Source organism: Plectropomus leopardus, chromosome 8 (genome assembly GCF_026936395.1).
Source record: "Plectropomus leopardus strain MGB_pleo_1.0 chromosome 8, ASM2693639v1, whole genome shotgun sequence".
In the NCBI taxonomy this organism is placed as follows: Eukaryota; Metazoa; Chordata; class Actinopteri; order Perciformes; family Serranidae; genus Plectropomus; species Plectropomus leopardus.
In genome coordinates this window covers 32,977,625-33,038,572 of record NC_142183.1, presented here as the reverse complement: position 1 = coordinate 33,038,572, position 60,948 = coordinate 32,977,625, and the positions used below count along the sequence as shown (strand labels likewise).

Genomic DNA, 60,948 nt, shown 5'->3' with positions numbered 1-60,948 from the left:
ATAAATTAAGAACAGTCCCTCAAAGCTTAATTGTGGTGAAAATATATTACTGATGTCAGGAAGAAAACCAAGGAAGAATAAGTTAGATATGGCCAGGTAACTTTTAGTTAGCCTAAAATATGTCTCTACTCTCTCAGTCAGTGACTGCGCTGGAATAATATTATGTTTTGATTCGTGTTGGTACGTGAGGTAAGGTTCATTACAGAGTAAACACAATGGTCATTTTTATTAAGATGAATTGATCTGCTATGTGAAAAGGACATTCCTATCTATTACCTGTGGAGAGCAGCAGTAGTCTCGGTGAGAGTAGCCAGCCTCAGATTTGAGCAGAGGAAGAACGCGGAGACGTCACATGGAGGGATGCAACCAGCAGTAGCTGCTTCACCACTAATCACACAACATTAACATAACTAGCTAGTGCAAGCTAACACAGCCTGCTACTTAACCCGCCTTTGATTTATCATACATCCGCAATTGAAAATCGGCGAGAAACAAACGCGAGATTCATAGACAAAACGGGGAGCAACATTACGGTCACACACATTTGTCGTGGCCTCTTCTCGCATTCAACTGGCAGGCTATTTCGGTTAGCTAGCGAAGCCAACGATAGCAAGCTCTGCCTTGGCTAGCGTCAGGCTAGCTAGCCAGCCAGCTAGCTAGCTAGCTACTAACGTCGCTAACGGTAGTTAGCTAGCTAGCGAGCTGTAGTAACTTGCGTCATGGATGAACTAGTCGTGGAAGTGAGGGGAACAAGTGGGGCTTTTTATAAGGTAAGTTGGTGGCCTTTGTTACGCTTTGTCATATCAGTTACCACACCATGCACAAACGCGAGGCTCACTTACAAGAAATTGTCTTGCCGGACGAACGTTGGCGAGTAGATAGCAGCTTGTATGTCCGGGCCTCAGTGCTGCTGTCCAGCCTCCGCCGGGACGTGCAGCCTGAAAATCTGTAAACAAAGCTAACGCCAAGATGCTGCTGTAACCTCAATGCTGCTAGCTATTATGTTTTTATTCACTTGCAGTAACGTGGCTAAGCCAATGTAATTGTCACATGTCAAGTGATGGGTAGGGGTTGGTCGCAGAGGCACAAGTGTGAAATTCATAATTTGTTTGACAAAGTAACGTGAACAGCTAACTTAATTCAGCATAACAGCAGCAAATTTGGGTGTTGCTTTGCTTTGCCTGTATGTTTTCTCCACTGGGAAGGTAGCTTTTGTTTTACAACGACTTCTGAGATTTAGGGGTTATTCTGAAGAGTCAACAAGTAGGTCGGACAGGAATTTGGGGGGGGTGCATTTGCTCCTTGATCATATTATAGCACAAAGAGTGTGCTAGGAGGCTGCCTTTTTCAAGGCAGAGGTTGAGAGTCGTGCTGGTGGATCAATGGGTAGATTTTAATATACAGGTGTTGATTTTATGATCAGTGTTGGAAGAAGTATAAAACACATCAGTTACAAGTGAAAGATGCTAATTCTAATATTAAAAAATAATAGTGAAAAACGGTTTGGAATAGAATATACTTAAGTATCTAACGTGATTGTAACAAAACTAATTGTAAAACAAAATTTTGCTTTTGAAATGGTTAAAGAGGGCAAAAGGGGAGAAAATAGAAGAGCAGGAAAAAAGGAGAGAAAGAAAATTGTCATATTTTGTGCAATCATGTGAATGTGATGTTAGTAACAGTAAGTGAAATGGCACCAGCTCTCATCCAATGTCCACTCCAAGTTCCAAAGTTGATTGCAGACCAAAATATAAATATATTAAAGATAAACAGTTGCTTCACTACTTTGGTTGGTTTTGGTGAGATAGTGAGTTTGAGAGATTGGTTAATTATTAGTTAGTGAGATTGAATTGTGAATGCTTGTAAGCATTGTCACGTTCCTAGAAGTACGAGCTCTGTTGCTGCCAAACTGATGTAAAGAATAACGGAGTGAATGTGCAGTAAAACCATCAGAAGGCACTTTGAGTGTTGAGTTGGCCTGCAAACCATCCTGCCAACCTGCTCTGCACTGCACTGTAGCAGTGGCCACTGTAGACTCTCATGCTGCATTCAGTACCACCTGAATCATTTGGAAAGATGAAAGAAATCAAGAAAAGTTTATACTTTTGGATTTTTTTATTTTATTTTATTTTATTTTTTTTTTGGCCACAAGACAAGTTGGAGGTGGCAACATCAGCAGTGGATGTACTTGTTTTAGTTGGGTGTGGCACTGGCCAGGCATAATTTTATAGATGCCAAGATGTGTTTTTGGCAAAGTTTGAATGCCATTTATAATCTGGCAGGTGTTACTTTAATTAGAAATGAATTATAGCTCTTGAAGGCATTTTTTTTTTATTATAAGAGATTCAATAAAATGCACTGTTTTCATCATCACTTTGCCAACCGCTCAACCTTTGCTGCTTGCTGCTGTAGAGCTAGCTAGAGATTTAGTCTGAACTGCCATTTTGTTTTCAATTCATTCTACAGTGTTTAAATTAAGTTTAAAAGGAGGGCTGTGATGTAGAGAGATGTAGAGAAGCATTCACTAGCTTTAAGTCAGTCCCTGAGTTTATTAATTTCAATGTTAAATAATAAATTCTCTCTTGACTTAAGTTATAGTACGTATAATACAGTACATGTTGTCAACTTGATAGCTATCTTGGACTGTGATTAACCTTTAGGGATTGTTTGGCACATTTCATGCGCTTTTCATTCTTCATTTTTTGATAATTTTGGCTGTGTTTATTCATATGCCATACATTTTGGCCACACAGTGTATTTTTGTTTGATCTTAGATCTGTGTTAAAAAAAATGTTACATTCATACTGTTAAGTGCAAAAAAATGCGCCATTGAAACCCATTCAGACTGTTATTTTTGATATCCACAGTCATCAAAACATAAAAACATGCATTCTATTATCTCTGGGTGTCATTCTGGGCTTTTGCCTTGGAGTTTGTAATTTTTAATATTTTCTGCCTGATTAGGTCATTTTTTTACTATATTTGTCATATGGAGAAAATACATGCTATTTCCACGAGGTGCACTGTTACAGTCAGTGTTGCTGCAAATCATTGACATATCCCAGGCTGTGATAATCAAAAAAAATCTAGTTTGCATGTAGTGTATTGAAAATGTTTTTTGTTTTGTTTTTTCAAAAATACAGTGGCGTCATGACAAAAACCTGGCATTGAAAGGCTTAAAGTTCTGAAAATTAATGCATATATGATATATATGATTAGGACTGATGTTTGTTAAAAATTACACAATAAAAATAGAAAATATCATTAATATATAATTTTTTTTAAAGCTTGATTTTGAAAAGGGCATTTTGTGCAGAGTGACAGAAGTGTGTGTGATATTAAAGCGGGCCCACAGGGTTAATGTCCCAATGAATAACATATAACTTGATGGAAACTGCTCTGTACTGAAATTTCATCAGTGTTTTTAGCTGTGACCTGCAGTGTAAGTAGGTCTGTGGGATACAGAGGTGTGTGTTTCTCTGTCAGCCTCTCTCGTTCTGTGCAGTAGTTCATTTGGCCAGAAAGTGGATGTGTGGGTCCAGGATGCTAATCCCAGAAGTGGTAAATTTGGCACATTTACAGGGTTTATTAGAGCCAAATAGGTTGAAGGTTGAAGAGTTTGTCGATGAACAGAAAAGTTTTGAACCTGAAAGCAGATTTTCTGAGTATTACTGTTTATTTGTGAGTGATTATAATAGTTCTGGTTGACCTAGACATTTTCCATTAAGTCGTACTGTCTTAGTGATGAAAAGGCTTTTAGTCATTTGTTGTTACCTGGAAAGTAACACAGTTTCCTCTTTGGCATCACAAGTAATACTCAAATTTTGCTTTTGTCTTCAATAAACAGAGGACTCATTGCTTCCTGATAGAATTTGAATATTTGTAGAGCTTTCAATACTAACTTTCTGGAGTATTGATATACCGATACCAGCTGGGCGGTCTTGCTTTCTCTTATTGTTAATGTTTACTGTAGTTATTTCTGTTTTATTTACTGCTACAAACCAAAAGGAGAAAAGTCTTCGCTGTCATGTTATAGCTTTCATATTTATATCTTGATTTAAATAAAAAATATGTATGCCCTCGCTGTAAATTTTTCCCTGTGGTAAAGAAATGATATTAAAAATCTATATTTTATGAAGGTATCATTGAAGTAAGGCCTGGAACACTGCATTTGTGAACAGCATGTGACAGCAATCTCGCCAAACTGCAGCGTGTTGCACGCTCGTGGTGTTCACTAGGGCTGGGTAAAAAAATCGATTCATCAAGGCTTTGCAATATTTTTTTGCCAATTTAATAAAGATTTATAAAATCCTGAAATCGTGGCGGCAGTGTGAGTGCCACCAGAGTGTGATTGACGTCTGTAGTTTATTCATTAAAATAGCGACAGTGGCGCAAGGTAGCAGTTATTAAAATCAGCCCCGGCAACATTAAAAGCCAACGTTTGGATACACAAAGTCGATAGTAGTTACGTTGTGTGTGAGCCTCGTGAGTCAGTGTTCAAACACTGCAACAATACCTGTGAACTTTTCTGTACTTTAAGTGTATTTTTGTTTTAATTTTTATCCAATGAAGAATAATGTAATGGTAAAATAAGTTTTGATGTCAGTTTGTTTTAAATCAATACAGATAATACACGCTTTATTGAACGCATGTCTAAAGGTATTCTAATGAATTATCTGGGTATTTCTGACAGCAACACACATAACTGAATCGATATCGAAGCCACTGGATCAATATCGAATTGAATCGAATCGTGACCCAAAGAATCAAAATTGAATTGAATTCTGAGATTCGTGACAATATCCAGCCGTAGTGTTCACAGTGGCAGCGATGTTGCTGCAACACTTGTGCCGGACTGCCTGCTGCTATGAGAGCTGTAGTTCCACTATTACAAGCAAATATTCCACTCTTTTATGAAGTCGTGTAAGCTCCTGCAATGTCAACGACACAGCCCTGCCGATGTTTCACTACAAAATGCCTTGTGTCAACAACTGATGGGATTCTGTCAACAAATACTTTGAGAGAGGTTTTTTTTGTTAACAGAAACAAAAAAGTTTGAGTAAAACATATATTTTTATTTCCTCATCTCTGTCACAGATAAAGACATTGAAACTGTAGTAAAAGGTGGCATAAAGTCAATATAATCTTCAAAACACCATTTTCACTGTCTAGTTTTGCTGACAACTGCGTGACACATCGGAAAAAACTGGCCAGCCACATTTTGTCTAGATGGCAGATGAGACGCACCTGACCAGCGCTGCTCAGGTGGGCGGTGTGGCTGCTCTAACATGTTAACATGGGCTCAAGAAGAAAAAAAAGGTTCCACAATGCTCATGCAGGCAGTGTGTTCCAGGCGTAAGAAAATCCATTATTGTGACAATATTAGTGCCCAAATTTGTTTTGAAAAGAGCAGATTTTCACTTGAATTTGATATTTTCATCCAAGAAGAGTCCCCTGCTCTGAAAAGACATCCTCTCCACTATTTTACAGAAATCCTAGTTTATTTATAGTTTGTTTCTGAAACAAGAAAAAAACTGATTATTTGTGAGAATCCCTGAAAACAATGCCAATAAAACCGATAAATTGTAAAAGTTTGTAGTGCTTCACAACTGCTGTTTTAAAATAAAATCCAACAAGCCACCCCTCTTAAGTCAATCTGGCAGTAACACCACACAGGGCGCCTAACGACCACACTGTACTATAGCACAGATCTCAAAGTCAAAAGTCAAGGAAGTTATAGTTTAAGTACAATAGAAAAGTTCTCTCTGAATCATCTGAGATTTTGGGAAGCTCTCCTTTTGGGAGTTTTTGCCTCATTTCATTCATTGCTAAAAGTTAGCTTGTCAGGCGAAAGCAACCCAGAGAGTAGACTCCCCGTCTCACTCTATTCCTTCTAGGCATTGCATGTCCTACTTGCAGTACTTGACACACATGGCAGTATATACAACCAGAGAGAGTCAGAGCCAGACCTGACTCAAGCCCAAAGAGAAGAGTTTGGGCTGTTGCTATGAGTTTTAGGCCAGGAATGGAAAACCCTGATTATTGTCACTTTCGTTATTTATCCTTTGTTATCCTTGTAGGCCTTTGTGAAGGATGTTCACGAAGGATCAGTCACTGTGGCATTTGAAAACAAGTGAGTGATATGCATACGCCACAAATTATACTGTAAGATTTTTTTTACCCTTTTTGCCAGTGATGAAGTTCACACTTATTTTTGTAAATGTGTATGTATCTGTGTGTTCCAGCTGGCAGCCGGAGCGTCAAATCCCATTCCAGGATGTGCGTTTTCCTCCTCCAACAGGGTTCTGTAAGGAGATCAATGAGAGCGATGAGGTGGAGGTGAGACTGATGCAGTACTCTCACAGAAGTTTCAGAACATCAACATCAGATGTGGAAAGCAGAGACAGTCCCATTAGGAGAAATGCAGTAGAGTAAAATTCTCCACATTATTTAGGCACTCATTGTTTTTCATTTCAGTGATTTTCACAGAAAAACATTTGGAATTGGGAATAAAGAGTTAATGAACTTAGGGTTTTTTTTGTTGATTATATGGTTCCAGCCAAAAAAAGGCTGTCACTGTCTCCTCCTTTTTTTGTTTTTGTTAAATTACAATGAAAACATGTGGTTCTAAGGAATAATGGTGGAATCATAAGAAAACAGACCACGCGTGTTGAGTATTTTGATGTTTTTCTACCTCAAAAATGGTCATAGAAAAAGCATGTATTCATTTCAAAATAATTATGTATGTCCTGATTCAATCTGAAAGATCAGTATAGGGGCCGATCAAGGGCTTTTTTTACTGATCTGATTTACGTGGCCTCTGAAGTCCTGGCCTCAGAGGTGCTAAAAGTCTCCTTTCAAAAAGGATTGAATTAGAAATAAGCTTGTTTCATTTAAACTATGCACTGAATTTTCGGATTTGCTTTTTATTTTTGTGTGTGTGTGTGTGTGTGTGTGTGTGTGTGTGTGTGTGTGTGTGTGTGTGTGTGTGTGTGTGTGTGTGTTGCCAGGTATATTCCAGGGCTAATGACAAGGAGCCATGTGGATGGTGGCTGGCCAAAGTTCGCATGGTCAAAGGAGAGGTAGGGCTCTTTCTAAGTCTGCGTCATAGTATCAGCCTATAACTTAGGGCTGGGTATCAAGATCAGCTAAATCAAAACAGCAGCAAGTAGCACTGTGACAACGTGAAAATACATATAGATTTTAGGGATGACAACAATTAAGCAACAGTTGGTTAAGAAATTAATGGAGCATGTGAAATTGAATAGATCACTAGGCCATGCTATTCTGTCAAAGTATATGCAATATAATAAATTTAATTTCTGATTTTAATTGCTTAATTTCTGATTTGATTTAATATTTTCATTTAATTTCTTCTTAAACCACATTTAAGAAAAATGACAAATAAATCTGCCTTGAACCTTATGTTTCTGTGAGCTTTGATTGAGGGAAAGAACCCATACCCATTTGGTGTTGTCTGATTCTGTTTACATGTTTTTGTTTTTTTTTTTAAATAGCAATTAATAGACTAATTGATTGTTAATTTTTTACCAATATTCCAAAAGTGTGCATTCATAAAGAGCAGATCACCTTTTATAAATGTCTTTGAAAGTTCTTGAAGTGACTCAGTGTAGATGCTGTCATCAGGATCCAAATAACTTCTGAGCAAGCGATTGGAAGTTTAAATTTAGGCTAACCTGTCAGACATGTCTCAATGCTGTGAGCATTTTTTTCTCTCTTCTATTCCCCATTTTTTTTCTCTGCCCTGGTTTCACACATTATCTCATCTGCTGTCTTTTTTGCCTCCAGCTCTCTTCCTCTGTCTCCTTTTCTCTTTGTTTTTTTTACCCTCATTCTTTCCAGAAAGTTTTAATTATGTTGTGGAAACTGATGTTCATATTGTATGTGCTGATACACAGTTGTTAGGCATATTTTTTTCCAACCCTGACATTATCCACGTCTCTCTGTGTCTCTAGTTTTACGTAATAGAGTACGCTGCGTGTGACGCTACATTAAATGAGATAGTGACGCTGGAGCGGTTACGGCCGGTCAACCCGAACAAGCCAGCCACCAAAACCACCTTCATCAAGATCAGACTAGATGTACCCGAGGATCTACGGCAGATGTAAGTTTGATGTGGTGCTTTTATACCCAGCAAATACACCTTAGGACATGTGACATAGCTTGTGGTGAGATTAATTCCAACAGGTTTTGTGCTCATTGACTTTTATTGACTCTACAAGCTGAAAGTGAAGCAAAGATGAAGGGTGGGGGTGAGGGAGCAAAAACACCACGACATTTCAAAGTTTGCCATTTCAAGAGCATAATCAGTAATGATTACTGAATTATTTAGGGACATGAATTAAGATGACATGAATTATTTGTGTTCCTCTGTGTTGACAGGTGCTCCAAGGAATCGGCACACAAGGACTTTAAAAAGGCTGTCGGAGCATTCAGTGTCACCTACGACTCTGAGAAAAAGCAGCTGGTCATTTTGGTTAGTTGAAATATTTTTTATCTTGAAACTGTAATTAATAACTTAAAAAAAATACATTTTGTTGTAGTTGCTGAAACTCTCACTATATCCTGACAGTAGTACATGAGACAAATAATTTGTGAAAAAAAAGTGTTCCTCTGTCTCATTGTAGTGATTCTAATGGCATTTGTTAAAGTCTACCACGGCTTTTGAAAAACAACCAAGTAGAGGTTAGGCCTCTAATTCAGCTTTCAGTAATGTCAGTCAACTAGGGAGTAACTTTTAATTTAAAAAAATCGACTTTTGTAATATTTTCTCAGTCTGTCACTATCCTGACAATAGTACATGAGACCAGAGCGGCCTCTAGCTCACAGGGTAGAGTGTGTGCCCCATATGCCCCAGGCTCCTGCAGCTTCCCAGGTTCAACTGCGTGTCGTTCCGCCTTCTCTGTTCCACCTTTCCTGTTTCTCTCAAACTATCCTATATAATAAATAGAAAATACCCCATAAAAATAATCTTTAAAAAAAAAAAAAGTACATGAGACAGCCGCTTTTACACTGCTTATTCAAGGCGGTAATATCACACTGTTGTGCTGCCTCGCCATTCTGTATGTAACATCTGATCGTGGAAACGGGGGGCAGAGTGGGCTCTCCTATGAGCCGGGACAAGAGGTAGTAACAACCCCAAAATTAGGTCACTGTAAAACGTAAAGCAGGAAAGACGTGACCTTGGGCCGCATGAGGGAAAGGTCGTGTCTGCTGTCATATAACTGAGACCGTAAATGACTGAGATTTACGTGTTATGCCTTTGTTATTGTTTATATTTTTAAATGAGAACGTTTACTCCAACAGCTGAACAGTACACTAAAATATGTTTCTGAAAACACTTGAGGTGAGAAAAAAGGCAATGCAGTAACAGAATCTTGATTCGTATTTGGTCAGCACTGCCTACTTTTAGTTTGACTGCAGTTCATGAGCTAGGATTGATAACTGCTTTAGTGAGTTTTCAATCCCATTCAGGTGTGGTGGAATATTGTCAATGCCATTTGCAGTACTATGAGGAGAAACATGACTTTTTTCAAGGACTGTTTCATGTACTACTGTCAGGATACAGTGACCGATTGAGAAAATATGACCACATTTTTGTTTGTTTTTTTAAGTTACCAGTTGTAGCTTTAAGAACTTAAAGACAAAATTTGTCTGACCATTGTTTCAAGTACTTTTTATACACATAGTCTAAATCTTTACTGTCATTGATACAGTCTGATTGGGACACCCTGCAGTTTGACTTTAAACTATATCAATTAAAATTTCAAAGTCAGCAACTTTGTGTAAATAAACCTGTTAATGTTCTGGCAGTCTGTGAATGAGGTCACTACAAAGCGGGCCAATATGATGAGTGACATGCACTTCAGGAGCCTCCGCACCAAACTGTCACTCATTCTGAGGAACGAAGAGGCCAACAGACAACTGGAGGTAGATATTTACACACACTCACTCACACACACACATGCACTATAAAAATGAGGCTTAGGGACAACTGGAACTTCAAATATTTGTGTATAATTTGATCTTATTGCTTTTAAAAGTGAGAATAGCTTTATTACAGGATTCAGGATCAGTAATCACTTAACTCCTACTTATTCAGTTATAATGTTTTTGTTCATGTTTATTCTGTTTGTTTCTACAGAGTTCCAGACAGCTGGCGTCACGGTTTCATGAGCAGTTTGCGGTTCGGGATGATCTGATGGGTCTGGCCATCGGGACTCACGGGGCCAACATACAGCAAGCGCGTAAAGTTCCCGGAGTCACTAACATAGACCTGGACGAGGAGACCTGCACCTTTCACATATATGGAGAGGTAGGATGTCTGGATGTTACATAGATGAACTGACATCCATCTGGTGCCTGGATTTAATATACAGACCTGAGTGTGGAGATGTTTGCCTTTGGTCTGTAAAAACATGTTCCAAAGCTTCCTTTTAGTAATATTGTTATAATAAAGCTGATCTTGAGTGAGGTGAGGTAGAGATTTTTTTTTTGTTTTATGCTTGTTGTTTGTCTAAGGACCAGGATGCTGTCCGTATAGCAAGGAGTTTCCTGGAGTTCTCTGAAGACGTTATCAAAGTTCCCCGGAACTTAGTAGGTGAGAAAATCCATCGGCTGACAAATGAGGTTTTTCAATGCAATGGTTTGACTTTATTTAGGAAATAACTGTTTAACTTCAAAGCTCGAGCAGAGTGTGACTGATGATGTCTTTGCCTTTATAGGGAAGGTAATTGGCAAAAACGGCAAACTGATCCAGGAAGTGGTTGACAAGTCTGGCGTGGTTCGGGTTCGCATTGAGCCTGAGAATGACAAAAAGCCCACAGCAGCAGCAGCGGCAGCAGCAGACGAGGTCAGTGGGAAAGAAAAGATCAACAACTCTACCTACTTAACACAACAAACAGCTAACAGCGTCTTTTTGTTTTTTCAGCCATCATCCCCCTGAGTCATTGACCTCTGATTTGAGAATAGATCAGGTGCAAGACAAAAGAATTGAATTTGAACTTTCTCTCTGAACCTCTCTCACAGGGAATGGTGCCGTTTGTATTTGTGGGGACCAAGGAAAGCATCTCCAATGCTACAGTACTGCTGGACTATCACCTCAACTATCTTAAAGTATGTATAATCACCAGAAATAATAACATCTTTTATCAACAGTTTTCATTTTAGACCAATCTCTTTGTGTGTGATTTAACACGTCAATATTTTAAAGGTCCAGTGTGTAGGATTCAGGGGGATCTATTGGCAGAAATGGAATATTCATAGTTGTGTTTTCATTAATGAATAATTTACTGGAACAAAGAATAGTGCTTTCATGAGGTTACAATGAGCCGTGTAGAGCATTTATGTATAAAGAAGATCTCAGCACGGAGGCAGATTACAGCATTACCCATCCCACGAGGCTCTTGGTTACTCTAAACCTAGTTTAGATATAGTCTGTTGAACCAAAACTCTAAACTCTTTAAACTGTAATCCAGGGTTAACTTAAAACCTACAGCTGAGGAGGTTAACTTTGACAATGGCTGCCTTTTTGAGATGGATTGAGCAAAATAATGAAGTTCCTCAAAGTCATTTGAGAGACAGACTCAACCCACTTGACTTTTATGAAGATGAATATTTGATATCGGTTCACCAAGTAAACTGTTTTGTAGAATATACATTGTGTACATAAAAATACATTGTGTTGCTGAATCCCCTCCACAGCAGTACATTGCTTAGCTTCCGTGTCAGACTCCAGCCTGCTTCTCCAAAGTGGGTGCATGCGGACTGACATCTACTGTATATAATGAAGTGTCCATGGATAAGTATCCTAGAAAACCCCACTTCAAAAAATCCAAACTTTAACATGTAATTTCAATCCAGCATTGTCTATTTAATCTAAATCTTTTTTTAAACCTTTGAACCACTTATGTTCAGTGTTCAACTTCTGCAAGTTACTTAAACTAAACTACTGCTGCAGTTCAACCATTTTAATTTTATTTATATGAGATGAACAAAATTGTAATTGGGAAATTTTGACTACTGAATTTAAGATGATCAGCTGATGGTTTTACAAGAGATGAGTCCTCAGTCCTTCCTCCCAGGATGCAACAGTCAGATTAAAACCAGGCTAATAGTCTGTGTGTAGACGTACTCAGTTTCACGTTTTCTTCATTCTTCGTGTCCGCAGGAGGTGGATCAGCTGCGTCTGGAGCGTCTTCAGATCGACGAGCAGCTGAGGCAGATAGGAGGGGGAGGTGGAGGAGGAGGGACAGGCCCCCGAACCCTTAAAGACAAAACCTACGTGTTCGATAACGGCATGGGGCTGGGGATGGGGAGAGGAGCAGGCGGAGGAGGAGGGAAGCCCTACGGAGGAGGGGGAGGAAGAGGCAGAGGGCGAAGAGGAGGAGGTGCAGCTTTTGCCTCAGGTATGAGAAAATCACTACACCTTGATAAAGAACAAGCAAATTCATTCAAATGTGTTTAACCCTTCAAAATCTGGACGGACATCAGTTTTCTTGTACATCGTTAAGTAGCCTTTTGCAAGTATTTAAACCTTTGAATCAGGTAGTCAAGTATCAAGTAGTCAGCAACTTAGGGTGAAATGTCCCGCAAATGGCAAAAAAATAAAAATTGAAGGGGAAAAGGAAATTACCTAAAACAAAAAAAAAGTTGTATTTATTTTTAAAGATTAAAAAAAAACTATATATAATTATTCTTATTATGTATTTAAAATTAGATAACAGAAAATATATTTATTATATAATATTTTTTATTCTATTTTAGCACCTTTTCAAGTCATTTCCTGTTTTTGTTCTGTTTTTGCTTTTTGTGTTTATTTATTTATTTATTTATTTCTATTTTCAGATAATTTTCTTGCAACATTTCACAAATTTCCTGCTGATTTTTGGAAAGAAATCAAGCCAATTTGCTCACATTTCAAAGGGTTAAATGAGTTATATTTATGTCTGGTTTTCAAGCACTGCACTTGCACACATGAAAGGTAAACTAAATGAGCTGAAGCTTTAATATAAAACACTCATCTCAAGTGTTTGGCAGTTGCAGTTTGCTCACAGTGTAAGTGTGTCTCATAGGTTTGGATGTTAAAGGCACAATGACTTAGCAAAGAGCTGATTCTCTGTTTTAGATTAAGGTTATTTTCAGCCATATTTGATGAAAGGTAATTACCTCAGTTTCTGTGCCCTGTGGCCCCATTTAAGGCTGAAGTAAGTGTTTCTGCTATTTCAATGGAAAGCACATGAAACATCCAGCTAGAATAAAGCTACAGCACTGAATGGAGAGTTTCTCCTCTTAGGCGGAGACTTTGTTCTAAAACAAAAAACACTTATTCAAACATTAATTCAACATTGTCCTTCTGCTGCAGTTTAAATGAGGTTTGGCTCGTGCACTTTGTCCCTCACAGGCACCAACTCGGAGGCATCCAACGCTTCAGAGACAGAGTCAGACCACAGAGACGAGCTCAGCGATTGGTCGCTGGCCCCCACCGAGGAGCTGATGACGGGAGGCGGGACCCTGCCCAGACGGACAGATGGGAGGAAGAGAGCTGGCGGAGGGGGGCCGCGGGGACGAGGAGGAAGAGGAAGAGGAGGGTATAAAGGTAGGCAGTAATTATCATTGGCTGTCATTGATGTTTCTGAAGTGATTCTTTAGGATTGTCCTCAACAGAGAAGACGAGGGTCAGATATCGACAAAATGCTCGTCAGTGCTTGATAAACTTAAACGTCGTTTTTCTACCATTTAACTCTTTGAAACCTAAGCAAATTGGCTTGATTTCTTTCAAAAACATGGGAAGAAGGCAATGAGCAGCAAAAGAAGTGACCCAAAAATTAGCAAGAAATTAATAATTCTGTAACATAAACTTAGATGTGTAATTAAGATCATTATTTAGTTTTTCCCTTTTTTTTTCTTTTTCGGCATAGCTATACTTAGGCATAGCTATTTTAAAACTCCTTTCTTGCATTTTTTGGATCACTTCTTACCAATTTGCTCATTGACGTTTTCCCATGTTTCCAAAAGATGTCGCACCAATATGCTCATGTTTCAAAGGGTTAAATACTTGTGAAAGGCATCTGAAAGCAGCACAAGAAAAGCAATGTCACTCTAGGTATCAAAGGGTTAACTTAACTGGAGATGAAGATAATTTTGAAGATAACGAACGGAGATGATCTTTTTTTCTTTTTTGTTATTTAAAAAAAGACATAACTGAGAAATAAATGTTAAGTGACTTGAAAGATATAACAGTTTGAGATGCTTTTTATTAGTTTATAGGCAGAAGAATTGGAATGAATAATGAGATCCCTGCAGGCTCCCTTTGCTCGTAAATTCTCATTTTGAGTCTGCTGTTCAAGAAGATCCACATTTATATTGAAAAACTAATTTCCCCTGATGTGAAACCCAGTCCGTACGATGCTACCCGTGAGCGATCTGCTGCCTCAGACTGTCGGGGCTTTTGAAGGTTTTAAGCAGCATGACAGTGACAGGGAGTGTTTTGTTTTTATTTGCGGTTTGTTTCACCTTTTTATCATCCGCGAGGTGATGGGAACGAACATGACACCTTTAAGCTGAGACTCAGGATTTTTCTGTCATGGTTTAGGTGACGACATGCAGTGGAGCGAGCCGAGACCTCGTCATGTCAGAGACCCCAAGACAAGAGCGCAAGAGGACACTCTACAGGTGACATACACACATCCACCACTGAAATGATTCTTTCAGTTGTTAAAATCTTAACACTATCTAGGACACATCTCAACATTACTCTTAGCCGCCTGATTTTAAACTGAATCATAGCAGTGAATCAGGTATGGCAGTTTGAGGAGGAAGAAGGAAAAAAAATAACTGAATACAAATGAGAATTCAAAATAACATTTTAAAAGTTTCTAATCCACACAGCACAATGCCTAAGTAGGCATTAGCTGGTTTCCTGTGCACCAGCAAGCACTCGAACTCATAACCTTAAGCCTCTTTCCCACTGCACAGAAAACCTGCTTACAGCTGCTAACATCTGGCTTTTTAATGCAATGAGAATATGTACGATTGGCATTCACACCCATATCAAGTGACTCTGCAGTGGACACGGGTTTTAATTGCCTCCGGCTCCAATCAGCCTTGATAGGAACACAGCGCCCAGGTGATTGGGTAATTTCAGCTCCTTAACGGGCGCGATGCAACGATGCACCGCCACTAATTATCCTTAATCTTCACCTAAGCAGCACTGAAACATCGATCCAAAGTAGTCTGCACCGAGTGTCAACGACAGACTGAATATATAAGAGAGATGTATAAAGCTTCCACGGACCTCTGTTCCCACGGCTTTCCACTATTGTTAGGTTGCTCATTACCTTCTTTCCATGCTTTTGAAAGAAATCAAGCCAATTTGTTCAGTTTTCAAAGGGTTAACAGGGTTCAGTGAATAAAGGATGTAGACAGTGAAAGAGTAGATTCAATTTTGCTACTCGAGTAGCGTGCCAAAGGGCTCACGAGGTTTTCAGCATCAGTGCAACACATGAATAATCAAAATACATGTGAGATGCAATACTATAATGACAGCTGAGTCAGTTTACACTCTATTTTCAATTCATCAGTGGTCAAGTATCTGATCATATTATGTCTCCATTCACAGCTGTGAGGTTTGGAACCACACTCTACTCACTTCTTTTCTTCCACAGATCCGTGTGGATGGTAACAACGAGCGTAGCGTGCAGCACTCCTCGGGCGGAAGAGGAGGAGGAGGAGGAGGGCCTTCCTCATCCCAGGGTGGCGTCAGCGCCGGCGGTGAGGGCCCGTCTCGCCATCACCACCAGAGACCCATCAGAGACCGAGGGATGAAGAAGGACAAACAGGACGCTCCTCCGCTGGTGAACGGAGTGTCGTAGACCCGCCACTGGAGGACCTTCTCACGTAGACACACACAGGCAACTCGTCATAAACCATCGTAGAGTCTCTCTCGCTTTTTTTCTTTCTGTCTTTGTCATGAATACACATATTCCATCAGCAAGGAAGAGTTTACCGTAGTGAAGTCATAGACCAGAGGCGATCTGGCACCTGCTGGTCGGCTCTGTTAAGCTCTTTGAGCAGACTGGTCTGGTTTGATCCTCTGTTCTTTTCTGGAGTGACAGATAAAAGAACATTTTTGGACAAAAGGAAAAGAAGAGGAGGGATTTGACTAAAGCTCATCTCTCACAGCGGCATAAACCCCAAACATGCTCCCCATCCCATCAAAGGCAAATAATTTGAGGGTTTCTTTTTTTTTTCCCACTGACTCATTTGGACTTTATCACACCAGAAAAAATGAAATCAAGGGAATTACTGGTTGACAAGGAAAAAGAGATGTTAAACCACTTCAGTCAGCAGGATGAAATATGAGTCCCCTCCCTCCTCCTGCTAAACCTAAAACATATTTTTACTGCAGGTGTTTATTGTAGAGACCTGATCGTGCACGGTTTTTGGGGGTCATTGTTTCCCCACAGGTTGAGAATTTATTTTGGTGTTCTAAAGTTCCAAAATTCAACACTTGGGTGTCAGCGGCAACACAACATTACATTTATAATATACTGTAACCATAGTGAGTAATTTAGCATCTTTCAGGTGCATCTCCAGAGAGACTTTTGAGCTCAGTTCAAACAAACAAACATCTTTTTCAAGTCTGTTTAGGAAACACACAGAGCTTTCAGGCTGAGAGGAGGTGTTTTGGGGTTTTTTTTTTTTTGGATAGTAATTTGAATCCTTCTCAGCATATTGATGTGTGAGAAAGTAAAACCTGGATTTGGGTCCACATTTTTGGGTGAAATGCAAACAGGTATGCATGGGAAACTAAATTGCCAACGATTATGTATCTCATGATTTAAGTCATCTGTATTTTGTTTCCTGTTGCCAAAATAATGTAAAATTCCCTCAGTCTTTTGGACCGTCAGACCAAGCATGAATTCGACGGCGTATTAGACATACCAATGGGGAAACATAAATCTGAGGCACTCCTAAGAGTCTTTACACAGGACAAAACAATCCTGCACTTATCCAAAATGAACAGACCAGGACACACGACTAGGCCAACAGTGACTTGGAATTCACATTAAATGCAAGACTTGAACAGTGCATAAGCACAACTGAAGCATTAAATCCATTCAAACCCCAACAACCATCTCTGCACTCAGAACCATCTGTCTGTTAAAGCGACCGGCTTAACTGTCTTCAGCGGGCTGACTAATAACAGAAATTTACTCTACGAAATCAGTCAGTGAAAGTCCAGTTTGTAGGATTTAGAGGGATAAATATGTAGAAATGGAATTAAATATTCATAACTTTCACTAGAACTAAGAATCGTGTTTTTGTTAGCTTAAAATTGGGGATGCAGGATATAGGATTTTTTTGCCAATATCCGATATGCTGAGATATAACAACTAAATTTACTGATAAACAATAGCGATGTCAACTGAATATGCACTTTTTAACCACCTAATTTTAGAGATCATCGAGTCTCTTCTGTAGTGGAATTGACATCAAATTATGCATACTCTTGTGGTGGCCCACAGGCAGATGGAGACTTAAAATACAGTGCTTTTCAATGTATGTAATATTCATTGTATGTAATTCTTTAACTTAGGGTTGGTTTTTTGTACATGTTCTCTATAAATCAAAAAAGCAATATATAGGTTTGTTATATCAGCAGAAATCAGCATGTTGTCCGATTCTGATGTTTAATTTTAAAGCCAGTATCTGCCGATACCGATTACATGTTGATATTATGGTGCATCCCTACTTAGAATGAGTCATTTATATCTTTATACGGAGTGGTCCTCTTCCACGAAGTCCACCATGTTATTTCTACAGTATCCCAGAAGAGACAAACCAAACACTGGCTCCAGACAAGGCCATTCACATTTTCGCATCGTCCATCGTATTTCTACACATTTGACACAGGCGAAGTTTCAGTTGGCTGTAATCTGCAACCCCACCACTAGATGACACTAAATCCTACACACTGGACCTTTACATGGGCAGCATGAAAATTAAAGTATTAAATTAAAAAGTATTTCTTATTCATCAGTTCATTGGCTCTGGTTCCACACACATATTTTGTCTTTCCATGGTGATGCCAGAAAGCTCACAATGAGCATTACAGATACTGATCATTTGTACAGAACATATAAAAAGCAGTTTTGTGTGATTCTGTCAGCCGTCTGTGGGAACATCACTGCTCACAGGGCACCAGATGGGAAAAAATGACATAGGAGTCTTGGGATGATGTGTGTTTTGTGTGGATTGGCCTTGACACTTTGTGAAATCACACCAAAAACTTAGTAGCTACTGTAAATCTCAACACTGATATTTTAAATTTAGGACACAATGGCCAGAGACAAGTAAAACCTGTATATTCACAATACAAAAGAAAAAGTGGCTCAAGCCTTGACTAAATTATTCTCCCAATAGTCATTCATCTCATTGGTTAAAGAGCTGTCAGGATCCCACACCTGCACCTGACCAATGAGAGCCTTTTAACCTCTGCAGCGGGATATTTCACAGTGAGGGCTCAGGCTGTAAGATACACTTACTCTGGCTAATTCCACTCAAATGGAACAAAACATTCTTGGATGGACACCAGGGAAATTAGTACGGTTAACTTTTGCTTTCAGACAAACCTGATGAGGATCAAGACGGCTACATTGTGAATGTAGAACTCCCGTCGCCTGATCACATGAGCTCTTCTTTAATTTATAAAAACCTTTGTATTTAACCTTTTTTTTGTTTTGCAGTTAGGAAACCTGTTTGAAGTATTACTGTAAAAGAAACCTTTCGTTGAGTTATATCTTGACAAAATAAAAATTTGCTGTAAGTTTTATTCTTCCTGGTTTTCCAACTTATTCTGGGCCCATATTACATTTTTTATATTAATCTTATAGATTTTTGTTATTTCCTGATGGCTGCATTTTTTAAGTGGTAGGGAAGATGACGATGTCAAACTTCTAACCTTAAACGTACTTTATTAGATCAAGTTGTAATCTTTATTAAAATACAATTCCAGGTCTTGTTCTGCAACCATCCATGAAGGGTGCAATGCATTTTTTAATATGCATGATTTGAATTGTGCATTGATCTGGTTTTTGCTTTTAAATAGCAGGACTGTGCATGTCACCTGAGAAAATAAAAGTAAAATCGAGGTTTAGTGAAACCACTCTAAGCCAGAGTATAAAATCAGGTTAGAGGTTTTCATCCACAAGTCCAGTCTGCCGCTAAAATTAGTGCCTTGGATGTATGCTTCTCCATTTCTGTGAATTTGATCCATGAAAAGCACCTGACTGCTCTGAACAGATCAAACTTTTTTTTATTCTGTATGTCTAAAACCACCGTAACACCCCTTCTGTCTGTTTTTTAGGACATAAATGTTTCTTGCATGGGTAATTCTCTGACCTTATATACATTTTTAAGTATGATTTTGGGGAGGCCCAATGGTGTACGATGGACAGATCCAGTCTTTGACTGTTCCAAAGTCCTCTGCCTCTGTGACACACCAACGCAGAGTCAAACAATAAGAGACGCTCATCACCTAATAGCTGAAAGTGACAGCACAGGTGTTCTGACATAAAAGGGACATCAGACAAAACATGTTGACTTCAAGCTCTTCATCTCAAGGTTCCAACCTCGTGTTTTATCATCATCATCACCATCAAAATATATAGAAAACACTTAAGGTGGCACAAAAGCCTTTGAAGATCATGTACACTCTCATTTGTCCCAAATTGCACCCTAGATTCAAACTGAGTGCAGTAACTTAGACGGGCTAGTGTAGAAAGTTCTTGTGGGTTTATTATTGAAGTGAGATTGATAATAGCATTAGTAAGAATTTTAAAAGAACTGTTGGGAAATGTGAGAAAGTCACTGTAAAACAAAAAGTAAAGCAAAAAAAATCTTGAAGTTTCTCTGTGCATACGTGGGCTTATTGTCTTTGCGTTAAAAAAAAAAAAAGGACTCTTAAGTATCCAGCACAATAATTGGACTAGTAGGACTAGGTTAAATCTACGCATTGAATCAATACAGGACTTGTTTAAGAGTAACCTTGTAAAGTTGGCCTTTAAATTTAACTTTCCTCTTTGTGGTGCTCTCAAAGGTTTATTTTGAAATTTTTGGAAATACACTTTTTCATATTCTTGCAAAAAGTTAGATGAGAAGATTGAATCCAACGCACTGTTGGATTTTTTGCCGATATCCTCCATATAACTCATTGGCTGATACAGATATCAATACATCAACTTTTTTTCCCACCTAATGTTCATGATCATCAGGTCTCTTCTGTAATTGAATTAAGATCATACTTTGCATACTCAGATAAAGACGTAAAATACAATGCTTTTCAGTGTATGTAATATTCATTGATTGTGCAAAATAAGAAAAATACTTCAACTTAGGGCTGATGTTTCCTACATGTTCTCTTTGTCAATTAAAAAAAAAAATGGTGTTATCGGCAGAAATCAGCATGTTAGCAGATTCTGATATTTCATTTTAAAGCCATTATCTGCTGATACCAATGACATGCCAATATTATTGTGTATTTCCAGATTGATACCACATTGTTTACACATAAAAATGAGAGTCGTATCGATCTTCTCATTGAATGTCTATGAGAAAGCAAATTTCCCCAAAATGTTGAACTATTCCTCTTAAAAAGCATGTTAGCTCATGGGCACAGCATATTACTTTACAAAACAAAAATCAACTTTTAACCAGACAGACACAAAAAAATACTATACTACTACTTCAAAACAGTGAGTGTTCCCCATTTTCATCAGATGATGTGGTAGAAACAGTTATACATATTTATGCATAATGTACGCTGATTATTGGCTAGAAAGCTGCAAATGCGCAGAGAAACCTCACCATATTTTATGTGACATGTGCCTTTAATTGTGGCTAGTATCACAACCTAGACATGTAAATCAGGGATGATGAGACGTTCATAACGGACCAGATGTGTAAAGATGGCTACTTCCTGCCGTGGCATCATTGATTCACTGCGGGTCGTTGCTGGCAAAGCCGAGCATTTCTGAGCTTCCTTTAAACTCAAAGGGTGGGTGTTAATTGCACCAGGACACTACCTGCTTTAACCACCTGATCCTTTTAAAACACTCAAAGGGTGTTGTATCCTTGTACAGTCGATTAACATAAGCCCGTAGCTTCTGACCTGGTTCAACTGATCTGTGAAGTGGATTCAGTTACTTTTGTAGACCAATGCAGTTCAAGACCTTAAGTGGCTACTTTGGTTCAGTTCCAAAGTCAAAGGCCGCCATTTCTCCACACAAACCCCCTCTTAAAATTTTACCTCGAGATGCAAAATGATGTGATCCAGGGTAACTTAATTACCTGTCTCTCTTTTTTCTCTCGGAACGTAACTAATGAAGTAACCAAAAAGTTGTCAGAGGTTGAGCCAGGTCTTATCTTTTACCAGAGATCAGTGTACCTTTCTAGTCTTGCAATGCATGTACATCTTTATTATGGACGTTAGAGACTTTCAGTAGGTTCGGACACGTGTTTTAGAAAGGCAGTTTAGTTTTTGGGGGTTTTTTTATCAGTGTTACTTTGTCCCATTTCTCCTTGACCTGAGTTCAGTTGGAGTAGCCAGTGATGAGTTCTGACAACCATCAACTCAGTCAATGACACATGGGGAACTTTTACCTTTTAGAAAATGTCACAAGAAACAGTTATGTAACATGAGTAGTGAATCACGAAACAGGCTTTTTTTTTTAAAGTTCATCTTTTTCTTTTCTGAAAAGTATTATTGGTGTCCATTTCTCTCTCACAGATCTGTTAGGACCTTTGCTTTCACTTGCCGTTCATGCTGCAGCCATGTTGCGTTTTTACTCCGATAAGCATTCTCTGCAGTGCATCGACAAATGTCTCAAAAGTTAACCTCTATATTGTCAATAGAGCATCAACAGTATGGAGTTGCTTTGTATTGTTTAAAAAAAAAAGTGGTGGAAAAAAGAAGGGCGGGTGGCATACTGTATATAATGATGTCATTATTTGTCTGAGAAAAGATTTGTACTATTGTTTCAAATGTGCACTTATCCTGATATTTTCTTCTTTTTTTTTTGCTGTTTAATATCAGTCAGATGCTAGAGCTCTTGATAATAAACTAAATGATGTGTGAAAAAAAATAGTATCCTCTATAGCAGGGTTGAGTCACACACAGCTGTCATTAATAATGAAATGTCCATAGTGCTGCAGAACTTAAAACGTAGTGTGACATTACTGACAGAGGGGGAGTTTGTTTTATATTTGACAAGGAAAATCCACCCTAAAACTAAATTCATGAATGAAAACTCACTAATTTTTGCATCGGGCTATGCACAGTAGTTTTTGTTTTTTTCCTAGTCAGGGTGCTGTGCAGTGTACTTTGGGGGACATTTCAGTCACCAGATTTTGCTGCGAAGTGAGTGCTCTTGACTTTTACACTGCTCTTTGATACAGTCTACAGTGGACATGCAGGCAGTGACACAGAGGAGTATAGAGGACGGTCCTGCTTAGAAGTGGTGAATTTACAGCTGACGACAGCTTAATACGACACAGCCTCTGGCTTTAATTTTTGCTATCTAGTGTCATAAAAAATGTTGTTACACATTTTTCGATCCGATGTTACTACCGTTAGCTTTTACTATATTACATGAATGCCGCTGTCACACTGAACATCCAACGGAGCCCGTTCAAACTATAAAATATTGTATGAAAACAAAACAAATCCTAATCATATTGAATAGCCAAATCCAATTTGACTGGCATTTAATTCTAAGTTGGGGACAGCCCAGAAAAATGCACTCAGCAGTTCACTTACTAACCTTCTCAAGCGCTTTCAAACACATCTCATGATCTGTCGTGAAATCTTTGGTCATGAAACACAACCCTATCACATGTTCTGTTCATAGGTGCATGGATGTATAAAGACAATTGGATACAGCTTTGGAGGCAAGGTAGCGTTCATTGTAGTAAGAGTTGCTCAATGGCGCATGAAGCCAAAATTTTTGACGTCCCAGGTATAAGATTTCTCAGGTCTTGGGCTGCATTGTTGGGCTCATAAAAGTAGCCAACTTTCAGTTTATCCCTTCACTAAATTGTTATTGGACTGAATGGATCAAATCCCAATAATGAAATGAGTCATTTTGGGTGGGCTCAAAAATGTATCCACTTATTACCATATTATATTATTCATAATTTGGGATATGAGGAAAATCTTACAGAGCCAGTTCATCACGTGACAGACCCAGAAGTTGTAATTTAACGGTTTGTCCACTATGTCAGATTGGCTTATAGCCTCCTGGGGGCTTGCTTAGGTCATGTAGAGGAAGATCATGTGGTACAGTTGAAAGCTCTAAAAAATAAGCTAGTAAGTGGACTTTGAGTCAACATGTTTTCTTTTAAGTTTCGGTTGGAAACTCATTCTCCTGGCACCCTGTTACACTCAGACACTAAAGTGGTATCCATTTTGACCTCTAACTCTATATTCTAAAGTAACAATTCTTTAAACATCAATAAGAAAGCATGTATTGGTCATTCCTCTTGCATGTAACACACTACAGCTTTGGGGAAGGTTAGCCTCTTACAGTAACTGAAGTAACTTAAGTGAATAATGTTTTATGGTGGATTTTCTCTTTAATTTTGGGGTACAAAGGTGTCTTGTACATTTGGTCATTCCCTGGACTTGTCATCTCTCATGTATAGAGACCCAGCTTGTTTTTTCCTTAAGTCATCACAGGTCTAGATAATGACAGACCTGTGATAATGACATTAACATTTTATTACTCTTTTTGACTAGTATAAAATTTTCATAAGGTTAAGCCAACGAGATGCTGGTGGTGAGACTTGCGTCCCAAAAGCGGGTTCCTCTTGAATTGACAAAAAGAACCACATGCAAGTTTAAAGCATTGGGAAGGTGTTACAGACCTTAGAGCTACTGCTGAGTCTACAGAGGTTCAACCCTCAACATCGGCTCTGTTGTGTCACACCAGAGACAATGAATTTCTTTGCATTTGTGGCTGCTTCAACCTGCTTGTTGGTGTATTTTATTGTGCCTCCAAACACCAGGTTTAGAGTGTATGCGAGACTTGTTTAACAGCTGGTTTTGAACCAACAGAAGCAGTTTAATGGATTTTTTCATGCTTTGGTTTGATTTTTATCGGGATTACTAACAAGCTGTAATGCTAGGACAAGACTTGTACAATAGTGGAAAATGTAAATTGAAAAAAGATAAGGGAGGAGTGTTGCATGCTGACCAGTTGGGGTCATTGAAGAACTGGTGCTAATGAAGCATTTCTACAATGGGGATTTTAATTGAGTCTCCTGTAACTGACTGGTTATGACATGATTATCAAATCCTGCTGTTTTCCAGAGGCCTGCCATGGAAACAACTAACATTAATATGATTATGGTAGAGATCATGACAGAAAAGTCAATGTAGCGTCTGTAGTCTGGTTTCTAGCTTTCTAAAAACATTGCAAATGTTATATGGAAAGTTGGCGAGGAAACATACACCGACAACACCATTTGGGATCCCAAATCAAAGTTTACGACAAGAAACAGCATGTGCACATTTAATTCCCAGGATTGTGCTGTGTACATTTTGACTCATCCTGACAATATAAGGTGTCATATGGGATACCCAATGGCACTATGAAGAACACTGCTGAGGACATCCACTTTTTGCAGGTGTACTGTTCTTCAGATGCTACTCAGTTGCACTATCTTGTGTTTGTTTTGGCATGATACTGTCCTTAAACACAGTCCTCTGTCTCCAGTACATTAGAACAGTAACATGATTTGGTACCGATTAAGTGTAACAGCACTACCAAAACCATTCAATACTTTAAGGTGAATTTTGAATGAGCGATGCTTCTTTAAAATAATGATTCACTGTTAACTCACAGTCATATGTTTTGGCAGCTGTTCACATAATGAAAACTTTCATGTCAATTGACAATGATAGTTGTAGGATTGTTCACTGTTTTTCTTATGATATGTTTATTACTAAGGGTGTTTTCCAGCAAAATAAGGGATAGTAGGTTTTCTTGATATCTGGTTGTTGTGATTGTGTGCTGTTCTAATGTTCTGGTGAACAGAGTGTATCTTTTACCCATGATCCAGTGGGTTGCAGAAGGGGAATGCTAGTGATATGCATTTTGCTTGAATGTTGATCATTCTTAATCTGCCCCAAGGAATGCTCAAATTTGAACAAGGCATTTGACTGAATAGACCAATTTTTACTCTTTAAACAACAACACTGTGTTGTGTTGTCTTGCTAATATGGTCAGATGGCCTAACTGTAGGTGCAACTTTGCCACCATCCTTGATTTTGACTTGATATCCCAGAAGATACTGTGTATGTCAAACATACAGCGATAATGCAGACAGCACAAGAATTTGAATTGGAGAGTCCCAATCCTTCTAAATGTAAGAGTCCCATGTGACCATTTTGCATCCCTTCCTCACTAAGCCTTTTGTCCAGTTGGGGTTGCAACATGAGCAGAATGTATATAACATTAACAAATACTAACTAGACACGTTGTGGACTGTTTAACAGTATAGTGCCAGAAAGTGAAGACATGCAGAGAATCTGTAGATACTTAAACCAGGGTAGTCAAAAAAGCTGTAAACCTCGTGTGCACTTTTGGGCATTTTTTTTTCCTTTTGTACATACTACTAGCATTTAAGATGTTTGGGTTGACATGTCTGGTTATAGTGCAATATATTTTGTATGCAAGCAGTTTCAATAAATAAAGGTCGATCTTCCTCCGTTCGCTCCGACTGGTCTTTGCATTTAATGAATTGTCCGATTTCACCATCAGGTATCAATAACCAGTACAATATGTCAAAAGTTGAATGAGCATTGCTAACAGAGGCCCAGTATTCAACTTAAATGGTGTTTTGACCTATTAGTACTTCCTGCAGTGGGCATTAGGGTATAGTGACATAAATCTGATAGATGACCCCCTTTTCTAGCCTTGACCTTACTCATCCTTAACCGGACTGTTCAACTAATAGTAGTAATCGAAAATACATATTTTTTCTCTCACCTGTTGTCTTGTCTAGACTGTTTTGGTGTGAGTTGCCAATTGTTAGAGATATATAGAGTAGAGATGTCTGCCTTTTCTCAAGTATAATGGAACTAGATGGCACTTGGCTTGTGGTGCTCAAAGTATATATATATATATATATATATATATACATATATATATATATATATATATATATATATATACATATATATTTATTTATTTATTTATTTATTTATTTTCTTTTTTTCTGTTTATAGATAATATTTTACTGAGCTGAGCAGCACCATTAAATGTGAGCACATGAATTGGCTGTCATAGCTGTCAATCATGGCAGAAAAGCCCCCTTTTGTATAATTTAATAACTCATTAAAACTGAACTTATAGAAACAAACACTTTTGAACAAACATCAGGGTGATGAGAACTACCTTCAGTGACAGAAATCGTTTTGGGGAAAATTTTATTTACTTTACTTTTATTTTTTAGTAGGCGACCTGTACTGGAGTCAGACACCAGGGGGCGATCGAGATTGAAAAGTTACACTTTGGGGGAGCTGTCATATCGTCCATCTGCCTACGCTCTGCACGCGGCCAGCGAACACTCAAGTTTTCGAAAAGGTAGAAACGGGAGCAGCTATGTAAACAAACAAAAGAAAAACTTGCAGTGGCAGTATTCTGTTTTAAATAAAAAATGGACGTACGAAAACCAAGGATACAGCTAGCCGAGAAGTTGCAGGTGCTAGCGGTCACCTATGGAGCATGTTTTATCCGCGCAAAGCTAATTCAACTCAGTTTTTAAAAGGACTAAAACCAAAAGTGCGAGGATGAGAGGAAGGACTGTGTGTTGAGGAGATTCAATTTTACGGGAAAACGGCGTTTCCAGCTTCATTAGTCAACAAGGAGCAGAGCAGCTCTGACTGAGAGGGTGAGTCCTCTGTTTTCATGTTTATCTGGCGTCTTCCTTTCGTTGTTGGACATTATAGTGTGCTTTCTCTGTATTGTGTGTATTTGTGTGCCTGTGGTCAGCTGGTTGGGCGAGTGTAAACAAAGCTGTTGTGATTTTTGGTGCGCATTAATGTGCCTGTAGACAATGGTTTGGGCCATGCTGCTGTTTGATTGTGTCGCTTTAAGCAGTGTTACTGGTCATGCTGGTCAGTTGTTGTTTATTTGGGCCTATTTGTACGCCTTTAGGCAGCGCTGCTGTTAATGCTGTTGCGTCGGTTTGTGCGTATTTACGTGCAGCGTGCGTCTTTAATCAGTGTTGTTGATGGTTGGTCATGCTCAGCCATTTGCGCCGCGCAAACCCAACTAGCAGGGAACGTTCCCACAACATTGGCTAACGTTTCTTTCAAGTTGTAATAATGTTTTAAGGAAACTATTTTAATCGTATGTACAGAGAACATTTGTCATTTCAAATAATGTCCCTGTAAGGTTAAATGTTTACTAAGACGTAATGTTGCAACCTTCTGAAGATGTTTTGGTGATGTTAAGAGGTGACAGATCATAGAATGTTCTTTTAGGAAACACGTTTTGATGTTTATATAGAATGTTGCCCAAACTTTAGGAAGAACGTTCAGGGAACATTAAGAAAACTTGAATGCATTTCTGTAAGTATCATTCATCCAGTCACCTAGAACGAACAATCACATTTTAAGAGCCCTTGTTGCTCTGGAACACAGCAATAAGTGTGTATTGGAGAGTAGCTTTGGAAAACGGGGGAAGACATAAAAGTGATATCTTGAATGTCTTGCTTGAAACATGTCCATTATAGCCAACCATACTGTAATTTTTTGGTGGCACTTGGGATGGTCAGTAGGACCTCAGGGGTTTCTACCTTCCATGGCTTATTCAAGGATACACCTCTGTTCCCCTTATTGCAACCTTGTGTGCCAAAGCATTGTGGCCTTGAACAGGATCAGCATGTTTGGTCCATTAGTGAAATGACCACAAGGATGCTCAGGATAAAATATCACTCTATTAGCAGTGACAATCAAACCAAGGCCAATGTCTCCTGCTGCCTTATTTCTGAAATTGGACCAAAGGAAAACTCTTGAAATCATTTCTACATTATTTGAGTTGACAGCATAATAAGTGTTCTAAATGCTAATTTAGTAATTGTAGAAGCTTTTTTACTTTTTCAGCAAAGCAGTATTTGTTTTGAAAAATGCAAAGCAAAGAAGCTCATGGCATGGTACATGGCAAGTGATCGCTCTACCATTCTGCCATATGTGCAGTTTGAGTCCTACTTCTTGAAACTTATTAACCTATTTAGTCTCAATCCCTGAAACCTGTATAGGTGAAGTTAAATGTGGCATAGGTCATTCTGTCAGGTAAAAAATCTATCAGAATGCACTGCTTCCTGTATTAATATAGTTAAATGTGACAGGGGTAATTCTGTCAGCTGAAGTAGGTCATTCTGGCAGGTCCAAATATCTATCAGAATGTACTACTTCCTGTATAGATGTAGTTAAATTTGATGTAGGTCATTCTGTCAGGTACAGAAATCTACCTGAATGGACAACTTCCTGGTTAAATAGTTAAATGTGGCATAGGTCATTCTGTCAGGTTTTCTGGTTTTTAATTACACTTTATTTATAATTCATTTATTCACTTGTTTTGTTTGCACATTGAATTATAACTCTGCCACTCCCACTGTCTGCCCTCATCAGTAGATTCACTCCCTTATTCCTCATTCAGCCATTAGCTCTTTAGTATATCTACTGGTCCACTTCAGCTCTGACAGATTGTCTTTGTTCCCCGTACCTCAGTGTTCCAGTATTTTTATTTTTTATCTGCCTCGTGATTTCTAAACTTGATTTCAGTGCTGCGTGCATTTTTAGATTCTGCCTCAGCGCAACCCTTGTTACCTTGCTTGATCATTTTGTGTCCTTGTATTTTTTGCTCAGTAAAGACTCCCTGCTTTGTTAATGAGTCAAGCTCTTGGGGTTCTTTGTCTGGGAACTGCGACAGAAAGCTGATATAGGTCTGTATTTTTATAAAGTAAAATGATTTGAATGAGATATTTTAGTGCCCTTTGATTTAAACTCTTTTTACTTGTAATAAATTTCCCCCAAAATAAGTTGAAAGATTTAAAGGGAAAACGGGGGAGATCAGGTAACTCACTTCTCAGGGAGGCCTCATGTTCTAAAGTTTGAGAGAAAATGCATCTATCTACAGTAACAACTTCTGTAAATCAGTGTTTTGCTGTAAAATGATCTGTGGAGTTAGACTGCTGATTTTCAGCAAGTTCGCTAAAGGTTATGTCAAAGATTTTTCCAAAGGTTTGATAAAAAAAAAGAAAAAAATATTCATTTGTTTTCAGAGTGTAAAACTTACTGTTAGCCACATGGGGGAGCTGTGGCACTGTGTGGATTCACTGCTGCCTCATGAACCACAGAGAGGAGCATCAGAGAGCCTGGGCTCCTATTGAAAATTCATGACATGCACTTCTCAACTTGTGCAAGATACACAGCAAGTATAATGAGCTAAAAGCTGAGAACTTTGTCCTTCCTGACTATTCTATCAGTTTGTATTTCTTTTGGGCTCTCTGTCTGTGTGAGAACTCTAACTCTCTGTGTCACCATTTAAATATAAATTACTGGCACAGCTTTAAGAATACTGCAAAAGACACCAACAGAAAAAAGAGAAAAATCTCTGAACAAACAGCTACTTGGGTCGCAGTAAGGGCCGTGTAATGAATTGAAATTTAATTTATGTGTGTAGCTCTCTGTGTATTTGCCCTTAATTGTGTTTTATCTTAATGCCTCTCTATCTTTTTTTGTCATCTCATTCTCCATCGACTCATCCTACAATTGCTTTTTAAAATTCTGCCACATCTTTCCTTTTCTCTCCCTCTCTCCAGTCATTCTCTGTCTCTCAGTGTCTGACCTAGTTTTGGACAGCCTTTCTTACACACACACACACACACACACACACACACACACACACACAGAGAGAAAACCACACACACGCACACAAAACCAGTGTTCCTGCAGGTGCTTAAAATCCTTGAAAATTGTTTGAATTTTGATGTGGTGTTTTTAAGGTCCGGAGACGTCTGGAGTATTGATTTGTGAGTTTGAAATGGCTGGAATTGATCAAGGTCATGAAACAGCACTTTCAGACAATATTGCTTATGGCAGGCAGTGTTTTATTCCCATCATGCTCTATGGTTAACTCTCCTCTCTTCTCCTCTCTTCATCTGAGGCTGCTGTTTGTACTTGCGGAGTGTGATGCAGAGTAGTGCTGGCATGTTGCCCCAGACCAGACCAAAATACTCTCACACACACACACACACACACACACACACAGACAGAGACACACCATCCAAAACAAAGATACAAGCACACACACACACACACACCGCCTGCAGTATATCTTCAAAATATTACTTCCGATACATTTGGACTTCTCGCGTTCTCTCATCACGAGTAAAAACACGCGGCCTTCTGCGTGGGAGGACTTTTTAAAGGAGAAGACAGTGATGTCACAAAGGCACCACAGTAACAGCTACAGCACATGCTGAGCGAGAAGTTTCAACCATCTGGTCAATCATTATTCATAGCGAGGCGTAAACAGTAAAACGTGCCGCTGGGCATGTGTTGCAGCAAGTGTATGATAGAGAGTGAGGATGGCGGGCTGCTAAACTGTTATTAACACGCTGCTACTTCGGCTGATCTCACACAAAGGTGAAGTGGTCGGATAAAGATACAAAAGCGGGTGACAAACTTTTGTTTGGTTCAAAGACCACCTGCACTGAGAACTGTGCAGAGTAAAATGTTTTAGTGAACATTTGTTAGTACTAGCATCCTGCTTTGATTTGTCTCTGCAGAAGACTCTTTTCACGGAAGTTACACAAGGCAACTTTGTACTAGTGGCACCAGATTGCAGGAGCAACTGTGTGCAAATCACTGGTGGACTCAGGCTGTCTGAGGGGCAGGGGCAAAATAATAAAACATCTAGTATGCAGGCCTGCCTACATGGCACTGAAGTATATTTTCTTAATTTTTTCTAAATTTTAAGTCTTAGAGAGCAGTCCATCATGTTTTCTCCACTGGAAGGACACTCAACAGGGTACTTCATTACATTTTCTCCACTGGAGGGACACCCCAGAGGGCACTTCACCATGTTGTCTCTACTGGAAAGACATCAAGTTTGTACTTTATCATTTCTTGTCCACTGTAAGGGCAGCCGGTAGAGCATTTAATCATGTTTTCACCAGTGGAGGGACATCCTAAAGGGAACTAAACATTTTCTCTACTGGAAGGACATCCTAGATACCTCATCATGTTTTCTCCACTGGAAGACACCCTATAGAGCACTTCATCACAGTTTTCTCCACTGGAAGGAAACCACAGAGGGTACTTAACTACATTGAAAAGACACTCTAGAGAGCACATCACAGTGTTTTCTCTACTGAAAGGACACCCTAGATGGCACTCCACCACATTTTTTCCACTGGAAGAACACCTTATAAGGCACTTCATTGCGTGTTCTCTACTGGATGGACACTATATAGGGCTTTTCATCATGTTTTCTCCACTTGAAGGACACCCTGGAAGGCACTTCACTGGGTATTCTCTACTGGAAGGAAAACTGTAAGAGGCACAGGTTTTCTCTAGTATCAGGATACCCTTGGTGGTACTTCAGTGCGTTTTTCTACTAAAAGGACACCCTAGAGCGCGATTAATCATGTTTTCTTCACTGGAAGAACACACTATAGGGCACTGAATTGGGTTTTCTCTACTGGAGGGTGCAAGTTTTCTCTTGTCAAAGGACACCTTTGTTGTCACATGCATTTTCTCCAGTGGAGGGATACTCTGGTGGACACATCATCATCATTTTATGTTTAGCTCCTGAACTTTATTGGTCAAAACAAGCAGCATTTTAACATTGCCTGACTGGAGCTTCCCTGGTTAACACCTAAAATTAAAAAAAACCCAAAACATTTACAGTGTCATTCTGTAATGCAGAAAATTACCAAGCACTGACAGTTCCCTCTTAACTGTGCAGGCTCAGTGATTCTCACAGGTCAACCTTTAACGTATAGTTTAAATACATTTATGAAGTATCAGGTGCATGTACTTAAAAGAAATTAAAAACTATCATGAAAATTAAGCACACAAACAACATGAAGTGCATGCAAAGCAGTGCTGGTTGAAGGTAAACCATGATGAGAGTGGTGAACGTTCACCAAAATGGCAAAACATGACAAAGAGCAAGGTGTATATATAGGTAAAAAGCAAATATTTGAAAATACACTCTCTGTATTATACAAATCGCACAAAAAATACATAGACAATATTTGATTTCATTCAAAAATATATCTTAAAGGAAACTATGGTTTGTCGGGTTTTATTTTGGGGCAAGATGTTCTAACAGTTATTATAACACATTCTCATCTCATGTAACTGCTGAGAAAGTTTCCACTGTAAACATACACAACAGCTTTCAGCCCGACGTCCTCTGTGAACTTTGACCCATTTAACTTGTGTGCACTCATCGTTCTGTGGTGCAACAGTTGAGGACAATTTTCTTTAGTAATATCGCTGTGTTTTGGGACCTCAGCAATTACTTTGTGGAGCACAGCGTTATCATACCCAACTTAACTGATGACCTAAAAATAAAATGAAGCTGTACTGAACTGTTGTGTCCTATAAACTAAAGGTACGTTTTTGTGTGACAGCACTGATTCAGTGGACCTACTGACTAGAAAGATGAACTTGCACCAAAAAAGTTCAAACTGCAACCTCACAGTACTGAACAATAGTTCGACAAATGTGCACAACATTCATAATCCAGTAAAAAAAAATGTTTTAAATGTATGACTAGAGAACAATGGCATCATATTTGCCATTTGCCTACAGGAGACTTGGTAAGGCCAAAATACAGCCAGTTCAGTCCAGTAAACCCGGGCTGCTGTAATCCCATGTGTGGTTACTCTTTGCTCTTGCTTCACTTTCGATGAGTCATTTTCTGTCTATGGAAAAATGCCCCTTTGTCGGAACTAAACTCCTCAGAATGGGTTGTTTTCCTGTACTGCAGACTTACTTTGTGATTAAAACTGATTAAAAAGGAATTATTATTGCCAATTCTTTTTTCTTCTTATACAGAATTCTGTGGTTTACAGTCTACACTTTGCATTCATTCAACTTGACAAACACCAGAAATGGTACGACTTTACACCAGGAACAAAGGGTCCATAGTATTGTATCTGTGACTTTGTGGGTTTAACACTTGAAAGGAGCTCCATATGATATTCAGAGCACTGATGTAGCAGTAAACTACGTACGCACAAAACGAGACCTGAAAGGCGTACACCTCTTCACACGCAGAAGTTGGGATCTATAAAAATAAACTTGACAAGAGAATATGTGCATCTGTATGGAAACACTGACTCATGTGTACAAACTTTTTGGATTCATGGGAAATTGGCGACATAGATGGCACGGTGGTAAATTGAAGCCAGATTGAATAAATTGAAGGAGGAATCATTATCCACTTGATGATGCTTCTTACTCACAGTGATGGATCTTCCCATTGCAAAATTAATTAATTTATTTTATTTATTTTTGACATTTTAAATAATCAAACAACAGGGAAATGTTGGGGTGGAATGTATGGTGAGGACATTAGCAACACATTCTCTTCCCAACTTGTCATATCACAGTTTTGTCAATATACTTATGTGTCTGAATATTATGTTTGAGGTATACTTCTGCGTCTGCTGTTTACATTCTGGGATGCTGCTACCGTGATGTCAATACAAGCACGTGGTGGGATCATGTTGTACGTGATTATGTTTACAGAACAGCAGCACATGGCAACCAATATCAGGATGTCAACAACACACATGCTGGCTTGGATGTTTTAGATTAGGCAATAAAGTCACGGTTAATTAGGATTTGGGGAAGGAGTCACATGGGTGGGAAAGCATCACATGCACACATGGAGCAAACATCACTCTCCCACATCAAAGACAGGGTTTGTTCGACTCACCCACCTCCCCTCTCACCTGCCCTATAGACGCCATCACGCTCCTTGTATTACGCCGTTACTGGCAGCGTTCGTGATGCCACCCATGCGTGTATCAGGCGGACACGGCAGGTGACGTCTGGCCATCAGCCGTTGTATACTCACACTGCATTCTCCATTGATGCCATATAGCTGCGTTTTACGCACGCTTGGAAGGTGCCTTTTAGCGTTGCACTCTTACACCAAAAGAACTGACAAAGTGACACTGTTTTATGAGTTTGGAATGAAAACAGGCTGACATTTGAGTGAGAACGCCAAGAGAAGCTGGCCTAAAGCGCCAATAAGCACCTTTCAATTGTGAAAACTGTTAGCCAACTCAAATCTCAATTTCTCCTCAATATTTCATCAGCACTGTTTCACAGAGAAGAGGGCTGCACTGTGTGATGCTGACAGCCGTAGTCAGTTGTGTTACGCACAGCTGTTGAAATGCCAGGATGATGCCAGAATATGGCAGGGGGCAAGACTAAGGCAAACCTGGGTTGCCATTTTGAGTCCTTTTCACCTCAACCGCGGACCTGATTAAATTACCATCACTGGATGTAGAAATTCAAGATAAAATCAACTAGCATAAAATAATTTTCAGAACAGAGCATCAGCAGTCTTCAATATTCTAATACTGTGCATGTAACACCAAGTATTTTGATTTCAGATAGTTTTTGTGTGTAGAATCGCTGCAGTGAACACGACTGCGCAAACACAACACACTGGAGACATGACGGTGGCTGGCACAAACACTCCGCATTCTCTAGTCACCTGATGAACATCCTCATCACCTGCACATATGGACTGTGTAAATTAAGTCTGGAAATAAAGCTAGTGACAGCTCTCTCGCAATCATTACACTCTATATCCTCCACATGAGGTCCAAACTTAACTCCAACAAAGTTTATCACAAGAAAACTGAAATAAATTGTGTTCACCTATCAAACTGAAATGGCAATCATTTTGGTAGCTTGTTAAGTGACTGCTGTTAATGTGTAAATACTGCGACGACATTCGTGTCTGTGATTCATTGTAAACAAGCATTGATCAGCAGCCTCATTTCTATGCATCAGTGTGCATGAGGCACTTTGCATTGACCATTTATGGCTGAATGTGGGCGTGTAGAGGGCGAGGTATGAGGCTGATCCACATGCAGACATTTAAAGAAAGGGAAAACTGTGCATTGGCAGGTGTACGCAAGGTTTTACAAATCACTTTTTTTTTTGCTGTTTGTAAATGTTCTCATTTGAACATATGGAAAAAACTGGTGTGGACTCTTCACAGTTTTTTAAATGAGGCCTCAGAGAATGAAGTCACGCTCCCTCTGTAGGGTTTGTAATCCAAGATTTTCTGTTTGTTGTTGTGGTAATCGATCCAGCGGCGAGCGCATGATAGCGCATTTAAATTTCTGTGCATATTCCATTAGCTATCTTATTGCTGCAGCTTTGCATTGCGCTCGAATGGCAGTTACTGTTCATAACATTGTCTCATCCCCCAACGTTGTTGCTGAAGCATAATATAGCGTATTTATGCTTTCATAAAGGTTGCATGGAAGTATGAATGCAGTGGCGTTAACAATGTTTGAAACGGGTTTGTGTGTTTTCTAGGGCTGTCAAACTTTTTTTTAAAATTGCGATTAATCACACTTTTCAGTCACACGATTTCACTTCCATTATTTTGCATTACAAAACAGTCCATATTGACAGAGTAAAGCTATTCTTACCAGATTGTCTTGACTAGGATTAAAATGACGGAAAAAACTGTATGTGACTAACATTAAGTGGGTGTGTCTGTAAAGGAGAGACTCATGGGTACCCATAAAACCCATTTTCATTCAGAAGTCAGTAGCCAAAGGACCCCCGTGAAATAGCCATTTTTCCACTGCTAAAATTTAGCCTAATTTTGGAGTGTTATTTGGCCCCTTGCTGAGAAGTGAGCATGACAGAGTACCACAGAATTCCTCAGGTATTTTAGTTTTGTGTGATAACAGTACTATCACTCTAGCTTAAAAACTCAGCCTGGTAAAGCCTCTTAAAAACAGACAAGTTGGCCAGTGATTAATGGGATTTTGAAAAAAAATATGTTATATATGGAAGCCTGGAGTCCCACATTTTGGCTGTCGCCATCTTTGATTTTTGGAGCCAGAAGTGACCACATTTGGGCTAGAGGAACCAAAATGAGCCCTTTGGCTTTCTGAAATCCTGTTTACGGCCCTGCATGGCCTTACATCTACTACAAAACCTGTGACTGAACAAAGAATTGTCATGACTCAGTGAGTAAGTGCACCTTTGCAGAATATGATTAGGTGCCAAAAAGGAAAAAAATCAAATTTTATGGATAGTGAGATTCTTTTTGCATCAGCGGTGATAGTGAGATGACATATCATAAGTGTATATGTGACTGACTGTAACACGTGGTTTCCTACACACCAAACATTAGTGCACGTTTAAACAAAATCATTTTTCAGCTGCTAAGACGAGGTTTATATTTTTGTAAGATCCTTGCAGTATGAATATAGCTTTGCTAGTTATGGAGAAAAAAAATGTTTGCAGTGAATATATCTCAGTGTGACTTGCCTTCCTCGGTGTTCGCGTGTGTGTGTGTGTGTGTGTGTGCGTGCGTGCGCGCGCGCTCTCTCTCCCTCCCTCCACCTCTGCCTGCCTGCCTGTCAGCTTGCCTCGACCACGTAGCAGCTTCCTGGCAGCGGCAGCCGCTTGTGTCTACTCTCCCTCCTCTCTGACACACACTCACACACACACACACACACACACACTCACACTCACACACTCAGTATCAGTAGCCTATGTAGAACCACGTAGCACCAGCTTTGGATTTTAACCACCACCACCAGCAGCAGCAGCGGCAGCGGCAGCGGCGGCGGCAGCGGCGGCGGCAGCAGCCGGAGCGGCTATGGATCTCTTTGAATTCGACTTTTTCAGAGACTGGGAGCTTGAACAACCATGGTAAGTCCTGCACACACTGCTTTATTCTCTGACGTGTTTCATGTGGACTGTTTTAAAGGGGGTGAGCGGTCACGGCACGAACGCTCTGGTTATAAAACCAAGAGTGAAATTGCGTTTTTTTGTTTGTTTGTTTGTTTGGAGATGGAGAGAAAGTGAAATCGTGCAAACCGTCTTTCTCTTTGTCACCGTAAAGCTGCCGTTGTTGCTGCTGCTGCTTGAGACGAACCGGGAGGCACACGTAGCCCGCACACACACACACACACACACACACACGCAAACACACACCGGCTTTTTTTTTACAGTCTCATTGTGATATTGAGGAATGTTTGATGAGGATGTGAGAGGTTGTGTGACAGACAGAGCGGTGACAGAGGGAGCAGCAGGGATGGAGTCAGACAGCAGACAATGTGAATAAATGTTGGGTAACACGCTAAGTTTGACACTTTGATGCCAGTTTATTTCATTCTCCTACAAAAAAGCTACTAAGAAAATGTGTTGGTAAACAGAGTTCAGCTGAGTTTATAGCCTCCACCTGCAGCAGAGGTGGTGGTTGGTGTCTTTTTTGGGGGCACACAGAAACATGGACTCATTGTGAAGGAGTGAAGTTGGATTGTGATGATTCTGGGATGTCCCTGGAGGTTGATGTGTGTTGAAGCAATGAAGCTGCTTAGTTTATAAATACTAGAAATTAAGTAACAATTTGCTGTAAAAATACAAACATGTTCCAACATACCTTTTTCCAAAGTACAGTAAAACACTGTAATTTTTTTTCCAGCCAAAACAGCAGTTCAGGTAAACAATAGGCTGCTGTATGATTTTACATCATCAGGCATTATTTTTTCATTTTACCAGAACTAGCATTTGGACAGAAGGGTAGCCGCAGTGTTGCTGCAAACCTTCCATTTCACAGTAGAAGGCTGTATATACAATAATGTTTTCATTTTTCATTAAATGTGCTACAATGGTCTGTATATGCAGTCTCACATGCTGCCGCCATGTGCCGGCTGATATGGAGTTAGTAGAGTGACTTCTTTGTTGATCCATAGATCTGAAACAAATTGTGGGCAAATCAATTGTTTGAAAATGAATCAGCAGCTATACTGATAATCCTTGTCTGTGAAGGTTAAACACTAAAAAATTCTCCGGTTCTCTCTTTTCCGATGGGAGGAATTGCAGCTTTCCTCTGTTTTATATTGGATATGAAATATTTATGTTTTAGTTTGTCAGTTGGACAAATCTGGACATTTAGAGATGTCACCTTGGACACTTGGTTAATGCGATGGCCGATATATATGAAAACATATCAGTATCTGTATGTTGGCCGATAAATACCTCAGTCTACTGTTTACATGGTTTGTCCACAAGAGGGCACTGACAAGCAGATTTTTACGCTGTAAAATCTCTGCTCAGTATATCTTTATCACATTGGAAAAAAATAGCAGATTTGCATCAAGACTGTTTCTTTATGTTATATGTTAATGTAAACAAAAACAAAATTAAAATTCAGCCCATATATTGTTATCGGATTTATTTTTTTTAAACTCCCAAATATCAATTACACCATCAGTATCAAAAATTCAGTGTGCGTTGGGTATAGTTAGGCCATATTTTGATATAATATCTATATTGGGATATATTATCTTAGATTTCAGTATCATAATTTCGTAAACATCTTTTCCTGGATTTAAAGGCTGCATTACAGTCATGTGGTGTAATTTCTAAATTTACCAGGCTGTTCTTGCTATACGATTATTTGGTAAGAACAATATTGTGATTTTGATGCTCTCCATATCCTCCAGCCCTCATGTAGGGCAATAATTTGCAATACAAATATTTGTCAGTTGCAGCCCTGATTTGTGTTGTATAATGCTGCATTGCCAAACATTACTCTCCTCAGTGAGGTAATAGTACATGCAGCAGAGGACATAAGAAGCCTCACATTTGCTGAGAAGTGCTGTTGAAGTCTTTTAACCCCGGGAGGACTAAACGATGTACAGACAAGCCGCCAGCTGACAGAAGTGAAATAATTCTATTTCTCTGCATGGTTTTAAATTTATTATGACACTGATTTGCAGAGAAATCAGATGTATAAAAAGTAACCGAGGGACTGTTTGAAAATGTTGAACAGCTTGACAGCTTGGACCCTGGTTGCACTGGCCAGCTCCCAGTTTAGGCTACTGTGTGGACTGCAATTATATAGAGCTTTTATCCAAAGCCCTTTACAATTTCGCCCACTTACAGCCAACCCTGAAATTAGTGGACGGCCCGTTCTACCTGCTGAGCTGCAGCCGTCCCGCTCTGTGCAGGAGTGTGATATAAGGAGATGGGGAGTGTATCCGTGGTTAGGAAATTCCTTTGGGATGAATAGAAATAAGAATATGCCTCTGCAGTGTTTCATGATAAAAAAGGGGGCATATTTTATTAAAAATTTCTACAGGCAGGACAAATATTGTTTGGGATATATTTTGGGTATAAAAGGTGATATGAAGTTCATGCATTGTCAGAAAACTGAAAAAATGCATGTGTCATGAGACATGTTTGACTGCAGGGTTTTTGTGCTGGATAAATATTGTATAGAATGTATTTCTGGGCTGTTTCACAAAGTGCTAAAATCCTACAAATGGCTGTAAGAGGTACAGTATATACACTGTATAATAGTCAGCCTCTCCACTTCAACTATGTATTGTTGTGGGAGCACAATAACTTGGCAACTGTGCTGCTGTTTTGAATCTGTATTCCAGCGGGGAAAGAATGTGAGCGAGGAAAGTGACACACACGCTGCTGTCCCTCAGCAGCCACCACGGAAAGGCCCTGGAGCAAGGTACTTAACCCCCCGCTGCTGGAGTGGAGCCGCTCAGGGCTCAACAGCAAGCTCAGGGTGTCTACACATGTAACGCCCCCTCCTCGCCACCACTCCATCACGCCGCCGCTGTCAGTGGATCCTGATGGGAAATTAGGCTCACGCGTAAAAAAAAAAAAGTGCTCATTACAGAAAAGAAAACACTGCAGGAACGTGCCAAAAACAGCTGATTGAAAAAAAACAACAATAAGCGGAGCTGCTGATGCACTGAAAGGTGAAACCTGATTAGAAGATGCTCCTTGACATTTGATTGCGTGTTCATGGTCGGGCATAATGAAGCAGGGTCTGGACTCTTATTGTCAGTTTCCTGTAGATGTCCTCAGCCAGTGAAGACAAGTTCACTCAGATGCACCACTTCAGACGGTCCTTAGCAGGGAAATTGCTGCTCTGTGCACTTGCTCAAAAACCTGTGTTTATGTAGAATTGGACAATATGATGGCATATACTTTATTGTAGAATTTTTAGAGATTTTCCCATGCTGTTATTTCATGGTAACAATCTCTTTAATATCTGTGAAAAAATACAGAAAAGAAAGAAAACCTGTTGCACTGCAGAGAATTATGCTCCTTTTTCTCTGAATGTTTGCTTTTAAATTAATAGTTTAACAAGTATGCAGAGGTGCATTCTCATCCCAGATTTCTGCGTTCTCAATTCAGTGCTTGTCATTGAACCTTCACGTCTAAAAATGACAGGCAGGGAACCCACCTGTGTTTGTTGTGGGTTTTGGGACAACAATGTTCAATTGTACAATTTATGCTTGTTGATGCATTTTGGTTTTTCAAAATACACTTACATTTTCACAGGAAATGCTTTTTTTTTTAGTTACATTATTTTTCAGAATACACAACTTAGGTGAAACGCTGCTTTTTTTCAGTATTTTTGGCTTTTGCCTTTATTAAATAGTACAGGTGAAGCATGAAAGGCTGAAAGAGAGGGCATGATATGCAGCAAAGGGCAGCAATTTGGAGTCAAACCTGCTGCAGCTATGTCAAGGACATAGCCTTTTTTACATTGTTGTGTAATGTGGTTAGGTTTTGAAAAAAAAACCATTGTATTTTGGCTAAGCAGTCACACGGGAAGAGCACAATGTGCTCCCAGGTGAAAGTCCGGGGTTGTTGGACCCATCCACCAAAAAAACATTGTATTTTGGCTAAGCAGTCACACGGGAAGAGCACAATGTGCTCCCAGGTGAAAGTCCGGGGTTGTTGGACCCATCCACCAACGCCTAAACGCTCCTCAATAGGGATTCTCTAGCTCTTCATGTTATTGCCAGTGGTGTTACAAACTGCAGCCACAGCTTGTGTGTCATACTGCTACAAAAGGTGTCTCTTTGCATCAGTTAGAAAAAAGTTTAAGCATTGTGCACATCCAAAAGCAGTAAAGACTAGGTGCTGGACAAAACAAAAACAGGTGCAAAAATACAAATAAAGTCAAAGCCCAAACCCTTCCTCAGACATGCTTGGGCATGGGCATTGCTGTCTGACGCCGACATCACTGCCAAAACGACTGTTTTTGTTGAGTTTGGAGTAAGATCGGGCTGGATGTGCTGAAAGTTGGCAGGTGGGCAAAGTTGGCTTTGACCTTACAAAACCTTTTTTATTACCTTCCTCTCTCAACTCCCTCCACCATGTTTCATATGTGCAAACAAGTGCCACACCATAAAAGCTTTCAAGGTCTGAAAGTGTGAACTGTTAACCCCGTTTATTCAGTGCATTGTGCTGAGACTACAAAGACTAAGGAAAGATGTGAAGGAGCAGAATGCAGCCAGAGGAGGATGTGACAGCAGCATCTCTAAACCATTCTGAGCAGGTATTAGCACTACTGCCTTTAAAAGTGGTCTAATTGTACGAAATAGTTCATTTCAAGCAAACTAAACCCTTAAATCAGACAAATACAAATTCCTGCACGCTCCAGGCCAGAGAAAACATGATGACATGTATTTGGTTGGGAATGGAGCCAGTCTTGCACACGATGTTGCTGCTCCAAACCGCAGCCTAACCAGCGTCTTTTACTAGCCACTGAGGAAAAGCTGCTTTGATATAGCTGCCATATCAGCACTAATAAATGTTAAAATGGACTCAACTGTCCAAGATTGTGAGGAGGAGAACACCTCCACTGGGGGAAAAAGAAACGTTATTTTCAAATGGACCCTCTTTTCCCTCAGATTTTACAATGGTTTTTACAGGCATAAAAGCTGACACACACCTTCAATAGAAACCATGAAAATCAGTCAGATTGGAGTTAAAAGTCTGTCACTCGCCATTGATGTGCGGCTCCTGTTTGACAGTGGATTTTCCCTTTCAGGGAAAAAAAAAAGCGAGAGAGAGAAAACAATCTTGAAGCTCCCCACGCCTTTGTTAAATCTGAACGAATCCAACACTGTAGGTCTCCTCCTCCTCCTCCTCCTGAAGAAATACCCTTTCATCTCTTCTCCTCTTTGTTGCTCTTTCTCCCTCCTCCTCCTCCCATCTCGCTCCTTGTTTCATTCTCTCGCTTGGAGATCTGAAGGCTTTGTATAATTGTAATAGGGCCTGCATTGAATGTTGTGCACTGCTCGCTGTAATTGCCCATCATGTAGCCGGCTAATCATGGCAGTGGAATCTGGGGGAGATCGCTTTGACTGTTAATTGACACTGATGGTGATTGGTTGAACCGTTTAAGTAGTTAATTAGGGAATTGATTACACATACCGTCAGCATAGAATTCTGAGATTCCAGCTGCGTGTTTTTGGAGCTTAAAAGTTCACATATGTAGGAAGACACTCTGATTATTATTATTATTATTATTATTATTATTATTATTATTATTATTATTATTATTATTATTATTATGACTGGAGCTTTAAATTGTTCAAATTATTTTGTTTATTTTTATGCTGCTTTAAAATGTAAAAATTGGAGTGTTGTGCAGTTGCAGTCATAATGCTGTTTCCAGACCATAAAAAAACTAGAGATAAGCACACAAGTGAAGAAGACAGGGTATGCACGAAAAAAAGAAAGTGGTGACAGAGTCAATTTGCAGTCAATGCATTCAATGTTCAATCTCACAGTCCAATATTCCATCTGCCCGTCAATCCTCCCAAGCTCTCAATCAGCTCAGTCACACGTGCAAGCTCAATACGCACAAAATCATTCATCACACTGAAATTTCCATCCGCGCCGTGTGATGGGTCTCGGCTTGCCAAACCAGCTCCTCTTGATGATACTTCACACCAGCATCACCAGCAGCTCAGAGGCTGTGAAAGGAAGCTGTGTCTCATCCCAAACTGCCAAGAATTCACAAACAAATGCTCAAAAACTATCGGCAGATAACAGTAAAGGAAGCTTTCTTTCTGGAAGAAATCCTTCTTTATCCCATACTGGTGGGACAATTATCCCTCAGGGCTGTAAAATGAGAGCTCTGTCAGCAGGTGTGAACCAGAGAGAAGAAGCTGGGAAAAATAGTGAGATCACCCAGAGTCCATCTGGGAGGAAGCAGTCGCTGTCCGTGGTTCTGAAACCTGAAAAAATAAACATCCATCCGGTGAGTTCCATTTGTACTTAGTTTGTACTATAGTATTTATAAAAAAACTAATGCCACATAACCATAACTCAAAGACAAATGTATACCAATAATTACAAACAAATTCAAATATTCACACCAACAACAAATTTCTATCAGCTGTTACAAAATGGAGATTAAAAAAGTAGTAATTAGAAGGACACACATTCTCAACGTTTTCCAAAAAACGAATTTATAAATTTGTGTTTTTTAAAGTCAGTGGCAAATAAATAAATCCAACAAGAGAAAAAATCAAATTAGAGGTAGGATTGCAAGTAATAATTTTTTCTATACATGAACCTGCCAGTGTTTTATACATTTTTGCATGATAAAACACTTAATTGATTAACAGTTTACCAGAATTGTTGGAGATTAATTTTCTTTATTGACCTATCTATTAACTAACTCATTGCTTCAGCACTAATATAGAAAAATGCGTTTGTAAAGACAGTTCATAGTTTACTATTTAATTACATTAGTTGACTTTTGGCCACTTGGGGGCACTACAGCAAGGTGTAAATGCCAATAGTTGTCATCTTTAAAGGAAAAAAGGCAGAGATGTTGCCAAATTAACATATGCTGATGAATGTCCAACATTCACACTGCTCTACTTTTGATCTCCTCCGACTACTGAACGTGTTTTTAGCTTTATAGCTGCGAAAAGCTCAGCTATGTCCACCATGAAGCTGCCAACTCTGTCTTTTGGTTTGGTGCTGGGCAGGTACATTGGGCAGAGGTACAGTGGCCTGTAGTTTAAGGGGGAGCCCCATGGTCCTCACCTGCAAAATGTCACTCAAAATAACACATATTGACTGGGAACAGATTCAAAATGACCACAAAGAGCTGCAAAGGAACTACAAAGACATGCAAAAAATCTGCAAAAAGGGACAAAAAGACAAAAAAAAAGACACAAAATAATTGCAAAAAGGACATGTAACAATTGGAAAAGTAATTTAAAAAAAAAGCAAAACAATGGGAAAAGGAGGCTAAACAACTATAAAGTGTGTGTCTTGCTTTCATGTCAGAGAGTTGAGGGGGCCTTTTGCATATCTGTGCCCTGGAACCTATTTCCTGATGTTTCACCCTGCTGCTGCGGTTCAAAACAAAGCTGATGAGAGCTGTGAGACCAAACCTAAACAACAAAGTAAAACAAACTCAATAAACTAAAAGATACTAAAAAGCTGTGCAGAGCTGAAGGAAAAAGCAGAGCTTGGTGATAACTCTCTCTTGGTTTGTCATATATTTAACAATTTTAAACACAGCCAGTTTAATCCTTTGTTGATATAAAAAATATTGATTGGAGCTGCTTTGAGAAAGTGTTTCCAGATTTTTAAAAAGTCTCCGGTTTCACGTGGATTTGATGTTTTCCAGAAGTATTTATTCAACTCTGGGCCAAGGAGTAATTGCGAGGACTTGTCAGTGATCCACTACAGACTGAATTTCTCCTGCAGAGGATGTAATATTATACAGATGTCTTTCCAGCCGTTTATACCTTTTAATAGGGATGTAATAACGACACAGAATACCCAAATCAACTTAAAATGTTTTCTCAGTTTCTTTTTAGGATTTAGATCCAGCATCACTGCAACATGACACAAGGCTGTAAACAACAAGTTCAAGTACCACATCTGTGACATATTAGGATTAAAAAAAAAAGCGCCCACCATATCTCAAGAGGAGATGTGAGGGATGTTAGTAATTCTCAGCTGAACTGTTTTAGCACGATTACATGCAGTACGTTCATTCTTACTGATATCTTTCACGTGTCGCGAACGCTTAACTGCTGACAGCTGCATCTACCACATCTTTTTTACTATCCTTAGCAGGAGATATCTATAGAAACACTTGAAGCAGAATAACGATAGAAACAGCGCTGTCAGTCATCAAAGTAGTACAGGAGATAATAAAATGCCTCAATTTCAAGAATCTTAAGAAGTCATAATTAAGCAGCCTTTGAGCTAATTATTCAGCACACAATCCATTTATATTATCACATCACACAAAAACCTTAATTGACCACACTTGTACGTCATTTTCCATAATTAAGGTATTAAAAAAAGGTTGTTGCAGATCTGGTTTTAGACACAGGTCAACTGTTAAAACTTTATTATTGTGTAAACTCAGACCCCTGTTTAGGGCTGAGTTGGAGAGAAGACATTTTAAGGTTTGCACTTGCCACATATAAAGAGTTGAGCCATCTGTTCGGTTTCTCAAGTGTCTTATAAGAAAATAAAATATCAGCCATCTGGATGGGATATAAAATCCTCAGCAGAACATTTATCTTTATCAGTGAAATTCTGCCCAACCGAGATGTAAGGAGAGGGCGGCCCCCCTCCTCCTCCCACCTTCAGTTCACATGGAAGCAGTTGGCCTGCATGACACCATCTTTTCTGACACTGGGAAAAAGCAGGAAAAAGAAATATTAGCATCCCTTAAAGATGAGACGAAATGAGTTATAATACATATAATTTCAATAAACTCTTTATCAAAGCTACTGCGACGCTCATCTGGTCCAGGGGCTTTCCTTCTCTGTATGTTTTCTATAGCTTCATCAATAGTAATTAAGCTTTGAAAATTGCTCCTTAAAAGTGGATGCTAGAGCCAATCCAGCAACGATGGTCTCTATTAACTCAGAGGCAACATTCTTTTGTTACAGAGGAAAATAAATATGAATAAAAAGGAGACTGAAATATCAGTATTATCAGAACGGACTTTCAACATCCTGAACTAATTCAACTCATGAAACACTAAAAATTGACCCTTTTGACAAAAGTTTTGTCTGATATTTTCTTGGTTTATCACAGTATTCATAGACAAAGTGAGGAAAATCTTTTTTTTTTTTACATTTCTTCCTCAGATGTATGATAACCTTGTATAATACCCCTTTCCCACCAAAGTTAGTGCATGCAAGCGAGTTTATCAAACACGGGTAAACCCGCTAAATATGGGTAAGTGGCTGCATTCCGTCTGCCAGTGAACACACCGCTGCAGTGCACGAGTCTGCTTTTCTGTCAGCTTTTGTGTGTGTATGGGTTGTTTTGTTGATGTGTCTGTGGGATGTCATGGACAGGCAGTAGGACAGGTGCAGGGTAGCACTGCTTAGGAGTATGAGCGGTAATTAATCATGGCGCGTCTTTGCATCTTGCTGGTTAAGGAGTCAGGGATTGCTGATCAGAGCCAGAGGTGATAAAAACCTGTGACTTCCGCAGTCATTTGACCCAGGTGTGAATGGTGATCATACACGTTCTCATTGCATTAAAAAGCCAGATGTAAGCTGGTGTTGGCGGGGTTTTTGTGCAGTGGGAATGAGGCTCAAGGGATATTTCAGATAAGACAGGTGAATGAAGTAAAGATAATTGCTTAGTGCAGATTACAGGTGTGCAGATTTGCTGATGATGTGATGATTAAAATTTGACAGAGTCTTTGGTGCCTGGACTACTTGGAGAAGGAGTCCAGACACTGGTGGTGGTGGCTGATGACTGTGAGACTGATGACTAACTAAGGTTGATCAAACTGTGAAGACTTGGCCGTGATGGGGAGGCGGAGGGTGCACACAACCGCTGCATTAAGAACTACAGGCAAGAAGAGAACCATATGTAAAACAAATAGCAGTAAAATGAAAGACTGACCGAGAAGCTGTGTCACTGTGCTACAGTTAACTGTGATCAGCTGACACAGCAGCTGATGTCTCAATTGACAGCCCCGACAATGACCGCGAGAAATTATGAGCATGCATGCAAGGAGTGAATGGCACATGGTATGAGAAATAGCTAAGCATGCAAAAAATAGTCTTCCTGACTGAACTTTCAGTAGAGTTTCATTAACCCTTAGGGCATGCTTTAACTCATATCGCTCCACGCACAAAATGCGCTTTTCAAAATCAAGCTTTAAAAAACATCATACATTAATATGATTTTCTACTTTCATTGAGTCTATTTTTTCAACCAACATCAGTTTTAATTCTAAATATCAAATATTCATTAATTTTCAGGATTATAACCCTTTAAATGCTAGGTTTTTGTAATGGTGCCTTTATGTTTTTAAAAAATTAATTCCTTTCAATATACTACATGCAAATAAGGTGGAAAATAGTAAAAATGACAAATTCCAAGATAAAAGCCCAGAATGATACCCAAGAATAATACAATGCATGTTTTTATACATGCATTAAGCATTTTTTGCACTTAACAGTATGAATGCAACAGTTTTGTTTCAACAGTGTATTTTGGAATTATTGTAGGAGCTGAGCTGGAAATTACAACATTAACAAAAATTCTCAATGTGGTCAAAACTGATGCCATACGCATGAACACAATCAAAATTATCAAAAATGAAGAATGCAAAGTGCATAAATTGTGCCCCCAAAGTCCCTAAGGCTTAAAACGCATCCTACATTATTTTTGATCAAATTAAGGAAGCATATGGTAGCTCTTGGCTGCAAAAACAACCTGACATATATTATGGTTTATAATGTTTGACACCAACACAAAAATGTTGTGATATTACACCTCAGCACATGGTTCGATACGTTTCAAAGTCATGCAGTAATTCCAAGCCAAGAGTAGAAGTGTGCTGAGCATGTAAACAAAGAAATTGCATTAAGGAATAAACTATTCAAGATGTATCGAGTTGGAAATGTCCAGAAACATGCTGTCGGCCATCTGTCTATTCCAAGGAAGATTTGAATGTTGCGACTTCTTCAGGGGTGTCGAAGGTCTTGGAGGCTCCATCAGCCATAATTTGCACCTCAGCAGGATATAGTAACGCATATGTTCTGTTACATGCCGCGTTCCCAGAGCATCGACTTCACCTTGTCAAGTGTTTTGTGCTCCTTTTCGGGGAAATGATGAAATCTAATCATCACTGGACAAGGGCAAAGGTGTGATTTACCTGCTCCTGTTTAATGTAATCTTACCCGGTCTACAGAAGGAGGAACTCTGGTAACCTGATCTGAAAGAAACTGATTGGACCAAACACCTCCTTTGCTCCTTTAGCCCTGAATGTTGACATTCTTTAACATGTGAACATGTTTGTAGTCTCTCAGTCACATAAATAGAGATGGTAATTGATCTGTTTATCAGTAAGATTTTTTTGTTATCCTGATCAATTATTTTCCGTGTACTTAAAAAGTCAGCATATACTACAACAGTACTTTATTTACCTTTATTTAACCCTACTTTATTTTTTTTCTAACAGTACATCATTTAACTTTTAATAACACTACTTAATTTTGCCTAACTTTAGTATAACAGTTGTTGATATAGTAGTTTAGTACTTTAGTAGTCTACAGTAGTTTAGAGGAGATTTTGAAATATCGAGATATATCCTGTTTCACAAAATAGCCTTAAAAAAACCTAATATTATTAGTCATACAACCCAGATCTATTACAAGAAAGTGATGTAATTTTCAGAACTTATCAGACTATTTTTTATTTTATATTTTTTATTTGCCATAGATTTATCATCTTAGTCATTTTATCCACATAACTGATGCCTTTTTATCAAAAATATTGCTAAATCACTATGGATAACAAGGTACTTGGTCAAAAATATTACATTTACCATATTGCCAAGGCCTACTGCGAAGCTGTAAGGGAAAAACATGCTGCTGTTGATTAAAGAAATAATAAGCTCGGTGGCGTACAATTCTGATGGACTGGACAGTTTGGAACTAGTTTCCAATAAGATGCAACATCCTACAACCATTTTTGGTGTTATACCCTTATTGTTTTAGCTGAAGTATCCTACTGCCATCACCAAAAAGTGAAAATCAACATGCCACAAGGCTTGGAAATTTTTAGATACCCAGTCAAAATGATTGTTTTATGTAAAGTTCATTTATAGTAATAATGCAGCAGCAAGTTTTGTGATTGTCTACTAATATTAAACCCCTTGAAACCTGGATCACCTTCTTGTGCTGCACTCAGATGTCTTTAACAAGTATTTAAACCTTTGAAGCCTCGGCAAATTGGTTTGGTTTCTTTTTAAAACATGGGGAAAAAAAGGCAATGGGCAACTAGATTAGATTTTGAATTGGGTTTTTTTTAAGTTAGGGGAAAGATTTCCAGAGAGCTGAATTTATAGTTATCATTTATATATTTAAAAATATTTTACACAGTTTTTAGGATTTTTAAACAGCTCTTTTTTTTTTTAGGTTATTTCCCTGTTTATTTTCTTTGTCTTTTGATCTTTTTTTTTGGTTTGTTTGTATTTTTTTCCTTTTTCTTTTTAAAAATAATTATCAGGTAATTTTCTTGTACTTCTTTACTAATTTCTTGCTTTTTTCTGGGTAATTTCTTCTTAAATTACTTGTTGCCGTCTCAACGTTTTTTGTTTTAAAGAAATCAAGCCATTTTGCTCAGAATTGAAAGGATTGATTGGAACCGGTTCTCAGATGTATTTATTATTTGCAACAATAAATGCTAGCACTGGCTGAGGATATCACAGGATATATGTTTTTAGGCTCCCATGATTATTGCACACTCCACTCTCCGCCTGCACGTCATGGATAATTAGCCAAAAGGCCGTAGGCTTCAGTAAAGGGCAATATGCCTATAAGCCATAACGTCATTATCCCCAGACCTCAAACTTCTACTGTGTTTATTGACTTGGAGAAGAATTTGCATTAAATCTTTAAATAAACAAGATTACTATGTAAGTTTTGGACTAAAAATAACAAATTTCCAGCGAGACAATTACAAATTCTCCATCTTTTATCATCAATGGAAAAACAGGGGATTTTGCTCATGTGCTTTTTTATTAGTAATGTCTTAAAAATTCAAAAACATAATGAAGTTGAAAAAGAAAAAGAGCATTCACACACAGCAAATCACCATGACAAACATCAGATGACAAGACCCAACAGGCACTCAGTGGCTCAATGAGGTGCAATAAAAAGTCACTCATGAGTGCAGCTCAAGTACTTATACTGAGGTATGCCTCTCTGAGCTGCAATATCTTTATTAAAAAAGACTTATGGAGGAGATGTGAGTGTTCCCCACATCAGAAGCTGCTTAAAACAGTTCACATGTGAGCTGTCAGAGCACCAAATACAAGATGGAGCTTGTTGCACTGTGTGCAGATATTATTTTCAGTTAATGGTGTGCAAAAATGCCATAGCTTTGTCAATAGATGTGACTAAAAGCCTTGTAACTACTAATTAGACTATAAAGCAGAATAGCGCGCATAAGTGTACTGGATCTCCCCCATGGGATCAGATCACTGTTGTAGCTGCTGTTCTAATATTGGCAGAGTTTCCCACCTTTTAATACTCATATTTATCTGTGTAGTTATTGTTCCAGAGTGCTTTTTTTGTCTTTCTTTTAAAGATTACTTTTGGGGTCGTTTTCTTTATCAGAGAAAACACAGCGGAGAGATAAGGGGGAGGGCGAGCTGAGTTTTAAACCCACAGAGAAAATGATGTGAAAATTACAAGAAATTGGAACATCCATCGGATATGTATCAGCATACAGTAGCTGGAAATTGGTGCTCATTGCAATATGTAGTGCATGGTAATATGAAATGTGTCTTTTTTTGGGTAATGAATTAATTTCACTAGTAAACTGTTTGCCTCTGATAATATCCATTCATCGCTGTGAGAGCTGAATTAGGAATGGGTCAAATTAGTTAATGAAGAGCTTGCTTGGAATTACATTCTCTAATTTGTTGTTAAAACTAATTAAGTTTAATTAGTTAATCAAGTATTTGCTTGAAGTAGAGTTCCATAATTTTTTTTTGGAATTTTGATTAGTATTTAGTTAGTGGAGTACAGTGTTTGTTCTGTAACACTAACTCAGACCGCAGCATTGTCATGATGATGTTTATGATGTGATTCTCTGTGATAACACTGAGGTATTCACTCAATCTCTCCTAATACTACACGCAAAAATAATAAGCTCTATAATCCAAATAATAATCGCAATGATAGTCTTTATTATAGTAGCTTTCAAAGAGTTTTTACTTTGCACTATATTAAAAAAACAAAATTCAGTCTTGTACATAATAAAAGTCGTGACTGGGCAAGGCATATCAGCAGGAGAGTGTGTGAGTGTGTGAGTGTGTGAGTGTGTGAGTGTGTGTGTGTGTGTGTGTGTGTGTGTGTGTGTGTGTGTGTGTGTGTGTGTGTGTGTGTTGGAGGGTTTAGAGAAAGAGAGAGCTCAGGAGAGCGAGAGTCTTGGCAGTCAACACCAGGTAGCTTCTGCCCTCGTGCCCCCAAGATACCAAGACAATACACAACACATACACACACACACACACTCGCATACAGACACACACACACACCCCAGGCCCCCGAGGTTGGCAGAGCCATCTGCCAAGAGGAGCATGGTGCTGAGGAATGATAACGCATGCACACAGACACACACACGGACACACACACACTCTCTCTCTTTCTTTCTTTGACATGCACACATGCAGACACACACACACACACACACACACCCTGCCTTGAACTCAGTGCTCTAGTAGTTCACTACTCTATGCTTTAGTTGGCAGTTGATATTGCTGATACCCACTTTGTGACTGTATCTGTATATATATGTGTGTGTGTGTGTGTGTGTGTGTGTGTGTGTGAGTATTTTAAGGTGGCATTAAGCCGACTTGATTCCCGCTTTACACAGACACATTGGAAGCCTGTCTCGCTGTCTGATAGAAGGATGTTTTAGCCTTCTGAACTCAAATGTTTTAGCAGGTTCATTCTGTCCACCATCATTATGGTAAAAAAAAAAAAAACAACTAAAAACACAAAGATGCTGTGATGTGTCTGCGCAAGTCCACATTTGTAAACCCGCATCTGCAATAATAATGATATTATTTTTTAAATAAATTATTGCATCCTCCGTGTTTCATCCCAGCAGCCTGTTGGCAGAGCCACACACTCAGACCTCTGATAAGTCACGCATAATTTTACACACAGCTTGCACAGGGCAGGCACCACAGGCAGAGCGAACACTGAGGGCACTGAAGTCGTGTCCTCCATGTTTGTATCTGATACATTTCTGGAAAAGTTTCAGCAACCTAGAGGGAGTTTATGCTCTACAGTTACTGTAAAAATTACATCAGGAGTTTTTTTTTTTTTTTAAGGGTTGTTTCTTATAAATCTCATTATATTTAATACTGAATTTAGACCTACCTATTGAAATTAGGATACCCAAAAAAATGCCCCCCAAAGTGTTGGGCATATGAGTATTTCTAAAATTCATCATAATTCATTTAAATATTCTGACATGACACCTTGAATTTAATTGTAATTTACCTTTTGTGCTATCCAACAGTGAGCTGTCCCAGTGTAGTGACTTTTTAAAGTCTTCTGTAAATCTCCAGACCATGACAATTTTCAAGGTTGTGATAAAATTTACAAATTCTAAATATTAAATTAAAATGCTGGGATGCTGAACTCATACTCACCCCTTTTCTTCATTTATACATTGATAGGTAACATAAACTGCGTGATTCTAACAGCACTCCCTCAGCAGCAGCTGTGGTGAGGCTGAGTGTGGTGTATTTGATTGATTTGATTGATTGAGTTTGCAGTTCAATGTGTCATTTCACCTCAAAAATATTCAAAAGTATGACTATACTTCACGCCACTCCATTTGGCTATGGGTACTGAATGAAGGACTCTATTTTTTTATATCATTTTACAAGTATTGGTGCTGGCACTGGTATCTTAATATTTTAAATAATACACAGCCCTACCCAGATATGTTGCATCAGGAGCTCCACTCTACTAGCACAGAAATAATACATAGTACAGCTCACAGTGATGTAATGTTAATCATTTTCTTCTTTTTTTTTTCTAAAAGTGAGCTTTGAGTGTGGTGTTTCTGCAAACGGGTCTCCATGCTGTGTAGTGTGATGAGCTCCTTGCACCTAAAATATTGTCAAACTTTAATTTATAATTGCCAATGCAGACTCTATACCTCCCAACTGGGAAAGAAACGGAAATGAGGCATGTAAAAAAACAAAAAACTTACAAATACGACCCTGAATCACTGAGATGCCGATTCACAAGGGAATAATATTATCGCATAACCTCTGTGTTTAGTGAAATATGGTAGATATTTTGGAATTATTACTTTAAAAATTACAGAAATAGCAATTATTAAAAATGACTAGAAGTCCCCAGGTAATTCTGGTCCTGTGCAAACTGGGCTTTACACGATTTAATGTGTAGATGGATACAGAGTCAACAAACTGACACAAGACAAAATGGATAAATTCTGCAGAAATAAAATAAATAAATAAATAAATGATCGGCTTACATAAATATCACAAGGACAGACTTAATACAGAGCGCGAAGTGCTTGAGAGTGTTTCAATGAAAACACTTTGGTCACATCAGCTAATCAAAACCCCCATTAAATGAAAGGTTAAGGCTTTACGATTCTGTGCGTGTGCGTGTGACTGCAGCACAGTGAGAGACAGAAAGAGACGGAGCTATAGAGCTAGTTAGCCTCACAGGACAGTAGATTAAACACTGAATTTAAAATTAAACAGAAATAATAAAACTGAATTTGAAAGCAGGGAGACGTGAGAGGAAGTGTGAGCGAGACAGAGACGGAGACAGAGAGGGCTAATGACGTAGCTTTTCTAGCCGTGGCCAATTTACTGTGAGGTTTCGAAAGGTCATCTCCTACATGGAGGCCTGTCTGTGACAAATTACATTATTTACAGCGGGTAGAAAGAGGCAGCGAGACCTCGGAGAAACGCAGAGAGTAAAAGAAGAGAGAGGGATGGAGAGAGAGTGCGTGTGTTTGACTGTAATTGGTCTACAGTGTTAACACGAGAACCCCGAAGACATTTGCTAACACACTGCCTAATGATGCTCTTATCAAAGCACAACACCTGCATTTTTGACATGGGACCGCTCTGTCCTGCTCTCCATAGAGAGATGTTTTACCGCAACATCTTGATGTTTTAATTTTTGAGCACAGTTAGGACTGTACACTGCAAAGTCAACTGCTTCAGCTCACCGCTGTGGGGACGTTAACTTGATCATTTTTAAAAAGTAAAATCACAATTTCTGGTAATTATCAGCAGCATATTTGCACAATCGTATGATTTATTATTCTCTTTACAAAGCAGCTTTTAAAAGTGGCCTTCAGTTTATTAAAGCTTTATTATTTGCTGCTGTAAATGCTTGATGTCATGCAGGTCTGTCTTTTCAGGGGAAACTCCTGCAGAGCTCAGGAAGTGATTTTATTTATTCATTTATTTAATCTTTATTTGACCAGGAAGTCCCTTGGGATTAAAATCTTTTTTTTTTCAAGAGAGTTCTGGCCAAGATAGCACACCATTACAGAAAAGAAGAATTAAAAAATATATTAAAAAATATTTAAAAAAAAAAAAAAAATCAGACAAGGGAAATTTAAAAAAAGCATTTTAAAGGGCCAGTTCAACCCAAATTAAAAAATAAATATTTTCCTCTTGTCTCTGTCAGAAATGTATAGCACCACATATACCCCTGTATCACCCACAGACTGGAAGAATAATCGATGTAGCGACACTCTCAGCACAGTCTGTCACTCAAAGCTGTGCGCCTTTAATTATGCATCATTTTAAATCTTGATAAAATGTAAACAAAGGAGTTAATTGAAAAAGTTTCAAGATTCACCCCCCCTACAATTGTCATGAATTGAAAATTAGTTTGAGAACAAAAGTGGGGGTCTGTGCGGATTGATCCGCCTTTGGAGACAGCTTCAAGTGGCTTTAAGTAGTTTTTGGCACTTCTTTGTTGGCTTCAGTTTTTAGTTGCAGAGGTTGCTGCTTGGTATCAGCGCACAAAAGGAAGTAAGCATGTACTGGTAGATCACCAAGCACCACGTAGCTAGTTAAAGAACTCTCCCTAGGAGGTAAAAACAATAGGGCATGGTCACACGTGTGCATAACATTGGCAAATATTTACCTCCTGTTCACTTTTTATTTCATTCAAACTTCTGGTGGCAGTTTGCCTATTTCCATCATGGGGATTTGCACTTTGGTGAAATTTAACCAGCAAAGTCGCAGCCATAGCAAAAAACAAAGGAGTATGAGCGGAGGAGATATTGATTGTTGCCGTGTTCAGTATTAGACATTGTGCGATATTGATCATGAAAAATACAAACAAATGTCACCTCGGCAGGCAATAGTTACTCGCTTGTATTCGGTTATGTGTGACGATGCCCTTAAGCTGTAGTACGTCCTGAAGGTTATTCAATCACCGGGACGCAAAATACGAGAAAGCTGTTCGACAAATTTCTTTGCAAATCCAAGTTATGTTTAATGTCTGCCATTAGTTTGTCTTAAAGAGAAGATTAGCGTGAGCTGCATGGCTGCACAAAGAAAAGAGCGCCAACTACAGCAATTCAAACTCCACCAATAGAGAAAACTGAATAAAAAGACCACACACACAAGTTTTGATTGGCAGGTGATGTCTGGAAAGTACAGTGCAGAAGCTGTTTGACTGACAGCTGATCCATGGGAAAAGCCAAAGATAGAGAAAAAAAAACCTCATGAACTCTAAAATTTGCAAGATGCTGCAACACCTACAGTATGTTACAATACATTAGTATGAAGTGGAAGATGATAAGGTAATGCATATTTTCACTATAATGATCCAGCCTATTGTTTCTCTATTCTCACTACACTCAGTAAACTACTAAGTGGTGAAATGAAGACATTTCAGTGGTTTTTATTTCCCCTGAAGGAGAGGACCCGGCTCCCCAAAGACCAGCTTAGTGTGTGCGGATGTCTGTGCGTCCCCTGGGCTATCCAGAGAAGGGAAGAGCCACAGGGATTAGTAGTTAAACGGTTTGGGACTTGGGAATGAACAGAAATATTAATATTTAGATTTAACTTCTTGCAGGAAATGTCTTAAATGAATAAAGCATAGTATTGGATTAACGTCTCACAGTAAGTGCACAAAAGTGTACTTTTTTATAAAATATCGATCTTTTGTGGCGCATTATGGCAATGCATGGTGTGTTGGTAGACATTGTTTCATGATGCTGGAACTGAAAGACTTCCAATTGGAGACTGTGCTGAACTATCTCAACATATTTCCATACTACATGTTCAAATTGTGATTGTGAAAGTTATGGTATGCATTTTTACACCTTATTTTTTATGTGTATTAAGAATTTAGATACAATGCAGTACCATTGTAACATTCTCTAGAGAAAGCTGTGTATCAGAATTAATTTTAGATTTTAAAACATTTGTGGATTTTTCAATGAAGTAATAGAAAGTAATTTATTTGAAATAACCACAACAACAACAACAATAATAATAATAATAATAATAATAATAATGGCCCTTACAATTTTTTTTAATGAAAATGTAATGTATGTCAATAATTAAAAAAAAAAATTTTAATTGGGAACTAAAAGAAAGCTTCTGCTAAAAACATTACTAAAACATTGCATAGGTTGCATTGTACCATCCTCAGAACGTTTTTAGAACCAAAAATTGCTTCTTCCCTTATTTCATCATTTCCAATCTTACAACATCACCACTCAAGTGTCGCTCCCCAAAGTTAATAAATAAAAGTGTTAATAACTTTTTATTCGATGCTTAAAGTTTATTATCAAAAGGATCCCAGTCCTCATTTTCTCCTCCACTGCTCCTCTGTCTCTGTCACTCCTGGACATTTATTACCTCTTTATCAACCACTTCATAATTATCCTGTGTCTCTCGCTACCTTCTTCTGCAGTGTCTCCCCTCTCTTTCCTCTTTCTGTTAACCTTTTCCTATCTCTCTCACCCCTCTTCCTCTCCTCTGCCTTCCTTCAGAGGCCCGCTAATACATTTGTTATCAACCTACTCCCTAATTAACATGCCCCCTCTCTGTCTGAGGCCCTCCTATCTCTATTACTGTCGAGATGTCTTCTTCACTCTCTCCTATTTCATTCTGACTTCTTCCACATCTTCTCTCTCCGTCTGTCTTATTTTTTATGAATAGATGAATTTCAGCACAACTCCTCATCCTCACTTCTGAGACTCCATTATCTAGAGACAGACAATTTGTCTGTCTGAAAGCCAGCAGGACACAAAGATCTATTTTCTGTGTGAATGTGGGAGCTTGCGTATCCCCATCTCTCTCAGCTTCTCTTGCTTCAGCAGTATGTCTCCGTGTGTTTTTGTGTGTGTGCACCAGTCGAGTGGTTCCCAGGCTGTGGTCTTAAAGTCTCGGAGTCTTTGGCAGACTCCCATGCTGGGTTCACGGGGCGTCTGTGTGATAGCCATTAGCATTCGCTTTAAAAGTTGACCTCTAACATCTCCTCCTCGGTGGAATTTGCTCTTGAGGTCCTGTATCTACTCTTAAAAAGGAAAGAAGATCTCATTTGTTTTGTACATTTGACATTAGGAAACAGCTTGCAGCGGATAGCATGAACATTTGTTGCAGATAAATTGTTTTTACACGCTCCGCCAGCATCAATACTATGTATCCATCCTTTCTCAACCCCCGAATTCTCAGAATCCAGTCAAGACCTCCGAGCATGCCCACGACACAAATGCACAAATCCTCATAGAAACTGCTGTTGCTTCTCAGGCACATCAACACTAGTATTACATGCAGTGTTGGGGATCAATTAAATTACAAGATAAATGTTACTGTAATCAGTTGCACGCTGAATAAAATAGCTTGACCAACTTAAGATGGTTAAGCTGTTTGACCAGCATAAGGTATGTTTTTGCACAATTTTTGATGGTTTAGCTGGTCATACTAGCTTGAGATGGTCTCTCCAGCTGGTTTATGCATTGAAGCTCCTCTAACATTGGAACCAAATCAACGTCCTTAAGTATGGAGACAAACAGTGCAATGAGGGGGAAGTATGAAAAGCAAAAGGCATACATCAGTTAAGTCTACTGTCAGGGGATATGCATAAAGATAAATGTGTGCAGCTTGACAGGCTGGTCACACCAGTACCTCTGGCTGGTGGCCCACTCAGCTAAACCATCAAAGACCAGCATGAACTGGGTCGGGACCATCTAAGACAGTCTAAGACCAGCTAAGACCAACTAAAACCAGCTATCAGCATAAGCTGTTTTCTAACAGTTTTTTTCACTGCAGGGCAGTTAATGAGAAAAATTATGGGGTTACTTATTTAAAACAATTTATATTTTAAGTAAAAAGTTTATATGTTAAAACAATAATTGTTTTACATCGTTTTGCTGTGCAGGAATGCCTCTTTTGGTGTATTTTTGGACCATGTGGGTCAGCAAAGCCATTGAGACAAATCTGAGCACATCATTTATGCACTTAAGTTTTTAGGTCTTTGCAGCTCTATCACCCCTTTTAAAACATTTCTTACAAAAGTAAATAAATGTAATAAGTTTCATCATTCTGATGAGGTAATTAGAATAGTTACTTCACATGTTACTCCTCCATTCTGTGTTTCTCAGTGAGGACTGACCATTTTAAAATACTGTACATATTGTTGCAACATCCTAGGCAGCCAGGTGTATCATTTATAATCATGTGTAATCCTGACTCCACTACTGCTAAGCACAGTAGAAAAAAGAAAAAAACTTATTTGAGCCTCATTAACCTGTAGATAGATGGCAGTGGTTTGGTGAGGCCAGACTGCAAGCTGTAAGCCTTCACTCTGCCCGTACAGCTAGTGGAGAAAATGGCTAACAGGGAGCTCAATCAATACGCTAAGTGTGTGTGTGAGTCTGGCTCGTGTTCAACCGTGTGTGTGCGCACATTTGCATTATGTGTGTCTGTGTATGCGCATCTGTAACCACGTAGAGGCTGTCTAAATGTGTATTGATCCTGAGGTGTTGTTTTGTGTATCTGATGGTCTGCTGTGTTTTAGTTTCATTAAGTTTGGCTCGCACACACAAATGATGACAGATGAAGTCAAGTGAAGCATGATTCATCAGTGTGATTTTTTTAAAGTAGTCTCAGGGCATTTTTCAGCTCTTGGGAACTGGATCTGATGCATTTTGGGGAGAACAATTCCTTATTCCCAGTTTGAGTCATCTTCGAGCGTATAGTATGTGTTTGAGTATACACACACTCACACACACAACAGGATAAGAAGAGATGGGTCTGTGTCAATACACACACACTCACTGGACACACACATTTGTGCGCTCGGTTGGTCCTACTGTTTGTGTTTACTGTTGCCCGCAGTCCCACATCTCTCCACTGGTGTTTCTTAGTTTGTCTTTCAAATCATCTCTTTGATGTTCTCATCATTATTCCCCCCTCATGTTGCTTGTAGTGCGATATTCAATAGACGACTGGAAAAGAAATAGAGTCTTTTATGCTTTTGTGTGTTTTCTTCCTCCTCTTAAAATAATTATAAAGCATTTGTCTTACTCATTCTCTTGAGATGAGTTTGGTCTTGATGAAATAAATTCTATTAAGAATAACTGCAATATACTATTTTGTTAACTTATTGAAAATAACACCCCAAGAGGATTGATTTTTTGGAGTATAATTTTAGTGCATGGCAAAGTAAGAAAACACATCTTAGGGGAAGACATTTGTTACACAAAATTACAATGTTTATGCAATTAAATAATTTAAAAAAAGGTAATTTTCTTGTATGATACTGGGTGCTCTTCATTCCTCAAGCCTTTTTAGAAATCCTTAACAAAGACAACCTGCTGGCACAGTGTATGCCTATCAAACTTTAGCCTAAGGGGGTGTACAAAAATTATTAGCAATTGGGAGAGGGGCTGTAACTAAAGTTTCAATTCTTAAAAAAATTGACCCAACTCACCCTACCCTTGGATTTACTAAGAGAAAATCTGCCTCACCCTGCCCCTAATTTCTCAAAGAATATAATGATACTAAATTATTAGAATTCGTGGAAATAAAATTAGTAAAAATGAAGCCAATGTGGAAGTGTCAGAAATTGCAGTTCCTCCAATAGCCACTTGAGGCTAGCTCCAAAACAGAGTCAATCCCTATAGACCACCATGTTAAATGCAATTTAACTCACCCATTTAAGTTTTATTAAGGATTAAAGTTACGCATAATTAAGGCTGTCCACACAAAACACCCCCAATTTTTTTTTAAAAAAATGCTAAACTTGAAACTTTAAATGTGAATTCACAAACCAGGGGGTGAAGTCATTGAATATAAATCAGTCATCACTAGCACATCATTTTGAGACACTGTAACCATAATAATAAAGTATAGACTTTAAGATAAAACCATAAAATATTGATTGCAGTAGTACACATTAATGGTTGTGTTATTTTTAGCGCCACCATTTGGCAAATAGGAGCAACATTTGTTTTGAAGCATTTGCACATCATTAGATATGTGGTTATACACAAGTCTGCAGGCTCCCAGGGGGACATTGTGAAACAGCAGGAGGAAAATAATAGGGATAAGAAACCTGAGCAAAAACAATCGAGTCTTAGACCCTGCGGGGCTTGAACCTCAAAAGAAAGAAAGGAGGAAACCAGGTCAAATTGTTAATGCTACTGTAAATAACAACACATAAACACTAAGCCTAACATACATACCACCTCCCGCAAGTTCTCACATAAACAAGTAATGCCTGGCATCTCTCTGT

The 60,948-nt window shown here is 38.9% G+C and overlaps 2 protein-coding genes across 3 annotated transcripts in view; both read left to right on the top strand.

The window, feature by feature from the left end:
• The first annotated feature begins 303 nt into the window (after positions 1-303).
• Positions 304-25,796, top strand: fmr1 (fragile X messenger ribonucleoprotein 1). The gene is made up of 15 exons (XM_042492764.2): positions 304-770; positions 6,081-6,133; positions 6,246-6,339; positions 7,011-7,082; positions 7,977-8,125; positions 8,404-8,497; positions 9,835-9,951; positions 10,166-10,336; positions 10,543-10,621; positions 10,746-10,873; positions 11,050-11,136; positions 12,191-12,428; positions 13,424-13,618; positions 14,615-14,694; positions 15,687-25,796. Exons 1-15 carry the CDS (start codon positions 720-722, stop codon positions 15,891-15,893), a joined length of 1,815 nt encoding a protein of 604 aa, XP_042348698.2. The 5' UTR covers positions 304-719; the 3' UTR covers positions 15,894-25,796.
• A 10,967-nt stretch (positions 25,797-36,763) lies between these two features.
• Positions 36,764-60,948, top strand: part of aff2 (ALF transcription elongation factor 2) — a 201,466-nt gene continuing 177,281 nt past the window's right edge. For both annotated transcript variants that reach the window (XM_088081386.1, XM_042493782.2), the window contains exon 1: positions 36,764-37,030. In XM_088081386.1, the coding sequence (XP_087937512.1) occupies positions 36,978-37,030 (53 nt within the window). In that variant the 5' untranslated portion in view covers positions 36,764-36,977. The remainder of the gene's footprint in view (positions 37,031-60,948) is intronic.

Coding starts and splice junctions, on each gene's coding strand:
- fmr1 (XM_042492764.2), top strand. CDS start 720: ATGGATGAACTAGTCGTGGAAGTGAGGGGAACAAGTGGGGCTTTTTAT. Junction 6,340..7,010: donor ATGAGAGCGATGAGGTGGAG/GTGAGACTGATG, acceptor GTGTGTTGCCAG/GTATATTCCAGGGCTAATGA. Junction 14,695..15,686: donor CGCAAGAGGACACTCTACAG/GTGACATACACA, acceptor TTTCTTCCACAG/ATCCGTGTGGATGGTAACAA.